Source organism: Pelecanus crispus, chromosome Z (genome assembly GCF_030463565.1).
Source record: "Pelecanus crispus isolate bPelCri1 chromosome Z, bPelCri1.pri, whole genome shotgun sequence".
NCBI classification, from domain to species: Eukaryota; Metazoa; Chordata; class Aves; order Pelecaniformes; family Pelecanidae; genus Pelecanus; species Pelecanus crispus.
The window spans coordinates 40,342,846-40,414,934 of NC_134676.1; the positions used below are offsets into that span (position 1 = coordinate 40,342,846).

The 72,089-nt window shown below is 40.0% G+C and overlaps 2 protein-coding genes across 3 annotated transcripts; one reads left to right on the forward strand and one right to left on the reverse strand.

Moving 5' to 3' along the window:
* Positions 1 to 11,753: 11,753 nt before the first annotated feature.
* Positions 11,754 to 25,999, reverse strand: CZH9orf85 (chromosome Z C9orf85 homolog). The gene is made up of 4 exons (XM_075726400.1): positions 25,880 to 25,999; positions 16,870 to 16,976; positions 14,076 to 14,189; positions 11,754 to 13,305 (listed from the first exon to the last, which is right to left on the reverse strand). The coding sequence occupies exons 1-4, from the start codon at positions 25,979 to 25,981 to the stop codon at positions 13,128 to 13,130; spliced, it is 501 nt and encodes a 166-aa protein (XP_075582515.1). The 5' UTR covers positions 25,982 to 25,999; the 3' UTR covers positions 11,754 to 13,127.
* A 536-nt stretch (positions 26,000 to 26,535) lies between these two features.
* Positions 26,536 to 45,362, forward strand: ABHD17B (abhydrolase domain containing 17B, depalmitoylase). Of its 2 annotated transcripts, XM_075727070.1 has the most exons (5): positions 26,536 to 26,552; positions 32,867 to 33,100; positions 33,188 to 33,341; positions 42,753 to 42,932; positions 43,838 to 45,362. In XM_075727070.1, the coding sequence occupies exons 2-5, from the start codon at positions 32,875 to 32,877 to the stop codon at positions 44,055 to 44,057; spliced, it is 780 nt and encodes a 259-aa protein (XP_075583185.1). In that variant the 5' UTR covers positions 26,536 to 26,552; positions 32,867 to 32,874; the 3' UTR covers positions 44,058 to 45,362. The 2 variants fall into 2 exon arrangements, with proteins under 2 accessions (XP_075583185.1, XP_075583184.1); XM_075727069.1 differs by having other exon boundaries at positions 32,867 to 33,341.
* Positions 45,363 to 72,089: the final 26,727 nt, after the last annotated feature.

Genomic DNA, 72,089 nt, shown 5'->3' on the forward strand with positions numbered 1-72,089 from the left:
ATGATACAATGACTGCAGTTTGAAGTGAGGATGAATTATAAGAAACTTTGCTTTTAGCATCATGTTATGGATCAGTGGAGTTATTTTGGCAAGGTAATTCTTTTTGGGTGGTTAAGGAGGGAATAAAGCTGTAAGAGATGACAATCTCAAAGTCTGTGCAGAAGTTAAGCTTTTGCAGTCACCATGGTTACTTCTAAGCCAGAAATAGGGAGGGAACGTATAATTTATTTCTTGAAACTGACCTGCCCCACTGAAACGATATTGTGTTCTGAGTTGGCCCCACTTCAGTAAAACTGTTCAAAGGAATGGGCCTGTGTTAGATATGAAACACCACAGGCATTAATCAGAGTGTTCGTGCACTCTGCAAACAACAATCATAAAAGAGAGGAACTGATACCAGGAGCAAAAGAAAATGAACCGACCAAGTCAAGGCTTTTTTTTTTAAGGTGGCACAAAAATAGATTTAATTTTTTTCAGAAGGTGAAATTAGACTGCAGCTGATTGTCTGCACAAGGCCAAGAGGATGATTAAGTCTTTTAAAGCAAGTTGGTTGTGGTGCATGGAATGTTTTCGAGGCCTTCTGCATTGATGTGTTTGTCCTTGCAGCTGCCTTCCATATCAGGAAAAAAAATTGCTAGTAAGGAAGTTAGTGTCTGAAAACTATGATTAAGACAATATTAATGAAAACAGTATTTCTGTTTATTAAGTTCTACATACCAGACAAAGGAAGGACTTTCTTTCTCTTGTCCACTTGCTCAAATTCTCATCAACTCACTCCTAATCAGGAAGGAAAAGAGCTGGTAGTTCTGGGAGAGGATTTTTCTTCCACCTTTATTCTGCTTGAACATAGGAAATTCAATTCCAATTCTTCAATAGCTGTTTACTTAACTGAGAAATACCTATCTAAAAATTAAATCTTCATTGCAAGTTTCAACCAAATTATGCAAGCAGTGATAACTGCATATTGTAGTTGCATCACCAGCCTATTAACATGCCGTTTGGGTATCTTGCCATTATAAATGTGGCAGTTATTACTAAACACCATTGTCACCTTGCTATACATTTTCTTAATGAAGAAACAATCTACAGAGGAGAACACAGTTTTCTTTTACTATTTCCTACCTGATCAACTATATTAAACAAGTGATAGATATGCTAGACTACATCGGCAATAGGCAGGGTCTGGCTGCTCAAAATTATGCAAGGCTAAAAATGTAAGTCCAGGTCTGTAGAGAGATACATTATCTTTTATTAGATAAAAATTCAGCAAATGACCAATACAAATGTCTGCCATTTGGCAAGCAGAAGTCCTCCTGTTACATGTTATTTTATGTAAACCAGCAAGAATTTGCAGAGAGAAATTATTTTCCTACGTTACATCCAATTCCAAAACATGACTTGCTCCATCTTCATGCACTTAAGGTAACAATATTTTGTTCCATACACAGTTTACTTATGTGATGGCCTGCACCCTTTACTGCAGTGCCATTTGCAACACAAGAAGCACTGTGAATCAAATTCAAATGTTCCTTGAAAAAGATCTGCTTTCAACATTTAATAGAGACCTAGCCACTGTCTTAACCATTTAAAAAAGCACTAGGAATATGCCTACTTAGAATATCTGGTAAGACACCATTAGATTTATTCTGTGATAATAAACAGTAATTTTACATCATTTTAACATTAATAATTTTATTTGTATATTCAATATTAATACTAGCACTAAATCGGAACCACATTGTGAAAGCTATAGCTTTCATGTGCATTTTCGTTTCACGCTTTTGATTTGCTCTTTAGTTATAAATGCTTGCATCATAATTCATGGTACAAACATGGTGACATCATCAGTTATGACTGTGACCAGACATTTAATTTTGCCACTTTTATGATTTCCATTATGTAAGGAAGAGTTCTTGACAGCTGAACATTGCTGGTATAGCTAATCCAGTCACCACATTTACTGCAGTCAAGGCAACTGATTCATGAGCCACACTGTGAACAAAAAAGAACTTTTTGTGTTCCGTATCTCCCCTAAAAAGTCAAACAATAAAAAATGTATCATTTGTTTTAAGCACATCTTAGACTTTACCTGTAATGGTTCAATTGCAATTACCTCTCAACAGAGAAGAGCACTGATGCCCACCCCCAGTGTGATGTTTTAAATATAGAAATACTGTTCTGCTGTTACCATAGAAATTGCTTAAGATCACAACAAAAAATTATTGGAGAATTTAGGGAATATTTAACTGATGCTGTTAAATTTCATCTATTTCACTTTCAGTGCACAAAATACCCTCAGAGGCAAAAAATAGTCAAGCCTCTGTTCATTGAGAGTGTCCTAACAGGGGACCTAAGTGATTGTCATGACAATGTAAAGTTGTGTAGATTGTGGTCATTGGATAGCACACGGTGGTGTGGGGAGGTCTGGTCAGCAACAGGAGAGATGTCCTCTCTGTTGGAAATCTGTGGTGCCACCACGCCCCAAGAAAGGGCTAGAAAAACAGAAGCATGGCTGGTAGCTGTCTTATCCAACTCCCCTCTGCCCACAAGTCTTACATCATTGGAAGATGGACCCTTCAGCTCAACTTTCCCGAGATTTTGGTCAGAGAATTCGCTTCAGGGATGAACAGGAGTTACATCAATTTGTTAGGTTGGAAAGAGTTTTACACCCAAATCTACCTCATTTCAGAGTTGAGATCTCCTCTGGAACAATAGCCTTTCCACCAAGAAAACTTTGCTTCAGAAATAGGTACTGATATAACAGCTTTTCAAAGTAGTTTCAGTGTGACCAGTTTGGATAAACAAGGTTGTTACCATTTGTGAGCAAATACCCTTGTGAATCATCACATTTTAGTGCCCATGAGGTCTTCTCAGTAGAAGCAAGTTTTGTTCTAAGTGTCTACAACTGTGTAAGGCTTCATAATCAAAATCACCATTAGCACAGTACAAATTTAAAAATTCCAGCTCCAGAGACCATTAGATTTAGTAGCAAAACTCCCATTGATTTTTATACAGTCTGGATTTGACCCAAGACAAATGAACAATTCCATAATTCTCAGAAAACCCTTCCATACTTCCAGAACAAAAAACTTATTCAGTGCTGCTCTATGAAGTACTATACAGACCCTTAATACTAATTCAAACAACATGCTGGTGTGGATCTGAATGCTCTTATGTACATGGCTAACTGCCAGGTATCACCAATCAGTATGAAATGAATGGTGAAAGGAATAAAATAGGAGCTCTGTTTTAAGCAGTGGCCAGTAAGTAGTTTCCAGATTTCTATTCCCAAGCATTTATGATTGTAACTTGTCCTGCTCATGACCACCCTCATATTCAAACTTCTCCAGAACACGAACATCCGTGAAGTGAAATGATCCAGGAACCTCCAAAAGAGGAAAAGATAAACTACCTGCTCTCCACCATGTCACTCTTTGATTCCACATATCCAAATCCTAAACATCCAGCACCTGATAGGTATTTTTTTCCAGAGTCTTCAAATACCTAACTGATGAAGAAGGCATTGATTTTGTTAAAAGTATAGGTTCAGATCTTTCTTTCAAGAAAAGAGTTGCTTATCATGCATTTTACCCCTTAGTGAATATAGCAACTAACTTTTAGTGAGAGGCAAACCTTTCATCAGATTGATGCATATGGATCCCCATATGTATGTTCATAAATCTTCTTACAAATCTGTTTAGTCTGTGCCTAGAAAGGTCGGTATTGACAATTTTACAATAATTTCTATTTTTGGCACTCAGACCTGAGATTGCTGTAACACTGAGACAATTCAGAAAGCAAACTCAGTACGTAAACATACTGGGCCTGGCTGGGATGGGGTTGACTTTCTCCACAGCAGCCCATATGGTGCTGAGCTTTGCATCTGTGACCGAAACAGTTCTGACAGTCCACCCGTGTTTTGGCTGTTGCTGGAGAGTGCTCGCACAGAGTCAAGTCTCTCTCTCTTTCACACTCTGCCCCCAACAAGAAGTAGGCCAGGGGTGGGCAGGAGGCTGAGAGGGGACACAGCTGGCACTTCCGACCCAAATTGGCCGAAGGGTACTCCATACCGTGTGACATTGTGCTCAGCAATAAAGTTGAGGGAAAAGAGAAGAAGGAGGGGACATTTGGTGGTGTTCGTCTTCTCAAGTAACTGTTACACATGACAAAGTCCAGCTCTCCAGGGAGCAGCTAAACATCTGCCTGCCCATGGGAAGTGGTGAGTGAATTCCTCTTTTTGCTTTGCTTGCATGCGCAGCTTTTGCTGTCTCTACGAAGCTGTCATTGTCTCTATCCACAAGTCTCCTTGCCTTCCTTCTACATTCTCCCATGCCACAGCAGAGGGGAGCAAGTGAGCGGCTGTGTAGGTGTTCAGCTGTTAGCCAAGGCTGTCCCACCACGGTAGATGAGTGGGTGCTTATTGAGGTGGAATTCAAAACAGGAAGCCAAACTAACTCTTTTTTATCTGCTCTTGTTCTCAGCTAACTGAAGAGAAGAGTAAAAATTTTGTTGGCCCTGACACATGCCTACTTTGGGGCCCTGTCAACTAGCAGCTCAGAGGTGCTCCTGGAAAAAGTGTTCTGGGTAAAATGTTATTTGGTGGTAACATTTTTCATCTTTAGGCTTCTTTCTCTCTCAAACACTCTACAGCAGTTTTCCAAGACTTCTGAGGAAATTCATGATCTGAGCTTAATATATCAATGTGTAATGCTTTCTTTGGTGTGACTGATACATGGTTTGTGTTGGGTCTTTTTTAATTCGCATAAGAGAGGGGCAGAGTACTGAATGAGCATGTTAGCACTGACTTTTGAAAATTCAGTATTTGCCTACTTGTGGTATTGCACCTGCACATGTGAAGGCCAGGCTGGGAAGCACGGCCTTTTAAGATTTCCCTAAAAGCAGAGTCCAAATTTAAAGCAGAATTCCCAGCAGCGGGGTCTGCCCTTGATCCCAGCTCCTCTCCTGAGCAGCTTGCTGGAAGTGCAGATCATGCCGGTCGCAGCTCGCTGCACAGATCAGGGAGCGTTGCATCCCTGTGAGAAAAAAAGCTGGCCAGCCAGCTCCGGGACATGAAAGCAAAGCACTTTTGAGATACCCAGCCTGGAGCCATGGGATCTCTGGTGGTTTCTAAAGGCATTACCACCACGCAGTGTGAAGCCAGCTTCCAAGCCAGCTTTTTCACTTTGTTGTAGTGACACCTGGTGTTGTAAGGGAGCTTCTTCGAGAGAGAAACGTGAGGACGTCAGTAAAAGCAGCACCAGAAAGGCTTGCATCTTTGCTCAGCCATTCTCCATACGTCCCTAGCAAGCAAATGTGCCGATTTGCACACAAGGGTTTTTTCAGCACTGTTTTCTTTGTTCCACATTTATTAAGTGAAAAAAAAAAAAAAAAGAGCTAACTTCCTTTTTTTTAAGATTCTTAGTCTACAGAAGGTCATACCTCTCATTTGTCCATTGTGTGTAGAAGTCACATGACGGGCAGCAAAATCAAATGGGTAAGGCATCGGACTAGGATGTAAGAGTTTTGGGTTCTGATGCTAGTCTCCTGCTGACCTTGTGGCTCCTGTGACCTCATGCATCTACCCTAACTGATTTACACAGTATACTCTGGAACGGCAACTGCCACACAGATTTGGGGCCCTTATCTATAATGGAGTAGCAAAGCACTACTGTAAATAAAAACACACACATAAAAAAAACCAAAACAAACCACCACCCTCAGTCAAAATAAGTCAAACATGAAGCCCAGTGAACTATCTTGATTATTTAACCACCAATATAGTTTACTCAAGATCAGTAAATCAAGCTCCCTTGTAACACTACTTACCTTTAGGAAGGAGCAAAGCAGTCCCAGCTGCAGAACAACACAACTCAGTGGTGGTGGTGTAAAAGAAGCAGCTTTGTGCAGAACAGAGCTACCCCCAATAGTGTAACTAACAGTAAACATAGCTTTAATATGAAAAAAAAGTAATGAAAAAGCCCATCAAATTACAGAGGTAAAGTGGTGATAACTCTGTATTTTGCCACTGTGAAGGTCTAGCTTCAGTTTCAGGAACAGGATTCTTAATCTGAATTACTCTTTTTAGGTATTTCTGTTTAAGGCCCAAGAGAACAAGTACATTACAGAATAGTTACTGTCCATTGCAAGGTTTCGGTCAAGTTGCTTTCACTTTCACCTAAAATTAAGAGAACTCAGACAGCAACAAGGCATTTCATTCCTTGGAGCCTGCTTGCAAATCTCATTTAACATGCTAGGGGGCAATAAACACTAACTTGTTGTCAGGCTAATTATGGTAAAGCTGTAGGTTTATTATTTGGATTAATTTCCATGCACATTACAGTGACAGCTGGAGACTGTGCAGATGAAGAGAAGCAGTTGCAGGCTGTGTGAACCTCTGTATTTCCACAAGTATACTCACAAGCTCGGTGCTGTGTTTATTTCGATTAAAATCTCCGCCCCCCCCCCCCCCCCCCCCCCCGGTCTAAATGGCATTTTGGACAGACCTGGCTTGGGCACCCTGCCTGACACTCAGCTATTTGGCAGAGACCTTTCTCTCCATTTAAAGACTAGAGGTATATACATTACCCTTCCTTTTGAGCCACACACTGGGTTCTCATTAAGGGCAAGCAAAACAGCCCTGCTCAGTGGAGGAACAATGCACACTTTTAATTCTAGCCTCTATAGTAGAGAGAGGTCTGGACTGCCACATGCTCGGAGTGGCAAGGGACAAGAAAGCCCAATGGCACGCATTTCTGAAGTGCGCTGGGTGAGCGCTACAGTCCTTTTTTTGTCACAGCCAGTCAGCTGCTAATATGATTTTTTGCAGTAATGTAGACAGCCATCACCTTTTTTTGGTCTCCACAGACCTTAGAAGTTTAGCCATGAGGATGTGAAAGGAGCAACTAGTTGAATGTGGTGATCCAAAACGTAATTCTTTCTTGATGCGGAGAGATCATAATGTCACTACTACTTATACCCAAATGCAAACCAAGCTAATACAAAAACTGGAAAGAGTAGAAAACTTTCTGCTGAAACAGTAAAAACAATAGCTCTGAAGTTTCAGTCACTGCATAGTTTTGAGATGGCTTAATCCTTCATGTGGCACTTTCCTAAAATAGGAAGATTTTGGTGTAACAGCATCCGTCTTGCTAGACATTTATGCGATATTCCTTACGGTCTTTTCAGACCATAACATTACAGTTTTATAACATAAAGAATATATTATGTTTTTTCTCTAAATAATGCAGGTACAAGCTTGTTCCATTGCGGCAGGTTCCATCGCTAACTTATTGTAAGAAAGACTGAGCCACTACTGAAAAGTTGTTATCCTTTGAGCATGAGATATCAGCTATTCCCAGAGAAAGACTTTTTAAATCTTTGTCATGTAAGCAATAATAAATCTGCTGTTGCTGAAAGAATAGATGTAGTCTGATTGTATGGGGTTTATTTTTCCTTGGAAATGGAAGGTTTGGTGTTATTCTGCATTTCTGTACTATAACAAAAAATGTTGTAGGGCCCATTTATCCTTTTCCCCAAGACCTGCGGCTTCATTTCATTTCACATACATCTCACAAACATCACTACTTTGAAGCAAGCAGTTTGTTTTAAGGTTCTGGCATCAACTCTATTGCTGCTACTGGGAATAACCCAGAGTAATCTATTGTTGTTGTCAGTCAGAGGCTGTACCAGCTCTCATTCAAGCTAGCAACTTCTACAGTTCTACAGTGCAGAACCACACTGTTGGACAAAGATAGAAAATAACCCTAAAAGGAACAAAATAGTCAGGAGACAGAGTAAGGTCTATGAGGAAAAAAAAATTAAATTGTTACACGTAGCTTGCAATTACTGATTTAATAAATGCTACAAGTTTCACTGCTGCTACATATACCAATATGTAAACTATGGATACTCTTTACAGATCCTTTTTACACATTATATCACACTTGCTCACATAGGATTTAGGAAACAGCAAACCAAGTGCAAGGAGCATAGCTGTGACAAACCTGAGACTCAGAAATGCAAGCTGTCCTAAAAAGAGAGATTTCAAGTGAGTGCTGCCATTCAGGAACATGCATAATCCATGTATTTTTGTACAAAATCATGGTCTTCTGTGTTGCAAATATTCAAATATTTGGTACTGCTTTCAAAGCACTTTTAGTTATGAGACTACACCAGATGCTTTTAACTTGGGTTTCTAAAGCTATATCAAAGGCAAATAGAAGTACAGATGCTGCACATAGCTGAAATTCAGGTCAAATCCTAATGTGTTTGATGTGGTCTTCAGCTCCTGTTTTCAGACCCTCAAATTCAAGCTTCTTATTGATGACTGAATTGTAAGTCCTATCCCTATTATTACAAGAAGTAGTTGTTTTCTCACTGACTTCAGTAGGAAAAAAGAGAACTCCCTTGTAATTTCATCTTAACTATTTTAGAAGCTCCAACAGGAAAATCTGCTACCTGAAATATGCCAAGTATTTCATTTCTAGTCTCTTATGGGTGATTTGTCTGAGAATATGTTATCAATCCCTAGACATATCTACCTCACTTCAAATACTACTGTATTTTCAACTACTTTGAGGCTTAGGAACCCTACTTTACACACTCACTGTATGTGATGAGAGCATGTATGCAGAGCACATCCTTTCTTTTTCATATATAGTTTTGTCTTTTAACAGCTTTCAGATAAAAGGTAGGCAGAAGAATGAAGTGAAACAAATGCTGACAGCGTGCATCACCAGCTCCCTAAGCATCTGATTATTAAGAACGTCTCTCCATGCTACTTACAAACCTTTCCTCATTAACTCTGTAAGTCAGCCTGATGCTTCCTATAAGCAGAGGTAGTTTTGCATTTTCTACCAGCATCCGTTTACTTGTGAGAACTCCTGAGCAAAGAAAACACATATAATTGTAGGGCTAGAAGGTTACAAGGTGGCTCACATTTGATTACCTGCTATATTTTCCTCTATTTTCCTTGCTAATGCTATGATTTGCATCTCAGCATCCAAGTACACGCCCATTATAGGAAGAAAACAAGCCATCCTTTTCCTATTCAACCAGTAGTCCTATGAACCTTCAGACGCTGTTATTATCTTAATACTTTGAAGGAATACAGACTAATCAGTAGCCAAGACAGGAATAGAGAGCCCAGCCCATGCAAAACTAGAAGTAAATCATTGGGCAATGCTTTTTGTATTGCCTGATACTTCACAACATTCGATGATAGGATATGTCACAGATGCCTGCAAACTTTGACAGAGAAGATTGTTAAGGAATTACGCTAGGAGGCAGCACTGTATCCATACTGGATTCTCCCCATACTGAATCCAGATTGCGCTAAGAAATCCTCATATATGGGAATTTGGTTTTCCGGAAGCCTGTACAAATCAACAATGACAAGTTCTGACAGCTCAAACCTATGACAAGCATTTCCCCTTCTGAAGTGAGAATCATCTTGCATGCCTGCCGACAGTCCATTATCTAATTAATTACTGTCAGCGTTGAGTCACACTAAATGAGAATTGGTAACACTCCTAAGGACAATCAGTTAACAGGAATCCAACCGTGTCAGCAGCATCACTGCATCTCGGATGCCTAATTATTAACATCTATCATTCTCTTCTTCAGTAATGCATTCAGCAAGGACCCACAAGGTTCATTTAAACTCCTGAAACCCCCAATCAGTTATCCTAGGTGGATTGTTTAAACCGCATCTCAATATCCTTCAGGTATGGTGGTATTATTATTTCCCCTCTTTTGAAGTTTATGAACACCAATTCATTCTTCTTTGTGAAAGAAGAGGTAGAAACCTTTCAAAATCGCATTAAAAACTCTAAATATGCAACTACCCTAAAGATTGTCTCAGAAATCTCTTTGATGACTTTTGATCTCCTTCCTTTTATATGATTTATCCCATATATGATTTTACTGAAGAGCAGGATTTAAAGGGGTTCTGCCCCTGCATAATACTCTGTTCGACAGGTTCTTCACAAAAAACCTCCCTTGAAATTCAGAACTATTACTTAAAAGTCTTAGAAAGGCAGTATCTTACTGTAATTCCCAATATGTTCTAACTTCAGTCAAAATTAAACAAGAAAATTAAAATGGTTCCTTTTATTCCTGTTAGAGGTGTCTTCGGTAAAATACAAACTGCTTTTTCCTACAACAGCAAATGTGCCCAAACTCCAAGTTAGCAATTTTGCAAGCTGACTCACAACCACCATCATTCACAGTTTTAGTTGCAGCAAGCATTTCCAGCAGCGTACCTTTTAACTGCAGTTATGACCAAACACAGAACGCCTGCCAGAATCAAAAGCTGTCATCAGAGAGGTTGGACTAACACCAGCCAGCCGCCACTGCAGCTGTGCTCACTCGCAGCAAAGTTTCATCAGCTGTAGTATCAGCTGCCCACCTGGACTCCAAGCAGAGCGTTAGCTGTGTGACATGAAGATGCTAACTTCAGAGGACCTTCCCTAACGTTTGTGTTTTGGTGCTACAAGGTTGCTCACCTGCGTAGCGCTGCTCTTCCCCAGTACCGACAGGTTGTGTCACCACTTTTGAGAAAAGAGCCCTTCCCCTTATTTTCTCATTATACAGCTCCTGCCAGTTCCATGACATGCTTTCCTATTGTTTCAGGATTTCCTCTCACCTTTGGGCAAAGGTCTAGGCCATTATGTAATTTTTCCAAATGGAAGAACATTTCTCATACATATGTCGCTTTCAAAAGCCAAGTTCACTTTTGATGACCCTCATGGTTTCCCCTTGAGAGAGACCCTTTCTGAAGCTAACTCCAGATCAATTATTAACTCCCCCCTTTCCCCACACCCGGTCATCTGCGGGGCAGGGGGCGGGGGGGGGGGAATATTCTTTGTTCTTTCTGTCTTTATTGACATCAACTGGCAGAACAACAGGCGATGTCACACTAAGTCAGACGTCATTGCTGTCCTATTGGGAGGACTTATCTGTCAATGCAACATGACCTTCAGACCAATTTCCAGTCATTTCTAAACACACCAGACAACCCCCTTTTCTGCCACTAAGCACCTCTTGGTGCTTTGTGGCTTCACTGACTCTTCCAAGACAAACCATTGCCCTTCTACAGATTTTAAACTTCTGAATTTCTTGGGTTTTATTAATTACAGTTAAGTGAAAGATACGTCTTTCAATACGTCTAATCACAAAACTTGTGGTTTAGCTTATAAACAACATGTTTATAGACTGGGTGGAGAAAGGAGATGGGTTGTGTGGGCCACCAGCCCTAGTCCTTTATGACTGCAAGCAACTACATAATAAGCAACCCCAGAAGGAAACAGAGTATCACCTGAACACTTAGTGAACTTCAGACTTTGTCTCAGTGAAAAGCCACAAAAGTCACAATGCATCAGGGGAGCAGAGAAGACCAGTAGAATGTTTTTCAATATATTGTTTACTGCTAGTGGTTATCACAAAACACTTAGCAAAAACCCATCTGTGCAAAAGATCTACATGGGACAGAAAAATTAAAATAATCTTAGGGAATCAAATTCTTCACCAGCAGAAGGGCAGCATAGAAAAGGAACAACAAACAACAACAAAAAAAAGAAACCAAGCAGATTACTAGTCCTTAGAGATCATTAAAAAAACCCCATGTTGTAGATATTAAGATACAAACTTACAAATAGTTTAGAACAGGTAAAAAGTTGTTTTAATGTACAATATAAAAGTGAAAGACAATCTAAATAAATAAAACATAAAAAAAGAAAAAGCTTATTCTTAAGGCCTTATGTGCCTTAAGACAAGCACTTACACAGCTAAGAAAAAAAACAGTAAGAGCTTACTGTTCCATGACTGATTACAAGAATTTTGCTGTTGCCTGTTATTGTCAATAGGAAATAATAAAGTTGTCCTTTAAATGAGAAGAGTTTCTAGGCTATTGACTGCTGAATGTCTTAGTACTCCACATCTTGGTAACTAGATTTTCTTTAAAGTTAAGGTCAACATGGCAGCCACAGGGTGGCTATCTCTACCCAAAGGATAAAGTTTCAGTATTTCCACCACTGAGGGGGGTGAGGAATAATCCCAGAGCTGAAGTCCCTCACAATTCATTTGAAGAAGGTAGTTTGGGAATCGCATTTTTCTGTGCCCACTACTGCAAATCAGGCAGAACACCAAAGCAGATGTGTAGATGTTACGTAGTTAGTGAAAACAGCATAGTATATTGTCACACGTTAAACCATTTAATTACTAGGAAGTACTTCTTCAGCTTTATTTATAGAGGTAACAGACAATACAGAAGAAATCAAGCCATCCTGAATGTCGTAAAAGACAGTTACTGCAAATTCAGTTAAGTTCTTCCTAGAGCTTAATCTACATTGATATAACCCCAGAAAGACCTGAAAATCAGGAAGAGAAATAACTACATAAGCATCACTACACTACACAATGTTTTCATATCAGAGCAAACTACATTAGATCTGCAGTCAAAGGAAAAGAAAGTGTGAGATCTGTTAGGAGAAATTCTAAAAAGTCTTCTTTCTTTTCAAAACATTGGTAGTAACAAGGTCACAAATTTGTAATGCATACTTATATATGGTGCGTAAGCATTAACTGCTCATAACTGTACTGGTGATGGCATTTAAGCCCTCTTTTTTTTTTCCACAGAAAAGAAACAACAGGCATAAGTGTAACGACAGCTTGGTATTTTGACCGTGCCTGAAAACTCATTGACAGAAGTTGCAAGTTCTTCCTTCAACAAACTATTATAGCTGGTTTAGCTCTTCCTTTTTATGACAGGACTCTGTATTTATTCTAGACTTTCATGTAGCTTTCCAGGCAATGCAACAGTTGCGTAATATTGAATTCAGAACAATTACACAAAGACACTTTATTCCAGAGAAACAGGAAATTGTTACATGTATACAAGAAATAACTATGCTTACAGATTCAATTTCTGAATCTTTTCACATGAGATTCTGCTCTTAATAAAAAAAAAATATTTATTTATACAAAACCCCCAACAAGCATCATAACACACAGTGCCAACATTTATATGCAAGGACCTTAGATGTCAACTCAGGTTTTCAGAGCAGTTTAAGGCACATATTGGTTTCCCACTTTTGATTGCATATAGTCTTGCATATAAACTCAACCTTTTAGATCTCTGTCCTTTCAAAATTCATATTTTTAAATCGTTCTTCAAGCATATCAGAATCTTCATCACTGTGTGAACTACTGAAGTTTGGATCAAAATCCAGCTCTTCCGCCAATCCACTGCTCTCTTGGCCATTTTTAGTAGTCATACTCTCAGTTCTGTCTTGTCCTTTACCAATCCTGAAGAGAGCAAGAGGATGTTATCACCGCCCACTTTTGGAATTTATTTTTCTTTTAAACAAGAACGGGATGGAGGGCCGAATATTCTACCGGGGATGGAAGGGGTGGGAGGTGGGGAGGAGGAGAGGGACAATAACCTGAAGTTACTTTCACATTGCAGAGGAAAGATATAAAAGACAGTAAAGGAAAAAGAGTCTGTGAAGAAAAAAAAGTATACATGTGAACAGTTTGACCAACTAAGCAACTGCTGGCCAGTTGTGACAAACTAGTAAATTAATACAGGATGCTCAATAAAGAGAGAACTCTAGTAAAAGAATAAAAAAAACCAAAAACCTGCTAAATATATTGCGGTAACTGTGCTCAATATCAGGCCTTGTTTAGTTTTTCTGTTCACTAGTGACTGAATCATCAAATGACAGACAAAATGCAAACAGTAAATTGGCTTATGCATATTTCATGGTGCTTTATACTGAAATCCATTTTGCAGTGCTTTGTTCCTAAGGAAAATATGCAACTTACCCTTTGGTACTAAAATAAAGTGTCTTATTCAAGCAAGACTTTTTTTGGCCCAGCCCCACTAACATCAATAGTTATTTCACTCCTAGTTTCAGTAGAAGGAAGTGACTCCTAATGACTCCTACTGATTCCTGTCAGGATTATTCAGAATATGGCATAAAATACAACAGCTTCTTGGCAGTTTCCAAACAAGCTTTATTAAAAGGAGAAGAAACAGTGCAGTGCTGAAACTATGTAACCTATGAGCTACTTACGGAATTACTATTTCTTCTTCTTTTCCGCATTTAGCACAAACTTCTAGTTTACCAGCACATGGTCGACAAATAATATGGTAAGGATCTTTTACAGTCTTCTGGAGACACTTCACACTGTGAAGAGAAAGAAAACATGATTAAAAAAATATTTGTGGACACTTATTAAATATTCTGTGTTCAAAGACAATATAGCTATACCTTCAAAAGCAGAACAACATGTTATAGGCCAGTTTCATATGAAACAATTGGTGTTTTAACAACTATCAAAATTAAGCACTATCAAAATCATTGCCTGTCTTCCCTCTCCTTTAACTTTTTCAGGAAGAATTATTAAAACAAGAACTGACAAAGAAACACAAAATCAAGACTTTTTATATTTAAAGTGACAAAAGAAACCTTTCCATTCATTTCAGTAGGTAGCTTTACTTTAAAAGCTACATAACTACTTCTTCTGGTTTAACAATAAAAGAAAATAAGAATATGGTATAAAAAGATGCATGCATTAAAAGCTTTCAATTCAAACACTACAATGTCTTCCTCTTGAACTTCTCAGAGTATAAACAAAGCCTGTGCCAGACTTTGCTTTCTACAAACACAAGCCTGCACAGGACTGTATTCTGAACAAACCCAACCTAATTATGTAGAGGTTTTTTGCTATTCTTTTTCAAGATATGATAAAACTGTAGATCAAGTAGTTTCTAAAATGCTATGGCTTAACATTCAGCTGACATTTCTAAAGCCTAGTATTTTTGGAGACAGAACCCAGAACTATACATCCCATGTAATGCAGCTGTCCTAAAAGTCACTCTTTCTTGGTTCCTCAGGCACTCAAAAGTCTGTCAGGAAAAATTCAGCATACAGTTCTGAACAGTGGATTTGCTGACAGGCTGAAGAAAAATATCAAGTGGTTTTGCATGCCTTATAAGGAGAGGTGCACTAGCTACCATCCAGTGAAACAATTTTTATTTGCTTTCTCAAATCCCATTCTTAACCACTATCACCTTCTCCCTACTATCTTCACCTAGGGTCTGCTGAGCTTTCATTATTAAGATGTGCATATCCAGTTCCTTAAGAAGCTGTAAAATCATAAGAATTGCTGTAGGACACATCTGACAAAAGCAAAGTCTGAACCGCTTAGTGTTTCTGGTTTTCCCTCTCCCCTAGGAAAAACCTACAGTTAGATGTCACTGGAAATACCTACTTAGTCTGAGTTGTTTTTTTTTTTTCTTTCTTCTATTTACAGTTGCATTAGTATTAAAGAAATGTCTACAGCTCTTCCCAGCCACAACACACTAAACAGGGGCACTATCAATGCAACGCAAATAGACTTCTTTTTTAAAATAGTTTAATTTGTAATAATTAAATACTTGAAATAAAAGTAAAGTAGGGATATCTTGTGGTTGTACTAACAATCATAATTTTGAAGATATAAAAAACTAAAAATAAGTTGAGGTGCAGAGAAGTCCTCCATTCCCATCATCTGTGACGTGAAGAATTAATTTTTTCCATACAATCACATTTTTAATGTCTACAATGTGTTCACTTCACCTAGAAGCTTCACCCATTGAAAAGCTTCATAGTCTTGTCCTTTCAGAACAGCAACCCACTCAGCCACTGTATTGCTGTAGGCTGGGCTAGAAACCACCTGTAGAGCTAGAATGGTCTGCAGCCCAATTTACTTGTTCAAAAATATGGCGGAAAACATCACATATTCTGTCATAAGCAGCTATCCCACCCTGCCACTTTTTCTATTTCCAATGCTTCTCTGATTTGCATGCTTTTTTGCCTGCTTTTTTTTCCTTTGGGGGTAGGCAGAGAAGAGGCAAAAGAACCAGATCCACCACCACATGATTTGTTACAGCTCATTACTTTTAAACAGGATGCACATAGTCATTTAAGAAAGAGTTAAAAAGACAAGTCCCAACTTTATCCATGATGAATAGAACACAGAATAGTTACTTTGAGAACCAGTGAGACTTCTACCTCATCATTTCTTTTTTTTTTTAACATGGAAGGGTAAAATTGTTTACTAAAACAAAAGTATTTGTTGCATATGGTTTTGTATTAAAAAGTAAAACTTCTCACAGGTGGAAGATAGAACATGAACAAACATGCCTTCCCTTTTAAGTTACTGAAAATCAACATACAATACACTGTCATTCACGGAACTGAACACATACATTCACAGAACCTCTTCAAGCAGTTCGTAAGTATTTCAGAAGTATGTAACTGAGAACAACAGACAAATGCAGAGCAAGTTACTGTGACAAAGCTGGCTATATCATACACCACAGCCCAGCTGTAGTTTCTTTGCATTCTTTGCATTCAGCGTTTCATTGTTGTAACAGTAACTGGCTGTGTCTGCAGCCACAGAAGTAAGGACCTCTGCAGCTGAGCAAGTAAGAAGGAAGCAAAGAGTATCCACTTCAGATAATTAACCTATCACAAACCCATACATTATTTTAAGATATTTATCACCTTTATTATGCAAAAACACCTAATACAGAACTGTATGCAAACAATGCTAAACATTTACTATTTAGGATTATAGTTTCATATACAAAAAGAGAGAACATGTTAAGAGGTAATGAAATGTATGTACTGCAAACATTCTGTAGGAATTGAGGCCTCAGTAATGCTGAGAACAATGTTGCTGATGAGTTTTGATATGACTCCCAATTTGAAGAATGTCATATAGCAGCAGCTACTACTTGTGAGTTTCCAGAACTAGAATATTTTCCAAAAAGTTCATAAACTACACTATCAGTGATTAACACAAAGTATCTTAACTCACCATTTTTTAGGTTTTGATAGTAGCTTGTACTTGCTGAATTTTACCCGCCACTCCAAGATACCTTTGCAATGCTGACACACTCCATCATGAAGCTTAGCATTTATTTTCTGAATAAATAAATAAAAATTACAATAAGAATACATTGAAGATTTCCTATTTTTACAAGTATAACCTTGCTTAGAAAGCACTTCCACCCATCATGTGATTAATACAGTAGTGAGAAAGATGTTTGTTTGATAATAACATAGGCATTTCATATACATTTACTGCTAGTAATTTTTTTCAGTGGAAAGAGTGCTGAGGTAGTCTTTTACTTCAAGGTAGTCTTCATTACTATTATCACAATTTTAATACTGTTAATAGTAGTACTTATTTATGTTATCATTTTGTTGATAATAGATTATTATACATATTTTATTATTATTTTTTCATCTCTAGAGATTTTACAAAACAGATTTAACTAGACATGAGCCCTGAAATAGTTTTTATCCAAAGATGACAACTCGCAAGACTTAACATTTAACTTATTGTTGCTCAAACTACCATATACTACATATTTTAAGTAAGTAGTCTCAGTATTTTTTCTCAGATCACAATAAAGTAGAATCCACACAGTATTTGCAGTCAAATCATTCAGTGTCTCTTTTATAGTAAAATTCCTTTATGAAAAAGTAGTACATTTTTCCTCTCAAGCATCTACGATAAAATCTTCAAAATGGTCATTTAAACTACCATATATTTTCAAGACAATGTGAAGTTTACCTTAAGATCTTCTACAATATTTTGTGTTTAGTTTGCTTAGGAATACAAAAGGTCAACTGGACAGTACTATTTGCACAAGAGAAGTTATTCTGAGAAGGGAAGTAGTACCAAACCACACTGTTACCTTAAATAATAAGCAACATATACTTGTACATTCAACTTACTTTTCTTTCTTCTCTATCTAAAAATGTCAGCAGTAACTTTATTTATCATATGGTTGTGTGTATTCATTCAGAACTTCAAAAACTGAAATTTCACAATTAAAAAAATGCGTATAGCCAAAAAAAAAATTTGTGACTTTTTTAAGACAGCTTAAAAATGGCTACTGTACCAAAATTACATAACTAACATGGTCTAAACCACATTTATTTGTTAGAATACCTAAAAGTTCATTGGAACAGATTCTACATTAATTGGGATTACAGTTTATGTTATTCTTTTACAAATAAATGGGAAAGTATTCTACGCATACAGTAGCTTCTGAAGTAATTTCCTGTTTTTATGACACACAAGAGATTCTTACTACTCCACAAAGTTCTACTTCAATATGCTAGACAAAAGAACAAGCCTAGCTTTAAAAATACCGTATCTTATTCTATTCCAAAAAACATGTATGTGGCAGAGGAAATGCTACTTATGAGTAAGACTATACTATGGGACTTGTTTTCCATGGTTTCCTTTTTCGCTAAACTTCAACCATTCAGTATGAGTTTTCGCATGATGTGGTTAACTGAAGGTGTGGTACTTTTTGGGTGGTTCAGTTAAAAGACAGTGAGCTTTGTTTTCAAATGATCAAATATAGACTTGTCATGTTAAAAAAAAAAACCCAACAAAAAAGAAACGTTTTGCAGCATGCTGGAATATTCAATACAGAAAGCTGTGGCTCTGATGTCAGCCATGCATTATGAATTAAAATTTCCAAGAAATACAAACATTTGGCTAATGTGGAAACTTTCTGAGTGAAGAAAATAATTGGTAAGTTCCCAGCAGATATCTGTTAAAGGGCTGGCAATTAAAACTGCTGTCAGCACTGACTGTGTTCATTCTTTCAAAATTCATGCAATTTGAAGATGTCTTCTTTTCAGTGCTTGACTAGTTCAAAGTAAGGCTCCAAGTAGTATAGACTGAATAAGCTTCTAATAACCTGAAAATTAGCCTGAACTTCCCAGTGCTCCCCCTCAATCTCCTGATTTGCCTTAGTTAGTAATGCAGGAGGGGAGAAAGACACAAACGTTGCAGTTTGTATTCCCAGGTGTTCTTTACCGTGATCAACTATTTTTATTATTGCTAAGGCAGAACCCAATAAACATCAAAAGATTGCAATAGTTTAAGCTGAAGACAGGCGGTTGTCTTTCCAAAGGGATTTAGCTTCCATGCTGAAAACTACCTTGTTTCCAATAATACATCCTGACATCATGGCTGGGGGCTGGGGACGGGAGCCCTGTTACTAAGTGATGCAGGGACAGGCTCAGCAATGCGTAAGGCACTTGGAATGCAAGAGGCCACACTCAGGACTGCATGTGGCATAAACACTGCAGAAGAACAAAATAGGAAGTACTTTCACCTCTCACCTGAAGGAAGTGCAAAGTCTGTCAAACAGGCAGCCTATTACAAATTCTGCTAAACATTTGCTACGGAGCAAGGAAATACGCATAATTATTATTAATGGAGCTTTATAAAGCCCTTCCCCCTCTCAATATGCTCATCACCTGACTCCAGAATACACAACAATCATATGGTGATTAATTTATTTTTTATTTTTGTTTTTTATCAGACAAACTAAAAGGCAGGCCATCCCAAATTCCAAAGATGCCTTTTCACATTACTCACAGTATAGATCTCTGCATGAAAATACCACCTTATAGCAAGGCCAAGAGACTAGCCATGTGGCATAAAGACTGCATTATTGGAACTTCCTCACCTTTGCTTCAAACAACAAAGCCCTGCATCTTATCTGATGCCATCATCCCAAAATTAGTACTCCCTCTATATTAACACATTGTTTCACTACTGAAAAAGGTCTTTAGAAGATAAGTAACACACAAGAAGCTCTTAAGTAAAGTAAAATAAAGTTAATGTAAATCAATTGCACAGCAACAATCACATTTTCCACGTAAAGGCTATGAATCTCTATCAGAGCTAGTCTGTGTATTTAGATTACTTCTACACAGTCACATTTGAAATGTTCGTTTTCTTGGTATGATCAGCAACACTTCAAATCTCCAGTGCAAAGGTAAAGATTAAGAACATCAACCAAAATGCTGCCTATGAGTCTTTTGAAAACAAATTAGATTGTAGCTATGAAGATTATATTTATCTGTAACTTAAGGTCCTGATCCAGGCATAAAGATGCCTGGACTTTTCAACGTAGTCACCTGTAGGACCACAAATCTTGCACAGCAACTCAAAGAAACCACATGGTATCTGCTCAGAAGATAATAACTGGAAGAAAGACGACAGTTTTTAAATTGTAATTTCCTCCTTCTAACAGGCACGCATACAGCACAGCCTCTTCCTCCCCTTCAGCAATTTCCTGTATTTTTCACTCAACGTTGGCACTTGAAATATGGGGTGGTGTAGTTAATCATTGGCTCAGCACATCTGAGTATGAGAGAGACTATGACTCTACAATCCTCCTACTAGACTGTTGATTTAGAAAGTCAATAGACAATGATGGATTGATGTAAAGCAGGCAAGCAGGGAGGTTTACAGAGTTTAACCTCGATTTATGTTTGCCTTCTAAGTTTATCTCGCTCAGAAAAAGTGCCTGATACTTAAATGTTACTACTACTAAAACGAGTTGATAACTTGCTGTGTTTTTCTACACTAAATTCAACGTTTCCTTTGACCAAAATAAAGTATCATATCACTTTCAAAGCAACACAGACTTGAAAAAACGCAAGCTGTCCCTAACTAAAGATTTGGATAATCTGTTTTTTCAGATTTTTGAAATCACCAAAGAACATGTGAGAGTAAGTTCTTCTAACACACTGGAAGAGAAACTTTCCTGGTATCTCAGTTCCCAGTCAGAATGGGGAAGTTATTAGTTAAATCAAAGAAATCCCTCTGCTGCTTACTTTTCCTATTAATAGTCACTGTTTAATATATTTTGTACATTGTTTAAACTTTCATATATTCGTATTTTCTTCCTTTTGACCATTTAACAGCTTGCTTTCCCTTAAGGGTACAAAAAACAACCACCCACATGAAGACCTAAACTAGGTTTGTCAACTTCATTGCTCCCTTCCAACTTTTCTACCCAGCTTTTACGCAGGTAGTTAGCCCTCAAACACAAAGAGGTGGTAGTGCTTATGGTCTGAAATGAATTTCTTGGCGTGAGACCTACTCTGACAGGTTAGATTCTGTTTCTGTCACAAGCAGTTTCTCTATTCTTATTTTTTTTTTAACACTCATTTCCCTGTTTTAGTCAATAGCTCTTTCCTCTTTTCTTTTGCCACACTTCCCTCCAAGGACAAGTGCAACTCATACAGTGCTTACAGTATGTCTATATATTCTTCAAAGAAATTACAGTTATGCAATACAGACCTACATAAACAGTGTTAAAGTATACAGTCACAAAATCTTCCATGTGCATATTATATACACAGTCAGGTCAACTGCATTAATGAAGCAGGATCCTCTGTATGCTCATGTAACCCAGTATTAAACCATCTAACAACCTGCCAAAAGCAGTTCAGAATGTATTGAAGTAAACACATGCACCTACACCTACTAACTTGGCATACAAAATAATCCCTAGCTTAAGCTAGCATTAAAGCACTCACAAGCAAGATGTAATGATGGGGTTTCAAAGAAGCCTCACCGTCTGTTTTTAAGTTTCTAATTATGTGTGAACCTATGGGTATTTTGATTTACTCTATTGAAAGCAGACTCCTACTACTGAGCACACATCAGTGGTCTATTCTGCTGTAAATGAATGCAATGTCAATGCCATCCATAGACTTCCTTGTCAGAAGCACAGGTGACACTGCTTCAATCAACAAGGCTGAATGCAGCATTTCTGAATAACCACACTTCTCAGAAAAGCAAAACTCCACAGCGCATGAATACAAAGAAGTTAGAGTAGATCACTGCAGACTAACAAATGTGAAACTGTGATAGGAGACACCAGCTTTTCAGGGTTCTAATACACATTTCACAGGCTGAAATTAAGTCTTCCAAAGAGCTTCACTTGCTCATATATTGTATCAGTATTACTTCAAATTCCATTTTCTACGCAGATATTTTCTCATCTCTTTCTAAAGAAAAGTATATTTAACATTTTAACCAAAGCCCTCGAGTCTTCTTTACATCCATACTGGCTATGTATGGATGACTACAAAGCTAGCATTTAAGGCCCTTTCGGTTTTTATTGCTATGGACTTTAAAGCACATGAAATCAAAAGCTTTCTCTAAGCCCAATTCCAAACAGCCATGTTGGAGATCAAGACGTTGAGCTTTTTTTCAGATCCATGGTCATGGATCTGAAAACATGCAAGTAACAGCAAGAGAATCTACACACTTGGGAGGACTGACAGTCAAGCCCCATCCTCTCCCTAACAAAGAACTGCACACACACACATGCTCTCTCTCCCCACCCCCCGGTTAGAGTCCAGAACAGATGTTATGCTTGCTCCTCTTCTCCCTATATGAAAGGCTATAACCCAGGCCTGAATGCATTTCGAAGCCAGAATAACAGAGGTGGCTAGAGAGTAGACTTGAGCCTATCAAGCTACTCTACACTGCAGCAAGAACAGAAACTAACCAAAATCCAATACTGTTATCTGCCAATTCCAGCTGGTTACTGGTTTATCTATATCTCTCCTCTGAGCTTCAAGTCACGACCACTGACTCAGCATTTAAGCTCTGTATTCACCTGTTCCATTTGCACTGCCTTCCCACAGTCTTGACCAGTGTCTCCACTGAAACAAGTTATTTATCCATACAGCCAGCTGAAGAAGTTAAGTAGCTGACATCAACACTACGGTAAAGCTGAGGGTCAGAGTTAATACCTTCTGAAATTTAGGGAAATGCGGATTATCATTGGGGGCATACTTAATGCAAGGAAAGAAATGGAGAAACAGATCAGTCATTTGGGCGTAAATATGAATCACTTTGTGGTTTACCATCTTATTACAATGGAGTTCTAAATGTTCCCATTGAATGCTATTTGCTTTCATCTCCAGAACTACTCCAGCTTCCATGTTGAGTTATGTAATATACTTTACATAAAATGTATATTCATATAACATAACGTATATTCCTCAGCTCAGTGCCACAAACAGCTGTTCTGGTATATACTATGTAAAGCAAGCACCCATAAACAAATGTCAAGATACAATAACTAACAACACAGTGTGCCTTACCCAGTCTTCAGTTCATCCTAGGGTGCAAGCTTTCCCAGCACTGTTGTAGGCGGTTACCCAAATACAGTAGAAAGGCAGTGTACTTTGCTGCAAGAGTGTTTCACCTGAACTGGCCTATCCTAGAGTAATGCTATAGTAAACACTGATCATTAGAGGAAAGACAGATGGATATTTCGGCACGTTCTGCAAGTAATCAGATCTATGGTCTTTACGATTAGAAAATGGATGCCAAGGTCCATGTCAGACAGGAAGCACAAAACCTTTCAAAAAACCACAAAACAACTGGATAACGACTGGCAGCAGGGAAAAGTCAAAAGACTATTAGATCAATTTCTTCTGCAGATACTGCTTCACTGAGAGAAGCAGCAAATAACACTGCAAATAACTACCTCAATGCCACCCACAGTACAAACTGAAGCTACTGTAGTTAATATTCAACATTGCTAATGCAGTGCACAAATGCAGCAGGATAAAAATTTTAAGCTAAAAAGCATTCTGCAGCCATTCAAGATAGTACTGCATTGGCCAGGGTATAACAGCAGTCAAAGACAGGCGAAATACCCACAAAAAAAAAAAAAAAAGCACTGATTTACAGGAGATCCACCCTCTTTCAGCAGCTCTGAGCATTCTTCTCATCTACGGAGCTAGTGAGAGGTGGAAAGGAAGAATGCCCCACTCCTGTATCAGTCCCTGTGATCAAATTGCTATTTCTTCCTTTCCCTCATCACACTTTGAACATCTGTGGCATATCTGCTCATTCAGGACTACACAAGACAGAGATGCAAAACTGTCATCATTCAGCATAGTCTGTATGTAAACAATGACATTAATAACCACTTAATCTTTGTTAGATTTTTGTCTTTGAAACTTCTTTTCAAATTTCCCAAATAGCAGAATCAGGCCTAGTCATCATTATAAAGACCCCTTTGTATCCCTTAGCACTAGAATTTGTACATGATAGTACGCCAAAAGAAAAATGCATCCTTTCCCTTTACCCCACACTATCTAACCCCATAACAGGAGGCACTACCTTCAAGAAGCTTCTTCCCTGGGTTCAGCCATCTCCATAAACTGGCAGGCACACAGAGAAAAGAAATAATTCGCTTGAAACAGAAAGGAAAGAGACACAGTCCCATATCACAGTTAATGACCACAGTGAATCTTGGCTACATTCAAAAGCTTTTAAAAACAATTTTATTTATCTGAGGGCATGGTACTGTGTAGCCAGTTCTATACAATATAAAATATGTAAAAAGGAAAGAAAAAACAGCCATGTGGGTATTAAAGTATTTACTTCAGTTACAAAACTGATGCCAAAACTTAGTTTCTCTTTGAAGACTTTTCTGATAAACCAGCTCTCTAGGATATTTTTGTGTGTGTATCTGTGTGCAGGCCAGACAGGAAAATGGTCTCCTATCAGGGATATTTACTGTGTGACTCACACAATAAATAACACTGGCGCTGCTTAGAGCCCCACAAAAGCAGCCTGTTCAACTTGCAGAACCAGTCCGACAACATCTGGGGGGAAAACAAAAAAAAACCCCAAACCCAACACAAACACCCCCAAACCTCCCTCTTTTGTGCCATTGCTTTAACTTCCTACTTTCTTCCCCTCCTCTCATTCTTTTTGACAACCAGCCAGGGTCACTTAAAGGGATATTGACATAACAGCAATAGCACCAGATAAGCCTCTTCTAGAATGCTCATCTTGTGTTTCGTTTTACTCTTCTCTTCCAGTTTAGCTTATAAGACAAAACATCCCGCTTCCATGTTGTTACTTCTCAAGCACACTGCTTGGTCTTCATCCTCTCCCACACTGCTATTATGTTACAACTACACGCACAGAGCATGTTTCAAGAACATACGGTAAACCATTACCTTTTCCTTGCTTAGAAACAAACAAAAAAAAGACAACAATGGTCTATTGTAACAATAGTATGAACATATCAAACCATAATAACGTGTGCAGCAAAAGCACTAATAAAACAGCTAAAGACGCCTTTCTGTGTAACTACTCAGAAAAGACCCTTAAGATTTTTTTAAGGCCTTAAAGCAAACGTGACTCTTTTTAAGTTGTCTCAAAAGTATACAAAGTGAAACTTAGTATTTATATGGATGACGGGGGGAGTTGTTCAAAACAAATTCTCAAAGGGTTAAGATGTCTGAAGTAAGACCACGTAGTCACAAGCTCCGAGAAGACCAAACGCGTTTCAAGAAGCGGCATGGATGACATCATGGGGAACATTTACTTACTGCACTGGCTGCACAATAGTAAGTGCTTTATTTCAGTCTTTCTCCTGGTAATTCTTTGGCTTAATGAGGGCCTTTCACGTCATAAATGTGATTCAAGTATCACGCAATGTATTTGCTCACACAACAGCCTAGGACGCGGGGGCAGGTGGCAGCTGCCTGAAATGGCTCGTTATGGATTACTCCCTTAACACTGCAGTCAACCGCTTGGACACCGCCGGGCCAAAGGCTCCTCCACCGCTAAAATGAAGAGGTTTCTCGCCTTCATACTGCCGTATGACTTCGTCTGCGATCCCCGAAGCTCTTCAAGACCTTCCGGCAGAAGATCGCCCAGGGACAGGCCCCCGCTCCAAAGGCGCCCAGCGGGCCGCAGAGCCTCCCATTTACACTTTCGACACCAAACCCCTTCCGCCGCTCCACCCCCGCGACCGCTCCCCCGCCTCAAGAGGGGTCACCCCTGCCGCCGCCGCCGCCGCCTCGCCCCGCACCCGCCCCCGCCCCCGCGCCCACCGGGCAGCGAGCCGCGCTACGCGGCCCAGCGCTCTGCCGGGAGGGCGGGGGATGGGATGGGATGGGAGGGAGAGGAGAGGAGGGGCCGGGCCGGGCCGGGCCGGGCCCGCCCCGCCGCCTACCTTGCGCCGGTCGCTGGTGTCGTACTTGTCGTTCCTGAAGGCGTGCGTGTTCTGGTAGCGCTGGGGCCGCGTGCGCGACACGTTCCCCTTCTCCGAGCTCATCCCCCGGGCAACGGCCGCCGCCGGCGACACCTGCCCCGGAAGCGCTCCGCGCCCCCTTCCCCCGGCCCCGCCGCCTCGCCATTGGCCCGCAGCCGCTGTCTGTAAAGACCTTCCGCCCACGGCAGTTCGCCGCCTCTTCGCTGCTTCCCGCCCACCCGCGTTCAGGCGGAGCCTCAGTGGCCGGAGCGGTGCTGCGGGCTGCGCCCCCATTGGTGCGCTGCGGCCGGCGGCCGGTCCCGCCCCGCCGCCCCCTTGGCCGCTCCGGCAGCCGCTCGATCCGATGCAGTCGCTCGGCGGGGCGAGGCCGGCGCCGCTCCACTAGGCCGCGGAGAAGAGCAGCTCCCCAGGGGCCGCGCGTTCTCCGCCGCGGAGCGCGGCTGCGGAGCTGCGGGCCGCCGGCCGGGGCCGGGGCCGGGGCGCTGACAGCCGCCCGCCGCCGCCGCGCCGTTACTCAGCACAACCGGCACCCCTCCCCCCGCCGGCCCGGCGCTCGAGCGGCGGCGGTTGGGAAAGCGCGGGGCCGCGCGCGCGCCGCTGCCGCCGCCGCCGGCGAGCGGAGCGCCAGGCGCAGGTAAGGGCTCTCCTCCCCCCCGGCGGCGGCGGGGCCGGGAGGCGGGGGGCCGGGCGAGTTGCGGTGAGGGGATGGCGGGGGGCAGGCAGTGGCGGCCCCGGCTCGGCGCTGCCGGCGGGGTTGCGGTTCGAGGACCCGCTCCCGAGTTGGCCGCTCGGCAGGTCCGGCCGCTTCTCCCCGCCCCTCACCTGTGCGCGGCCCTTCTCCTCCGCCTGCGGCAGGCGTGCGGAGGGAGGGCCGCGGCGGGCACCGGCTTTTCCTCAGTGAGGGAGGCGGCGGTTCGGCTCTCCGACCCGAACCGGGCAAGGGGGTGGCGGCCCCCGCTCCCCCTTCCCGCCCGCGTCCCGGCTGTGGGCTCGGTGCCCCCCGCGCCGCGGGAGGGGGGTCGCCTGCCGCAGGGGCCCGGGTGCTGCGGCCGGTCTGTCCCGGGGCTCCCGTCTCCGCGGTCTGGCCGCGGACGCCTTTGTTCGGGAAACGGGCGCGCTGGCTTTTTAAACGCTTGTTAGATCCTGGCTTTTAGCGGGTCCGAATAGTGCCTCTGCGCCAGTGTTGTTGATTTCTGCGAAAGCCTTTCTAGATACAGACAGCTGAAGAGTTCATTTAATTCTCGCGAGCCGGGTTAAATGTGTTTCTTCAGCTTCTGCTGTGACGGTGGGAGTGACGCTGGCCTTAAAATTGCTCTCGGGTATTACTAATTTAAAAGTTTAAAGTATTTGGCCAGAAGGTAGCTAGGAAAGCACATGACCGCAGAAACCAAAACACAGTACCATCTGAACGTAGACCGGCTTTAAAAGCGTAGCTTCTTACTTAGGGTTTGACCGACTGGTGCAGTGAAGCACCAGACAGATGTGGCTGAAATACAAGAGGGGGCTTCCGTGCCTGTCAGCGCGCGGATGCTTTGGGCAGAGCAGTTCCCTGGTGCAGGGTCTTGCTTGGAGCGTGCAGAACATTATGTAATCCGACCTAATCCCACAGCTGTCTGGCTGGGACCTTTGGAGGGTGGGTTGGTTCTTTAGGTGAGAAGGGATGGCTAGATTTTTCACTTAGTGTTTCCTGTATTCACTTCCTCTTTTCAGCTGTGCCATTAGGTTTTGAGGTACACACAGTAACCAGCAGAAGAAGAAGAATGTCTCTGTACACAAGTTAACCTTTATAATGTTGCTAGGATTTGTGAGTATAGTAAAGCAGTTTACTTGTTTGAAAACAAACTAAGCAAAATGAAGTTTTGGGCCTACCGGGATTCTCTGGTTTTGAGTAGGTCCTTTTGCTCTTTGAAAACTACTTTAAAGAGTTACTTCACAGTATTTCTTGGTATGGGTTTTTCATTATTGAATAGACTTCCTCTGTGTTGTTTTCCAGACGTACTGTGTATTCTTTCATAATAATTCTATTATTTTAATCGTTTTATATAATATTTAATCAGACACTGACTTTTTTTTTTTTCCCCACTAAATATTTTGTTGCTTTAACTGTGAAGTAGTTGGAGGATGTTCATGCCCTTCTGTTCCATTTTTAATGTAATGCGGGTATTGAAATAAATATGAGTGCTTCAGTAGTGGCTTGAACTCAAGTTTTCATTGCATTGTGTTCAACGAAAGGGTGAGGGAAACAGCTGTAGAGTTTCTTATTTCAGCAGTACATAATGAAAAATGGTTATATAAAAAAACCAAAAGCACCCAAACAACAAACAGACAAAAAACCCCAACATTTTGAATATCTTGCCTGTTACAGTCCAAGCACCATTAAAATTTGCAAACCAGCAGCTGTATTTATGAGTTTGACTTTGTTCTTGTGAATAGTTCCTATGAAATAGGTAATTTAATTTAAATATACAATTAGAATCATTTATATTTAATGTAAATATAAGATTTCTAGATAAGCATTTGCAAGGGTTGGGCTTTTGAGGGTAATATGTAGTGAAGTACTGAAAGATGTGAATAATAGGAGCCACTCTCTTCTTAGGATTTGCAGAGGAAGGAGGACAGGAATAATTGCTTATGTGGAAGAACTACATTTGTGTTATCCTAGAAATCACAAGATAAATATTTGAGGTGTTCTTTCAGATTAGATAGACTTGTTCTCCCCTCTTCTGTCAGCCTTAATGAAAAGGTGAATTGCTGAAGAATGGATTGAAATTACTGCCTGTGGGCAGTTGTACATTTGTCATTTTCTACGTTCCTTTCTTATTCATAAGAGAGTTAGAGAGATCAATTTGATAAAATGATCTCACCTTCCTTTTAAAAGCTATCCCAGAAGGCGTGGGTGATGCCACTTGGGTCTGTTTTATTTCTTAGCCTTTCTTGGTGTAATAGTAGAAGTTTATCAGTTTTCCACAATTTCTTCCACAGAATCTTCCTACTTAATTTATATGAAAAATGCAGTATAATTTGAAAGGATATATGTATTTCTCTTATTATTTTCTTTTTGTTATTAATAATTTTACCAGCATCAGGAACTGTGTTTGCAGAACAGCACTGGCTTCTTTATTAGTACTGAAATGACAAATAGAAGTTGTTGGGATGTGTTGATCTCTGTGTCTGATGATGCTGCTGTAATGAGCACAGGGATTTACATCCTACGTGCTCAGGTGTTAGACTGTAACTTAGGTATTCATAACATATCTTAGGCAAACAAGTCCCATTAAAGTTATTCATCCGTACTTGAGGAACTGTGTGCTTAAGGTAATTTGTGGTCAGTGTTGTTTTTGCCATGGTTTCAGTAAGAGTCCAGATAAAGCATACATCAAACCCATTTGTTATTAGAGTGATTTTTAATACAACTTCACTTGTGATACCTTGTTCATGTTCCATAAATTATATTTTAGACGTAATAAAATAGAGTCTCTCAAGACTGTTGGTCTCCAAAGTTTTTACTAAAGGTGGGTGATGCTAAATGAAGGGGCGGGGATTGACTTCGTTTTTACCACAATAATTTCTGGCTGGATGAATCATTAGGAAATCACATTACATGTTTTCTAACATCAAGAACATTAAAAAAAACACTGCTGGGGGGGGTAACATTAAATTTAATCCCTCATTGAAGTATCTGTACAGTATATACCTTTTGAGGAAAGATAATGCCTATTTAGTTGAAGTTAAATTGTGATATCTGATGGATAACTTCCAGGCTGAAATGCTGATTCAGTTGAACTTTTAAACAGTGATATCAGAATTACTCTATACACCCTGGGGACTCTCTCACATCCTGGTTCCATTCCAGATCCGGAGGTTAAGAACACACTCATGTGAATACAATGAATGACAAACCAGTTCCAGTATAATGGAAACATTGTTTGCATTTAGTTGAAGGTATCCTCCTGAGGAAGTTCAGTAGATGTTTCACGTCAGACTTGTTCAGTTAGTGATGCTAGGTATCTGCTGTTTTTCTTGGGTCTTCTGAGTGAAGAAAGTAGCAAGTATTTGTTTTAAATTTGTTGCTAGCCATGATTTAGATGGAGAACAACTCCGGAATCAGAATCTTTAGTTTTGGTAGACAGAGTTTCCATTGGATTAAATGGATATTATATAAAGGCTACATTAGTCTAGTATAGGAAAGAAATAATACTTTAGCCACAGTCTTCAACATAAGTTGTTTGCCATATGTGGCAACAGCCCATTTTTAGCACATTTAACCTGTCTGCAGGCACAGTACCACCTCAGCTGATTAACTGTGGTTACTGCAGTACTGCCCTGTGTGTAAATTCCACAGGCCAGCTTCCGGTCTTCTGAAATGACTTTGACAAATAGCAAATATTTTCTGAGTGAGAGCATATTTGTAGTGTTGCTGGGCTGTTCATACTTAGAAATAATGTAAACTCCTGTTTTAATTCTTTCTGACAAGCGGATGGGGAAGCAAGTAAGAAATTCTGTAGTTATCATTATATGCTGGAATAGAGCGTGATCTGCTGTTTCTGGCTGTTCATACCTCACTCTTGGTGGTATGTATTCTTCTGAATTTTTCACATAAAATAATTTTTCTTTTTCCCCCAACACAGAATAAATGGCAGTATCTAGCTTTGGCCTTCAGGTTTTCTGAAAAGGTGGGAAAACTTACTTGGAACAGATAGGTTTAGTAGTTTCTGGCAGAAATGGAGATGTGGTTGAATGGGTCATAAGCACTCCTGCAAAAAAAAAAAGCCTGTGGTTTCTCTGGGCTGTGAACATGAACTTTCTAAGTAGAGGTGAAAGAAGTGGCTCCTTTGGTGCTCACAGCTGTAAGAGAAGTAAAGAAGGGAAAAAAGTATTGAGTTTTTCCTGTGCGTAAGACAGCCCAAGCCTTTTGTCAATCCCTAGACCTCTTCCACTTCTTGTCCCGAGTTGCAGGTTAAAATTAAACTTAATGTCCAGATAATCCCACCTGACAGGGAATAGATGAGCTATTCCAAACTTGAGTGATTACTTGTCCTGGTTACATAAATACATGAGGTGCTTGTTTCTATAGCTGGCAGAAATATGGTCATTTATTCAGGATCTTCATTTAAGAGACAATCTACCTTTTTATGGGAGGTGATTAGTACACCCTTCCTGCCATCTCCTCTGAATTGGTAGTGTTGGTCACCCATATCTAAGAATCTGTGATTTCTCTCTATTTTAAAGAAAACTAGAGACTCGGGGTGAGAGCACTTGGCTGTAGCAGCCTTGGCAAAAAAAAAAAAAAATAGGGTTTTGTGCCTTACAAAGAGGAGTAGCATTCCAAGAATACTCCTGTTGTTTGTCAGACTGTCTTGCTGTGCCTGTGTTTACTACTCTACAAGTATACTCTATGTGACTTTGTATGTAGTATGCATTCATACTCTGCCACAGGGAAGAGACCATTCACACATCCAAAATATGGATAGTTGTTTTGTGATCGATATTCAGCAGTTCTTACAGCAGTGTCCTTGAAGCTTTTCTAAAGCGAAATTTATACTGGCATGAAAACTATGCTGATGATAAACTTTGAAATGTGATCTGAATATCGCCAACTGTTATAGTTAGCAGTAAGATTTTATTGTTGGATTACCCAAGTATTTCTGAAATGACATGGGACTATGGACATCAGAAATCAGCTTGTTTTGTTCCCATTTGTAAATGTGGTTCTGGCAGTCAAAGCTGGTACATGAAACTGTAAGAGTGTTTCTGTTCGCAGTGGCCTGGCAGGAATGAGCTTGAGACCTGTAGATAGATTCGGGATGGTAAAGTTGTTTAAGTTGAGATGAAACATCAGATGCCTTAACGCAAAGAAAGTAGTGTAAATGCTTATCTTCGGTGTGCTGGTTTCCAGCATGGCTTTTGGCAGATTTCATCGCTCTTCCTGTCTCTGAGAAAAAGTATTGTCACAGCAAAGGCTTTCCCCTCCCCCCCATCTTCTCCCTGCTGTAAATTAAGAGGACACAATGCCTGATTTTCAGGGCAACTGTATCTTTACCTAGTTTGCTTTAGGGGTGTGTGTGTGTTTACTATTCTTCCTCCCCCCACTGTGTTAACCAATGCTTTGAATTGGTAGTATAGATTATGTTGGTTTGTCAAATATCGGTGACAGAGCATTGGTCTGGGATGTTTTTGTTAAAGCACAGAATAAAAATAGTCGTATCGTTAATATGATCCCAGTTCCTATGTGCAATACAGGAAGCCTTAGCTAATAATTTCTTTGAAGGGTTTGGAATCATTTATGTCAGAGAGTGTGTGGAGCAAGGAAGAGTTTATGGCTGGATCTTAGTCTACTGAAGGTCTACAGTGTTTGCTAAGCCAGCAGAAGCATCTTGCTTTGCCTTCTAAGTTTTGACCTTCATGCACCTTTCGTACTGCTTGCAGGAGCCCATAACTCATGGTTGCAATACATATTATCTGTATTTAGGAAATGCTGTAGTGATTTTTGGCCGCAGAGATCTGCATAGCTTTAGTATCCTGCAAACACTGCAACCTATTTTAATTGTTTTTTGTAACATATGTGTTTGTCATCATGGGCTGAACGGGCTGAACACTTATCTTAATAGCTGAAGATGAGGGACTCCATTTCCTCCAAAGAAAATCCAAAACTCATGCTTGTTCTTTCCCTGGGTAATCATATTTTAGTTTTAATATCTGGCAGGGCTTTAGGGCCATCACTCTTCTTTAATAATATGCTTATTCTAAAGTAGCTGATGATATAAAATAACCTATTATATAGAAATTTGCATATATACTTAAATTTATGTTTTGTTAAATGTTTCCACTAAAATTATGTGTTATTTTCTAGAAAGGTTAAGTTTATATTTCCCATAAGTTTTTCTCTTTTCTTTTTGTTTATTTAGGATTGTAACTAGAAACTGATACCATTCTCTCTTCCTGTTTCAGACTAGAAGATGAATAATCTTTCCTTTAGTGAACTGTGTTGCCTGTTCTGTTGTCCACCATGCCCAGGGAAAATTGCCTCCAAACTGGCATTCTTACCTCCTGATCCTACGTACACACTGATGTGTGATGAGAGTGGTAGTCGCTGGACTTTACATCTCTCAGAGCGAGCAGACTGGCAATATTCTTCTAGAGAAAAAGATGCCATTGAGTGCTTCATGACTAGAACAAGTAAAGGTAACAGGATTGCCTGTATGTTTGTGCGTTGCTCACCTAACGCCAAGTATACTTTGCTCTTCTCACATGGAAATGCTGTTGACCTAGGTCAGATGAGCAGCTTTTACATAGGACTGGGTTCACGGATTAATTGCAACATATTCTCATATGATTATTCTGGATATGGTGCAAGTTCTGGGAAGCCAACAGAGAAGAATCTGTATGCTGACATTGATGCTGCTTGGGTGGCTCTTAGGACAAGGTAAGACATTAGTTGCCATTTTTCTTTTACAGCGTGCTTTTCAAATGGTTGTACTTAATCTGCATTGGTGGTTTAAACAGAAATGCTGTATTTTAGGATTAATGGATTCATATCCAAGCTGACTGGTGGTGCCTTATGCTGAAGGCATTGTCAGTATTGAGCAGGATCTGTATAGTACTGATGTATACTGATGTATAGTACTGATACACTAGAGAAATTGAAATGGGATGAAATTTAATAAGGCATGTTTTGGTCTTGAATGATTAGAAGATAATTTTCATTGTCACAGTTTAGGATCTTCTCAGTTGGAAGTCTCAGAAGATAGGAAAAACCTATAACAATTGATTCCCCAGTAACTGAGCCACTGGTGTGATGTAGGTGAGAGAAGATGCAGGTTGGTTTTTTAGATAATTCCATCGCCTACTGTTTTTTGTAGAAAGAAGCAGTGGAAAAGCTGTTATAAGAGAACCTGGTGAGACTCTTTGGATTTCTGTGTGGTATTCAGACCACCTTTGTTTCAGAGTTCAGACTAACAGCTACAGCATTTCCAAAGATAGTTTTCTTTATAAAACAAAAAGATGTTTTTATCTTGGCAAAATGTGATGTGTGGGAGAGGTTGTAACTGATCTGTGTAACTACATTATGGTGGGAACAAAAAACAGGAATTTGAATCAGTGGTGTTAGCTTAAATAGATTAAAACTGGACAGGGAAAAAAAATGCAAATTGGAAGGATGTTGTTTCAGCAATTTTTGTGTTCTAAGCCTCTGGAAAAATAGTAAGATAAAATAGGCAGATAAATGGTAAGATGAAAGACTGTGGAGGCATCCTCTAATACAGGTAAGAATTCCAGGCACCAATGCAGCACTGAATACCCACTTCTTAAATTTGAGAGCATTTTTCACCATGGTTTGTTCCATTTAAAGCACTATTCTTCTTCTGTTACAAGTACGCAAACTACAGAAAGACTATTTTTTAAAATACTATGCAATCATAAGAATAGAAGTTCACCAAAAAACCTTCCATCATACTGTGTATTTTGCAGCAAAAAGCTGTGAAAACCTGAATTTAATGCAGAGTAGCATGTTATGGTTTGATCATTGCAACTTGAGCATACTGTTTAATAATGTATCAGGGATGTGACTTAGTGTAAAGGCATGCGTAAAGACTCTTTAAATCTTGGAGCCCGGTAATTGTAACAGTGAATTTAGAACTTGATCAATGTAATATTAACTATTTTCCTATTACTTTGGAGTGGATTATGCCTTTTCAGTGTTTTAAATACACATATTGTCTTGCATTTCTTTTACATTATAACAAAGGTGTGGTACTTCTTTTTAAAGAAGCATATTTTATTCATAAAGTGGGGGGAATGCTTATTACCACAAACCTCATACAACCACAGGGGACAGGTATTCAGCTTCATATATTCAAAAAGATGCCTACTGTGTTGTTAGATTAGGTTTTGGCATTTCTTTTGGTTACAGTGGAAAGTTGAGGTATAACTAGACATCCGTTCTGTAAGCCAAGAGCTGCAATAGGTGCAGTGGTGACTGTGGCTTGTAGTTGAATAAGATTGTTCATTATAATATCCCATCTGAACATGTCCTTTGCTGAACAGACATTGTGGGGGGAAACTCTAAATACACACTCCATCTGTCTGCTTTTCCCTCTTCCATTCAGGAATGACCTCACCTCAATTCCGTTTGCTGTCCGTGTTTTTTTTTTTTTTTGTGTCAAAACCTCGTTTAGACATACATAATTCTGTAGAGTGTATAGAGTTTCAATTGGTCTGCCCAATTCATGGATTTCACAAATGTGACCTGAATGTTTTCCATTGCTTAAAAAGTTGTTGGTATCACTAGTTTCCACTGTGGTACTTTCAACAACTTTCCAATTTGCAGACCTGGTCTTGTCCTTGTATTTGAATGCTGAATGTAGCAGGGAGAAGTTCAGCACATGACTCTGGATATACTGTACTAGCTCACAGTTTGATTACCAGTCCATGGTATTCTCTTGAGCCCTGAGACAGTGCTCACCTGTGTTTAAATACTTCATGAATATCTGGACCAGAATGGAGCCTTTGAGCATTTGCTGCAGCATTGATTCAGTTTTCTAGCGTAGCCTGTTCTGTCAGTGTTACACTGGCACCATCTTTAACGTTTTATAATGTAAGTGTTCTGCAAAAACAAATTAATTCAGTGGATTGTTTGCAGGATAGATATAAGTATAGCTGTAACTCCTTTGAAATTCATGTTGATGGGATGAGAGAAGAAAGGGATCCTAGAGTTTTAAACTGTGCCTCACAGATTGTGCTGGGACGAAGAAAGGAATGGAGAAATTACCTTTGTTGGAGGTTGATCACAGCCACCCACAGTTCCTTGCATTCCCTGTTCTGTGAAATGTGATCATAGAACACAGCTTTAAAAGGTATTTCTGGGGTAATTGAAATGCTGATGTGGATTTCCTTCTATAGTCAACACAGCTGCTTGTGGTGGAGACGGGTTAAGTTAGTGTGTTAAATTTTATATCTTGGAAGGATAATCCAGTTGGTCCTCTGTAAACTGGCACAACTGTCCAGTGGGGACTGGATACCTAGGGTGAAATAGTCTGGAACTAGTATTGAGGGTGATGGTGAGGTTGATCCAACACCACGTTCTTAAAAGTGATTGCTGTAAGGGTATGTGAATATTGTCATTCATGTAAATGAATACAGAAAGCTGATTTAGCAGCAGATCAGAAGAGGTAAACAGCAGATGCTGATTCTGAATTGTGTCCCTATTCTTTACCTGCTTTGAGTATTTTAAGAGGGAACAGTAGCTAACCATGTGGATGCTGACTGTGGAAGAAGGCAAGGTGATTCACTACATCATGTTTGGGAAAGTTGCACACTCTGGCATATTCATGTGCATGGCACTATATAAAAGCTGCAAGTGAGGACATTCTTTTTCAGACTGTCATAGCTACAAAGTGTTGAAATGCCAGGAGTCATTTTAGGATACGCCTATTTTCTGCTGTCCTGGTCTCTGAAAGCCTTTGATGACACTCTAGCAAGGGTGGAAAGGTTTAACCAGCCCCAGGCAAATGCAGGGCAAGTGGTGCTCATTCAGAAAGCTGATGACTTGCCAGAGTTGCCTCATGACAAGATTTACCTTTAAGAAGCCAGTCTTTTCATTGTTGCTTATCATGGACTGTATAATAATTGAAAAATTGAAAGGTAAATCTCACCATCAGACTGATGTGTCAAAATGGACAGAATGTCCATAATTTGAACAGTCAAATACAGGTATAATATCAAACCTATTTGGATGTTCACTGAAAGTGTTCTTTTGAGAATTCACAAATTATGTATTTCTTTTTCATTCAAAAGTAGGGCATTTTTTTTGCTAGAAAAATGAGGTGCCTTAAATTTGAACTTTGAAGAGAAATTGAGCTTCTATTTAAATTGATAGGGAAATGTAGCTCAATTTATCGTGAAGAGAAATCTTGCCAATAAAACAAATGTACCAGTAGCATTGTAAGGTTTAGAAAAGGCCAAACCATCATGAGAGAGGCAGAGGAGGTGCAGTTTGTTGATTACTACATGTGTGGTCAATGGGCTTGCCTCTCATAAAACATAGTTCCCTTTTTCTTCTAGCAATGTTACCTGTTGTATGCACAAGAAGGGGAATGTACACCTGAGTTGAGGAAGAGCTGTACACTCACAAATTTTATTCATGGCCTGGAATGTTGATAGCTAAAGGTGTGGAAGGATGTTCATGCCCTTCGTGTTCTGCAATTTGCAGCTGTAATTTCGTGTGTTATGTGCATGATGACAAAAGCTTCTGAAATGTGCATTGAAATTCCCTCAGGATGTTCCCCTTTGTTCCTTGTGCCCCAAGCACTGCTGTCGGTTAGTTAAATGCATGTGTTGCAATAGCTTCACAAACAGTAGCCTCTCTAGAGCATCCATTGCAACTCTTCATTAGTGTGAACCTGAGAGGTACTACTGAAAATATACCCTTCTAAGGTTGATTTTGCTGATATTTTATTTTATTATTGTAAAGTGAGCAAGTCTTCTAAATTAACAGCAGTGGTTCAGAAGTAAAAAGATAAATTTTCTGTCTTCCTTAGGTATATTGAGGACAAAATGGCAGGTACTCAAGTATACTGTGGTAATTTCAGCTGGTTTTTTATTGTTAAAGGTAACTGAAGTGAAAAAAAAAAAAAAACAACCCAAAACAAAAAATCACAAATGACTTGTTACAGCCAGACATGCATTTTGTAGTTTGCATATTGCACATCATAGTAATGTGATGTATATCTAATGAAAGTATGTGGTATGATGAATATCCAATGTAAGTGATGTAAGATATATATCCAATTAAAGTGTTCAAGGTAAGGTTGGATGGGGCTTTGAGCAACCAAGATTTAGTGAAAGATGGCCCTGCCTATGGTGGGGGCCTGGACTAGGTCATCTTCCAACCCAAACTTTTCTGATTCTGTGAAAAGCAAAAAAGGAGTGAGGGAGCGGCAGAAAAAGAGGTGGACCATCATTAAGATAAGTGTTGTTTAGTAAAGTGCAGAAAAAAGGTCTTGTTACAGAGACAGAAATATAAAGGAAATGGTGAAAGAGTTTCTGCTACAGCATATTGTAAAATTTGTCACAAAGGGGGAAAAAAATAATATTTCATTGCTGTTTAGCAGTTCTTTTCCTGCCAGAAGCTGAAAAGATGAGGCAGGAGTGTTCAGGGTTGCCTCTTTTACAAGAGACCATCTGTATCTGATCAGCATGTGTAGGTTTGCAGGAGGGGATACTGGCTTCATTAGTTGCCCTGTGTTAGCTTGGGCCATGATTCTAGGAGTGGTCAGATGGTACAGTTACAATGATTTACTGGCTTGCTTCTTCCTTTAACCCACCAGTGGCATGTTGTTTCTTGCTGGCCCTGAAGACAGCCAGCACAAAGGAGCAGAAAAGTACCCTACTCCCTGAAGAGATTAATTTAGTTACCTAAACTAGTTGGTGAAGCGCAGTGAGGGGCAACATGTGGCTGAGGATGCAAATAGGCAAGTGGTTCTCTTCTGCTTGGTGGTAGCTTACCTTTGTAATGGCACTGTGATGACAGAGCAGAAGTTTGTGAGTGCTCAGACACTCTGTGTAGATGCCAGCAAGCTTATGTCAACAGAGGTGCATTTACTTCTATGTAAAAACTGCTCTGTAAAAACCGTTCCATGTGCTTTCCAGGCAGATAGCCCTTAGGTGCATGAACATAAAGGATGAACCAGGTGTTGAGAGGAACTGAAATTGCAGTTGCTGTGGGAAGGAGAAAAATGTTGTAGGCAGCCTTTAAACTGTGGAAAATATCTGTCTAAATTTTATGTTAGATTCAGTCCAGTATAACTTGCTTCTGAGGAAGAATGCTTTCTCTGAGAAGGTAGACCCTGTGCACAGCCACTTTAAAGATTTTGTTCCAAGGTCCTTTCTGGTGATCATTGCTTAAAAAAAAAAAAACAAAAACAAAAACAAACCCAAACAAACCATAAAAAACCCCCACCATTATCAACAACAACAAATGGAAGGCCTGTTTATGCTGACACAAGTTATCTAAGATTACTTGAGTAGACAATAGTGTTTACATTACTCCTATGATCAACATAATGAGCTTTCAAAGGTATCAACCGTTTTTACAGCATGTCTTTGACCTCATGTCACCAGAACAGCTACTTACAGTATATGGCTCTGTAACTGTCATGTTCCCCTTCCTTGGGATGGCCTGTAATTCTAAGGCACTGTTTAAGAGAACAGTATTACTGCCACTTTTTCTCTTGATCTGACACGTCCCTATTTGGGAGACCAGATGTGTAGTGAACTAATAATTTTCTATCAAACTTCTTGGAGCTTACCTGGAGTTTACAGGACTGTCAGAAGGAGGAGTAGATGAATTTTATGTCTAGAGAACTTACCAACAGTTATCTTTAAGACTTTTTCCATTTTAGATCAGAAAGTGATACTTTTGGGAGAGAGGAACTGAGGGGCAGTTGGACTCTTCCTTTGTCCCTGAACTTTTCAGAAGCATGTTCAAGAGAAGAAGGAAGACTGGAGACAGACACAGCAGGTGTTGTTCTCTGTTTTCCAAGCTTCTTGGTTTGGGTTGGCTTTTTTTTTCCCCCCCAAGCCAGAATATTAAAAAATCTAACTACTTTGAATCACCACTTCTGGTGACTGGTGTCACTATTTTAGTTTTCCAGACTGCAAAACAAATAGTTTCTGGTGGGTGCTGTGAAGGCCATCTGTTTGGCTGTGATGGAGAAAGGGTTACTTTAATCCGAATATAGTACATGCTTTACTTGGAATACTTTTTTGTAGCTAATATTTAGCTATCTGTAGGCTGAATGATTTGGATCCAAAAATAGGGGGAAAAGTAATAAGAGAGAGGAGAATATATGCTCCAAAATATACTCTTAAGTTTTGCTTTAAGTTTCTGTGCAATGGCCTGCATGTTGTAAAACTCAATACGTGAGGAAATGTGAGTGTGATCATTTGCAAGGTTTTTTATTTGAGAACTATGTTATGTCATAACACACTGTGCAAGCTCCTTGCCATACTAATGATGCAAAGTGTCAAGTATTAATGTCAATTTTGTTCTGATTATATTAAAGGAATAGAAGGGCATACTGTACTTTCAGAATGGACAAATGTGATTTGAATTATTTTGAATTAGGAGATTAATTGTAAAAGGATGGGTGTTAGGCTGTTCTCAGGTCTTTCAGAAGAGATACAGAAATAGTGAAGACCTCGCGTTTGTTTCAAAGCTTTAATTTATTGTATTTTTGTGTGTTGGAATTTTGAGAAAATCTTTGTTAATCAGAATGTTTGAAATGTTTTATTCTCTGAGAACTATTTTGAGGCAGAGGGCTTGCCTGTAGTTCCAGGCTGATGGTTGAGTCTTAGTGTTTTAGAACTCTTAATTTTATTATGATCCTAGAAACTCTTTCTAGGAAATGATGATAGTAATTAAGTAGTCATGATACAGATAGAGTCTGTGAATGTATCTGTGCTAGTACTTTTACAGCTTTTATGTTTCATTCTATCAGAACACAATTAAATAAATAGATGAATAGTTAAATAAACAATGTTAGCTGTGAACAGTGGATTTTAGCCCCAATTTAGAAAGCTTATTGGGGTGCCTAATGAGTTCTGCTAGTGTCATGGTTTAGCCCCAGCCAGCAACTAAGCACCATGCAGACACTCGCTCACTCCCCCTACCCCAATGGGATGGGGGAGAGAATTGGAGGAGTAAGAGTGAGAAACACTCTTGGGTTGAGATAAGACTGGTTTAATAACTGAAATAAAGTAAAATAGTAATGATGATAATAGCAATACAATAATGATGATAATAATAATAATATACAAAGCAAGTGATGCACAATGCAATTGCTCACCACCCGCCGACCAATACCCAGACAGTTCCCGAGCAGCAATCGCGGCTCCCCGGCCAACCCCCCCCCAGTTTATATACTGAGCATGATGCCATATGGTATGGAATAGCCCTTTGGTCAGTTTGGATCAACTCTTCTGGCTGTGCCCCCTCCCAGTTTCTTGTGCACCTGGCAGAGCATGGGAAGCTGAAAAGTCCTTGACTGGCATAAGCAGTACTTAGCAACAACTGAAATATCAGTGTGTTTTCAGCATTCTTCTCATACTAAATCCAAAACACAGCACTGTAACAGCTACTAGGAAGAAAATTAACTCTATCCCAGCCGAAACCAGGACAGCTAGTAATACTTGTATTTTAGTAATACTTTAATTGTGATTTTGTTTTTCTTGAAATCTTCCTAGATTTTTTTTTTTAATTAACTGTTTATTACATACTGATGTAATACAGAGGACACATTTTCTGGCTTACGGAAAAGTACTTGTGGAATTTTGGTTTTTGTTGGTTGGTAATTTGAATGTCTTGGTACATGTGAAACATCTTTTTTCCTAACGTTCCTGATTTTGGGGCTTTTAGACTTTACTAATTCTAGTGTTTGGTGGCCTATACAGTTATTTAGCTATATTTATAAGATACTGGACAATTTCTCATTTACCTCTGTTTCTGTGGCTTTACTGGAGGTATGCAAATTGTACTAATTTGAGAACTCCTTTGTGGGTATGGGTGTTGTTATCTAGCTTTGACAGAAAAGATGTGTGCATTTATTGTAGAAGAGGTAATGGTTGCACTGCCCTTCACTTCAACTGAAAACAGTTGATTGTCAGTCCTTTTAGGATTATAGTCAGTTGCCAAACATTAAACTTACCTCATGCTGTTCCACAGTGGTGTTAGGCTAGTCTGCTGTAACTCAGAAAGCTGAACAAGCTTCTGATAATACATGAGAACAATGTTTGATTTTGGTTTGTTGGGTGGTTTTTGGTTTTTGGTTGGTTTTTTTTGGGGGGGGGTGATGGTGGTAGTGCAGTATCTCTTCCTATTTAAGGTACTTCCTTTCCCAACTAAGTTAAACAAAGGTACCCAGATAGATACCCTTTTGCAGTCTGAAACTGTGGTAAGAGTACTTTGTTAGTATAGATCAATGTATCAGCAGCTCACATCTGCTGTGGGCACAGTTCTTGCCATTGTAACATGCTGCTTAGAGGCTTTTTCCAGTGTTACTTGGGTACCAGCTGCTCTTTGTATCTATGCCAATGCAGAAAAATATATTAGATCTGACTTGTATAAGTGTTAACTAGATGTTTCATGACTCTTACCTCAGCTAATTACAGAAAAAAATGAGTGTTTTCATCTTACTAGGAGGGAGACTTTCACTTTAATTTTGTAGCTTATTGGGCTGTCTTAATTGTGGGTTAGGTTGGGTATTCCTCTTGCTAGCTTGCATGTCAAATCAACTTTGATAAGAAAGAAGCATCTCAGCTATTACAGAGAATGCACAATATTCTGGCTACTGTCTGTATGAGCATACTTTAGGTCCCACTGAATTACTGAGCAGTTTTTAGCAGGTATCGTTAAGAGTAAAGCTGACTAAATTTTTGCAGGTTTGACTATGCTCCACTTGATGATGATCATAGAGCTAGTAAGGCTCTAATCAATTTTCTTTTGTAGGTCCACTAGAGTTAGTGCTAAAGGCTTTCAACTAGTATACAAGTCACAACTGCATTTACAAATCCGTATTTAAAAAAATAACCCCATATTTCAGTTTCATTCAGGCATAAGGGGAAAAAAAAATTAACTGCAAATGGAGAGTAAATAATTGCCCCTTTAAGTTAGGAATGTTATAGAATATACTTGCTTATTCTTCTACCAGCTCCTGTTTCATCGTTTATCCTCTTCAGGAAATTATCATCTTCAGAAATTCTTTTTTTGCCTTGCTGTGTAGTTGCGGTTTTGTCTGTTTCACTTTATATGCCACTGCCATTAACATTTTTAATTTTCTAGGTACGGAATCCGCCCTGAAAATGTGATTATATATGGCCAGAGTATAGGAACAGTACCATCTGTGGATCTTGCTGCTAGGTATGAAAGTGCTGCTGTAATTCTTCATTCTCCGCTGACCTCAGGAATGCGAGTAGCTTTTCCTGATACAAAGAAGACCTATTGTTTTGATGCATTCCCAAAGTAAGTTGTAGGATTTTTTTTACTCTGCATGCATTTTTCTCTATTACAGAAGTTTTAGACTAGGGAAACAAGTAATATGGCAAATTCTCTGAAACCTTTTTCAAAGGTTTAGCAAAAACAGTTGGAGAAAAATCAGAGTGAATAATGACAATGAGGAACATTTGAGTTGAAGTTTACAGAACTTTGTAAATCTTCTCAGTTTTTCACATCTCTAATCATTTCAGTGGGTATCTGTTAAAGAAGCGATCAGGTTTCCTATATGTAACCCCTAATAACACTAATTCTAACAAGCAGTTCTAGTCTAGAGAATTGTTAATCTGGGTAACTGTGGACAAAGTCTTTAGCTTATGTTTCCATAAGTAGCAAAGACTGGGAGACTAAGTAGACATTAACTGAAGAAAATTCCTGTCGTGTTTCAGAAATACGCTGCTAGTTGGCCATTACAAATTGGTACACTTGTCTCAAAGAATTAATTGTATTTTGAGTATCAAATTTCAAAGACTTTTTTCCCCCCAAGATGGTCAAACTTTAAGTGCTAAAATTCTTTCAGTTCTGACAAGGACATTTTACTGAAAAAGTCTGAAGTAATGTTTTCATCAGTCCAGCGACTTTTTTTTTTTTTTTTGAAGCGAACATGGCAATGCATGCTACTTTTAGATGGATTGCTTTGTTATTTGATCCTAATATTTTTCCAGTCATGTTTTTCCTTTCTGTGTGGCTTTACATGTGCTACTCTAATGGCTTCCAGGATGTTGATAAGATCTAATTTTCTAATGATTTAAACAACTTCAGAATTAAATGGTTAAAACTACAATGTGTAATTAAAAACTGAAAATAACAGTCTGGTTCTTCGAAAAGATTTAATAAAGCTCACCATGTTCATAGTTGTAATGTTTTTCTTACAGCATTGACAAAATTTCTAAAATAACATCTCCTGTGTTAATAATCCATGGGACTGAAGATGAAGTAATTGACTTTTCACATGGCCTAGCATTATTTGAGCGTTGCCAGAGACCTGTAGAACCACTGTGGGTAGAAGGAGCGGGCCATAATGATGTGGAACTCTATGGACAGTATCTTGAAAGATTAAAACAGTTTGTGTCACAGGAACTGGTGAACTTGTAATTTTCTTTGTATATTTACATGCTTTTTCATATCACTGCAGAACTGCACACCTTGATAAATACATAACATAAAACCTGACGGTTGTGTTTTCAAATCATCTTGGTTGCCTTCATTAAATGTACAGGTAGTGATTTGTCAACATAATTAATGAAGGTTTTAATGCCAGTATTATAAACTGGAATTACATGATCATGCAGTCAGGCTTGGCAGTTCATATTACTTTATGTGAGGTTTTTTCTTCTTAGATGTAAAAAAAAAAAAAAATTCACAAGAAGTACTGTATGAAATTTTAATTAAATAAAATCAAATGCTGTAAAAGTGTTGCCAAATGCTTTAGCATATCAAAACCAAGTTTATAAATATTTTTTAAACATCTCAAAAATGTACTGTGACTTACTCTGTTGCACAGGTGTAAATTAAAAGCTAGACTTTTAAGCAGTTGTTCTGTAAAAATGTAATAGCCATGAAATTTGAACAAATACTAATGTATGTAGTAAGAATAGACAGTCACTGGAAATGACCCATGCCCTGTTATAGGGGGAGGGGGTCAAAATAGATCTCTTTTTCCATATTTTTCATATCTTTTGTGCTTAGTTTTACTTTAGTTGTTTTGTTCTTGTGTTGTCCCTTACCTCTCAGGTTAAACAAATTTATCCACTCATCTTCTCAGCTGTCCTAATCTTGCCAAAATAATGCTGCAAGTTATCGTTGTTGTAATGTAAATACGATTCACGAGTGCTACTGAGGCCACTAAGTACTTAACTGAAACCAGTAAGACTTTTAGAACCTGGAAGGCTTTGTGGACAACGTAGTTTTAAACACTGATTGCGTAGAGATGCAATATTTCATTAGAAAGAACCTGGAAGTTTGTCCAACTTTGTAATAAACAATTTGCAAGTTTGCAGTTGTCTGATCAGGCTTACTTTTGGATGTTTAGTGTAAAAGCTTATTGTTTTTTGAGTATTGTATGGAAATTTTACTAATCACATCTGGATGGGACGGGGGGAGGGGCAAGAAGAGAATGTTGACATTTTTCTATTAACTCATAGTAAAATAAACTTTGTAAGTTGCCTTTCCCTTGAATGCATTTTGCTTGAAAAAAACCTATGAAAAATAAACTGAATTATATGTAGCCTATTTGTAAACAAAGTAATATTCCAACAATACACACTGTGCTTCTAATTTTAAGGCCTTATGTAGTTTAATTGTTCTGCTTGTTTTTTTGTGATTGAGACTATTGTATACTTAAATGTAGCTTAAAGTATTGTGAAAACTTTGGTTAAGATGTGTTAACAGTAAACAATATTCCACACACTTGCTGTTCTTCCTTTCTTTTTTTTTTAGAAGAAATAGCAACAGTTGCTTGTGATATCAAAATAATAAGCAACTCCCCATTTAGTCTAGGAAATCTGAGAACTAAAGCAGTAACCCATTGTTACGATTTGTCAGCACATTTCTTTCTCAGCAGCACCCTCCCACCCCCATGCCTCATCTTGCTTCTTTCTGCCATTAACATACAGGTTTTCTGCTGCAGAGCTACTTACAAACACTCTTCTGTAATTAATTAAAATTTAGCTTTCTTTGAAATCATCAGTGACGTCTTGTGCTTTTTGGTTTGTTAATTGAATAGAAAGAAATTTGAATTTGTTCTCAAGCAACTGGGTTCTTGTTTGTCATCTTCATCAAGTATGCTTCAATGTGTTCTGAACTTCAGATTAGTATTCAGGCACAATAATATTAGACTTAAAGATTTTCATCCTAATCCAAGATTTAGCGATTGGAAGTGTGCTTAAATAGATATGTAACTTGGCTTTATTACATCATACTGTACACACAGTTTGATTTCATTTCCTTACTACCTTCCAGCCACTATCTCAGATTTAGATGGAAGTCGTTACCATTAAGTGTTTAAGTGCTTTCTTTGTGATGAATGAAGTCTGTTTTGAGAGTCCTCTTCAGAAATTCACAAATAAAGGATGTAGAACAGCAATGATAAGTGATACAGATTGGCTGATAGTACTGCAAATTGCAGGCAAATGATCAAGTGTCATCACAAGAACTATCTGATTGTGCTAGGGAATATTATGGCACCCTGTAATTGAAAAGACAGAAAAGGTGGCGTAGCAGTTTTGCTGCCTTTGTTTTTTGTGTTTTGTTGAAGCAGAACAAAAGGCCTGACTAAGAGTGTTTTGTCTTCAGTAGATGCAGCTGTGCCGATTACACTGGTGAGTAAAGGTTCTGGTCTCTGCAGCCACTTATTCATGGTAAATTATTGCCAGTTTGTTCTGATTTGTATTTTACACCTCGATTTTTCAGTTGTTTACTGAAGGAATTAAAATTGGTTTTAGGCACAGCCTAACTTGTATTGAGAATCGTATTACGGCAACAAACTTGTTACCAACATAAAGCAACTCTGTGCTATTGCAGCTTGGAGGAAAACATTTGACATGGTGGTTGTCTTGTCCTTAAAACCATCATTTTGGTGAAATTGACAATGGGCTGTTGTTTTATGTTATAAATGCAATTGTCTCACAATAAATAAGAGTTGATTCAGCATTCATTAATGAGACAATGTCTGTATTTTAGGGAAAAAGAAAAGAGCATTTTGTGAACCACGTGGTCTCATTCTTTTTTTTCTTCGAGACAAACATTTGACAGTAAACTGTCTTTTTCAGCTCTGAAAACCTTGGCACATCAGCTTTAAAAACATCTTCATTTATGTAAAATATGAGATTACCTTCTAAAGGTGGAGTTTTTGGAGACATATTTTGCTGTCTCATATTCCTAGCTATACATTAAAAAAAAAAAAACAAAACTCCACCCTCTTTACTGTCTACTTATGGCAGCAAAGAATTCTAGTGTATGTTCAGTTAGCTGCTCTTATTGACTGATTTCAAACTTGCTTTCCTTTTCAAGCTTTTTTTTTTTTTGGTGGGAAAAAAAATTTGCATGTTTACTTTTGGGCTCTTTTAATTGGATGACATTGTGCAGCAGGGCTAGCTACTTGGTACCTCACACTGTGGAATATTCCAGGTCCTACAGATACAAATTCTTCTCACTCTGCAGTCAGCATTGTTAATATCTTCAAGACAAAAATGAGGAAAATAGTGTTTGAGAACCAGAGGAAAAAGCATCCCGTGTAAGTAGGGGACTGATCGCTGGGAAGCAGCTTTGCAGAAAAGGAGTTGGGGGGACCCTGGTGGACAACAACCTGACCATGAGCCAGCAGCGTGCCCTCACAGCAAAGACGACCAGCAGCATCCTGGGCTGCATTAGGCAGAGAGCTGCCAACAGGTCAAGGGCAGTGATCCTTCCCCTCCGCTGAGCACTGTGAGCAGACGCACATCTGGTGTGCTGGGTCCATTCTGGGCTCTCCCGCGTAAGGAAGGTACGGACATACTGGAGCAAGTCCAGTGCAGGGCCACAGCTATGACTGTAAAGGACTGGAGCATCTGTCATAGGAAGAGAGGCCGAGAGAGCTGGGGCTGTTCAGCCTGGAGAAGAAAAGGTTTGGGAGGATCTTAACCGTGTGTGTGAATATCCGAGCGAGGGAGGGAGTGGAGAGAGCTAGACTTTTCCCCAGTACTGGCCACTGAGAGGACAAGAGGCAATGAGCGCACACTGAAAAAACAGGAAATCCGATCTGAATACCAGAAAACAACTTTTTTTTTCTGTGGGGGTGGTCAAACACTGGAACTGACTGCGGAGGTCCCATCTTTACAGATGCTCAGAACCCAGCTGAGCACAGCCCTGGGGAACCTGCTCTGAGCGCAAGAGCTGGGCTAGATGATCTCAAGGGTTCCCTTTCAACCTCAGCCATTCTGCAGTTTTGTGAAGTAAGGCATGCAAATCCATAGATGGTTGGCTTTACACGCATTTGTGTGCCATCACTGTACACCAGCTCAGAAGTGGAGACTGTGGAGTTACAAGAATTACCTTCATTTAGTGCTCCCTACTTTTGATGGTTTATTTTTCAGCAAAAGAAAGCAACAAAAAGACTGCTATGGAAAAAGCCATTTATCTCTTAATTCTGAGACCATCACTGTTTTGGTGTGCTGTTGCTGAGACTGACTCTTAATATCAAAGTTTATATGACAGACGGTGTCATCAGAGTTCACATTGCTACCCTACTACAAAAGGAAAAGTGAAAAGCTAGATGTAAACATAGGCATGCTATCCTGAAAAGAGAAAAAATGCTTGAATGATGTCTTAAATATTCAAAGGGGGGAACATTGCATTCACAACCACTGTTACCCATGTGCTTGGCAAGCAGCAGAGGAGACTGAATGGAGACAGGTTTATTTTGGGTTGTTTTAGTAAAATTAGTTCATACTTCACTTGAATAATATTTGTAAAACAAAACCAAAAAGTTGTTTGTATTCTCATGGGGGGGAGGGGGGAACTTTTTCGTGAGCTACTAACTGTGCATCAGGCTTGCTCCCCTTCACTTAAACAGTCAGATAACATTTGACTCCTTCGGATCGTTAAAAGTTAGTGTGAAAACCCATTGAGCTTAAGTAGCACCAGATTGAAATTTGAGCATGAAATAGCCTTAGAACTCTTAACATATGGAACTTATTAACCAATTTGCATTGAGAAAAGATTAATTGTAAAACAGCCATAGAAAGAAACATTTCCCTGTGAAGAAATTCCATTGTATGATGATGATAATAAATTCTACATTATACTTTCTTCTTCCCTCTATTTTTTAAAATTTTTTTATTACTAGGGTAAGACCTCTTTTTCTTTCTGTGAAAGGAAGTAAAATTCTGTCATATTTCTGGTAAAAGGGCAAGGAAAAATGCTGTAAGAAAGAGGACAGTGTAAAAGAAATGTTCTTGAAAAACTGCTACTCTGCCAGTGCGGAAGGGGCCAACCTTAAAAAAAGCATCTCAGCATCAACTAGAGGTATTAGTAAAGTATTTTAGTCTAATAATCTATTTCAAAATAATCAGAAAACCTCAAAAGGGTTTTATTGCCTAAAAGAGGTTTTGTGGTTGGTAAATGAGGCATCATACAAATGGTTGTAATTTTAATGTTTCATTTTCAAAATTTTTTTTTGCTGACAGAGGGCAAATAGTTTTCTTACCTTCAGCACTGAAGAGAAGACATGGAAGAGAGATTACTGAAGATGAGATAGTCAATTTACCTTCCTATTACACTAGAAGCTATGCACATCTCAGGTAGCTGTACCCTGTCTCCTCCTAGACCATAGGGTATATCCATATGAATGGAATCAGCTCTCATATTGGGATATTTTTCTTCCAAAACCACAAAGTCACAAATATTTTCGCCCAAAGTTTTCTTCTAGAGTCAGGTAAATAGTGGATTTGCTATATTGTTCTAAACCAGAATTATACCAAAGATCCAAATGAGCCTTAAGCTAGAACAGCATTTTAAGTCATATGATCGGTAACTCAGCTAGTACCTCAGAGACATGTAACAGCAGTGCAAGTCTTTCTCAAGCACCTGAAGCATTGTGAAGGTCCTTCATTGGGCAAGTCATCTGCTTTTGAAGGTCATACAGTGTACGTGTACTTTAAATATAAAAGGGTTGTAAACTATCCTAAGGAGAACAAGGAGAGTGTGGACTCGAAATCACCAGCAGCTTTGTCAGAGAATTACTGATTTGGAGGCACATATGATTCATTGTGATTTTGCCCCAAATCTTGGTTAAAATAAGTTTGCTAGGTCTATTTGGTAGATGCTGCACACTATTCAGAAATGGCCTCCCAGGATGATGCTATTTTGTTATGTTAATGGCGATGTTTTAATTCATTAGAAGCATATTCACAAAAGATTTGGGTTTTAAAACCTAAGTGCTGACAAGAGGCATTGTGGTTTTCAGACCTTTCTGCTACCCAAGATGGCATGTGATTGTTACCTGAAATAAGACTCTCGCAACTAATATAGTTTAGAGAGGAGAGATTGCTTTATTCGATGCCAGGTGCAAGGTGGAATATTTCCACAAATCAAGCACACCAACAAATAACTTCTGCAGCATTTATATACACGGTTACATGGGATATACCTATCTAATATACATATTCATGACTGAGTTACTATTTTTATCACCAGATCTTTATTGCTAAATCAGCATTTCCTTCTGCACATGTCCAGGGGTCTCTGGTGGTCTTCGGTGGTCATGGGCAGTAGGAGACCCTTCCTCTAATTGTCCTTTTTAAGGTATCAGGTCTTTTCAGGACACCAATTTTGCTGACTTGATATCTGCCAAGTTTTTAATGAGGCTTTATTATTCATTTAAATACTTATTTGACATTTAGGAAGGCCTTGAAGTGATTAGTTACCTAACTTAAAGATTGTCTTGTCTCTTTGACAAGTATCATCCTACTTCCTGCTTCCCTTATAAGCTTCTATATATGTATACATGTCATATATATCGTAAGAGTTCACATAACAGTCAGGTAACATGAGTTTCATCATAAGATTTGTCTCTTTTAGGCTACATGATGGTGCTAAATATATAGTTTGCTTCTTTATTTAGTATTTGGGCAACTCTTTTGTAGCAAGCTGTACAGAGAAGGGCAAAGCATTGCATGGTTTACTTACCAGAATTCCGTTTGTGTTGCAGTATCATTTATAGTTAGCAACAAGCTTGAATAAAAGCCACTGCCTGTCAGAGGTTTTGTGGCTGCTCAAGTGGTGTAACACAGACTATACGCTTGGAGCCAGAACAGGAGGATAGACAAAGAATACAGTCTTGGAAAAATGTATGAGTTCCTGTTCTGCTGTAGCTGTAGAACCCAGGGCGCTCTCAGTTTGCCCATCATAGCAGGTGTGTAATAGATAAGCTGGCATTTATGATTCCTAAACAAAAAGAATTGGAGTAATCCTAAAAGTTAGGATGATATGTAGGCTGTTATTTTATGTATTACACTGTAGTCACAAGGGCTAGAGCGTTCTGTTTTAAGGAAAAGTTAACATTCACTTGTCAGTAGCTAGAGCTCCTTGGAGACATGAGATATCATGAGGCATGCTAAAACCATGAGGACTGGCAAATTTGAATATGCAGTCCTGGACGCACCTCCAGAATAAGGCAGATAAAGTAAATGTTAAATCTAAGCCATGATCATTTCAGACCATGCTGTTACAATGTGTTATTGTCATGCTAGTTTTTTATTTAGTAAGGAGATGCATTTTACATAAGGCATTGCTCATGAATAACAAAATCACATTGTGTTTGCCCATAACCCTCTGATCTGTGACATTTATGCTTGCCTTCCACAGAAATTTGCATAAACAGGTTTGTTTACATGGATGTTTGGAGAATAGCTACTTTAAAAAACAATCGTATATGAACAAGCATGTCCATGCGCGAAGAAAGTATTACGACTCATTTCTGATTATTGCTTCAACAGCCCTGCTGGGCCGAGTTGCCTCTCTTTCTGTGTGTGCTATGTGAGGATTTGGCCACCCATGAGAATGTATGTGTTTAATAGTAATTTTGTTTAAACAAAAGTTTAAAAGTTCTTTTATTTGAATTTTATCACTTGTTCTGAATTGTAGTGAGTACTATATGACTTCAGTGAAAAATTGCATTTTATAAGTAACCAGAAATCACTAAGGTATAGGTGTGTGTTTAAGTATTTGATTAATATTTTTAAATATACACATTTCCATATATTATTGTTAGTGCACAGAAGATTCTGTTGGATATGTGGCTGTTTTATAATTGTATAGTTTCATTGGAGTCAACTGTGTGATCATTTATGATAGCCAAGGATTTGATCTTTATTCATAGTGAATGATTTAACTGGCTGCAGTGCTTTTCTGTGCATCCCTTTTATGGTCCATAGCGGGTTTTTTCCTGTTACATAGGTCTAATTAAAGAAGCAATTTGGTTATGGTGATGGGAACTGATCCATTCTGCTAGGCTTCCATGAAACATAGAGACATCTATTCCACATCTAAATTTTGTATTATTGCAGCTTTCTGGGCTATGTAGGCTGCATGTAGGGCAACAGAATATGGGTGCGCAATAAAGTTTTTACTTAAGCAAATGTATGAATTTCTTATATGTCAGTTTTCCTGCAATAACCCTGTGACCTTACCCACAATAAATATACTTCCTTCCTTTAATTGTATCACACTTACACACAGGTCAAAACATGCAAACAGATTAGCAACTAATGCACAGTAAATGCATTAAACAAACAGAACGCTCTAGCCCTTGTGACTACAGTGTAATACATAAAATAACAGCCTACATATCATCCTAACTTTTAGGATTACTCCAATTCTTTTTGTTTAGGAATCATAAATGCCAGCTTATCTATTACACACCTGCTATGATGGACTTTCCTTGCAGTAAATTGTCTTGAAACGTGTGCTAGTGTGTCAGTTAAGTTGTCCATCTGTCCCACTGTTCTGTCTGCAACAGTGATAGTCAGAGATGCTATTTAGGAAGAGCTTGCAGACCTGGGTGCTCTCTGTTGTCAGATCTTCTCATACTCCACTGTATTACAGAACTAGAAATGTTAAAGGGTGCATCCAAACCTATGCCCTTTAATGTCTCTTTATCTTTTGTATGCAAATTTGTTTATCCCCTTTTTGAACTTCTTAATACTGTTGTTCCATGGTTACAAATCCAAGAATTTTATTACTCACTCTAAAATTCTCTGTTTTAAATCTATCTCCTAAAACTTTCACTCCTAAATGAGTGTCCTCTATTTCACGTTTGCAAGATTTGGTGAACAGTTCTGTCATCACCTCACCCCTAGCATTTTTCACTCCATTTTTCTTTGTAAAGCAAGTGTTCCCTCTCTTCAATCATTTTAGTTGTCCTCTGCTATATCCTGTTTGAGAAGCAGTAATTAGAGTGCATAAAGAAACTGCATTACTGAAAGTATGTGCACATGCTTTCAAATAATCATAAAGAGAGAAGACCCAAAGTGTGTAAATACAGAATTTAGCACTTGTTATACATTATGGATCAATACTTCTAGAGACATGTTTTTATTGACTTTTGAGACCATTAGTGTAGAAAAGGAGATGACATTTATGGAATGTGGGTGCTGATACTGTTTCTGCAGTAGAATCATTCAGAAAAAACACTGTTAGAAGGAAGTATGTCAAAAAAGGAAAACATTCTCTCCAAAGCACTTAGATTTTTTTAACACCATTGATGCAGTATAACCATATATCAGCATATATTTTGAGGACTAATTTAAATACCTATCTTTAACTTGCTAGTAAAGTTACCTGATATGTAGTATAATACTTTGGTATGATATTTTTGACCAAGGTGTGCACATACATTGATAATTCCTGTAGTGACCCTGTCTTTTAACTCTAGGAATTTTTCTAAGAAAAAAAAAAATGAAGCGGCTTACTGTCTACATTAATATTTTTTGGCTTATACTTCACTGTAACTGATAATTTCTTATGCCATTGTGTATGTTGAAACACCTAGGGTAATGACTTTTTGAAAATTGCACCAGTGGGGAAACAACTAAATAAATACTCTCAGACTTCACAGGCTTTTGACCACTAAGTCGCATGTTGCCAGACTCCTTATTGTATTGATTGCTGCTGTAACAATACTCGAATTAAAAGAATGTGCTCTGGCATGTAATCACCACCTGTGAATGTAGGAAGTCTTCCCTTGAGTTTAGATTGTCTTGTTCTTTAGCTACAGCTCTCAGATGCCCACACGCCTGCTTCTTGCTGCAGATCCTTACCTGCTCCCTTTTTTCACCCTTGCACTCTCTCTAGCTGTGCCTGTGCTCGCCTCAGTGCTTCACAAGCCAGTACATCCTCCCAGAAATCTTCCAACCTGCTGCCAGAAGTGGATGAGGCGCCACCGGCTGCATGCCATATTCTGCGTTTCGGTGGCGTAGAGGACCTCAGACAGGAAGGGACTTGATGCAGCAAAGGGTCAGCTATTCCTGCTTTCATAAGGGGAGATCTGTTGCCAAGGGAAAGGGTAGCCGGAAGGCTAGAGGAAACAGAACACTGCAAAGGCATGTCCCTACTCCCAAGTATTGCTCTTCCATCTTGTTATGGGAAAAGAAAATAACAGGAAAGAGAGGATGTGGAAAATATAAAGTCCCACTGGGGAAAAGAAGAAAGGTTAAGTTTGGGGGGAAGGGGTGGGGAAAGGGAAAAACGCAATGGGAAGGCCCGAAGATGGGTCTGCAAATCAGATAAAAGGGGCTTGTGGTTAGGTAGAGAAGGGCAAAAAAGTAGAATGTGACAGAAGAAGGAGAGATGCTGGGAGTATGGAGAGATTATGACACATCTAGTCATAATGAGAAAAAGGAAAAATGAGAAGAAGAAGACAAAAGGAGCTAAAAATGAGAAGACAAAAGGAGCTAAGAGCTTTTGGCTTTATAAAATAAAACATTTTTGAAAGAAAAATGTAACTAATCCAAATGGGAGTGGAGAAATTAATAGATGGACAAGTGCCAAATATAATGAAAAACAGAGGGGAAGAAGGAAAATGGAAAAATAAAAGGAAGCGGAAAGGAGAGGAGGTGGGGAAACACCCTACAAATTTACTTCTTTTTTCCAATTCCTGTGTTTTTTTATATGTCCTTGGGGAATCAGTTTATTCTGATAAAAGAATTTAAGTGTAATGATGGCACATTCTCCCCTTCTATTCATTGATACTGCTACTGTACTAGGGCTAGACCAGTGGTGTCCAAACATTTTTGAGCACGCACCTCTGTAAGTGAAACATTTTTGAACATGCACCCCTAACAGATGTATATTTATTTTTAAATTATATACATCTACAATTGTACTAATACATTACGTACATTATAAAACATACAGAACAATAGAAATTTTAAAAAAGGATGAGATAAAGATGAAACAAACACTATTTTTAAAATATTTTATTTTATTTATTAGTGGTAAAAAACATATATTCCTGTACCCCAGTGGATTGTCTAGCACCCCACCCCACCACACACACCCACTTTGGAGACCACTGCGGTAGACCCTAATGCAATGTCTAAAGCTTCATGATGAGCTCTCTCCAAAGCTATTGCTGATATTTCTGATCGCCTTGGTGGTATCACAAGGTGCAGAGCTGTCTTGGTTCTTCGTGGCAGTGGAATCTAAGCATTTCCAGTACTGTGCAGGAGCAGATCCTGATATAGCTAGTTAGAACAGTCAAAATCAAATATATGATCATTCAGTCTGACCACACTTGAATGTTCTATGTTTTTGTCATTTTTATGAGCTACAAGGACAAAACTTAGAGTTTTCAAAAAATACGGATGTCTTACTGAAGGCAGTGGCCATGACTTTAGAAGTTTCTAGTCCTGCCACAACAAAATTAGACCTAAAAGTGTTTGCTAAAGACATTAAGAATTATATTCTATTTCAGATCTTTTATATTTTTCTAAGATTCTTTGCAAAGTAGGATCAGTAAATTAAAGTGAGTTGTGTAAGTCCTTTGAATTAGACCTACAATCGTGCTTCCAGTTGCACAAATAAGAACAGACTAACTGCTTCAGGGATAACTTTATTTACATGTGTTGACTCTTAATTTTCAAATGTATTTAATGTAACACATTAATGTGACATTCAAAACTTCAGTAATAACTCATACTGGGCTTTCTTGAGAATGGTAAGTCTGCAGACACCTGTCTTCATTTTGTCATCTTCCCACGTGCTTTCCTGTGGAAATTCGTATAACAAAGGTTATGGGAAGGTAACAGCTGTAAGAAGATAAGCATAGAGTTCTATTTAAAGAATATTTTTTTAATTTCTGTTTAACAAGATTTACATTTACTGTTTATAAAATTCAGTTTCTTATGCCTAGAAGCAGCAATTTCAAGCACTAACAAAAGACAAATGTTGATAGCAAAACAAAAGTATGCTAAAACAATGGATTATTTAAAGGTATTTTTAGATTAGATTACAACTGAAAGCTTTCTAACTTTCTTTATGCCCTCTGCTGACATATACCTGAATTACCAGACATTAATACATTTAACATGCTAGGTTGAAGAATCTTTGCTACCGGCAGATTAGCTTATACAGTCTTCAGTTCAACAGAAAGGCTCTGGGTTTGAGTGCTGTAGGAATGTTGGAATTTATGCCAGCATGAAAATTGGCAAATGATATTACCCTCTTCAGATGAATTTATACTTATGTTTCAAATATGTACTTGCAGTCTAGTGGTTTTTTTTCTGACTTCCTTGTCATTTGACATGTTTTCTTGAAAAAGTCCATCAATGGTATTGACTGTCCTTGTTAATGACTTAAGGACCAGAATGGGTAGATCCCAAACAGATGTGTTTAACCTTCCTGGGCTTGACCTTTCTGCTGAGAATATCAAATAAGACAGCAATTGTTACAAAACAGACATCGGTTTGCATAGAACTGGACTGACAAGATTGCTTGTCTACAGTATGCTTCCCCACAGTGGCATCAGGCAATTCCTCTGCGCTTTGTTTTTAACTCACTTCATAAACACAAATCCATCTTTCTTTTCATCTGCTGGAGTACTGGTTGAAGTTGACTCAAAGATAAAAGGGTCTGTATCCTGTCAGCTGTCTGCTACCCTTTAAGTAGTTTTTAATGACTGTACTGTTTGTGAGACAATACTGGCAGAATGATAGGAAGACAATACTGCATTGTGAAATAGAAATGATATTATCAATGAGATAATTTAAAAAAAAAAGTTTCCTATAGAGCTGTGTGTAGATAGTGTGTCTGGAATTTAGTTCCAAATAGAATGCATTCTGTAAAGTTTTATAAGAGATCTGTTTCCCTGAGGATGTTTATGAGTCTTTTCAGCAAGGAAGAACTAGTGAACTCAAGCCCAGCCCAATCCGGTATATTAAAAACATATGTTGGACCACAAAAAGTCCTGAGTTTATCCCTCTCCCTCAAGACAAACTAACCCAAGCCTGGTCGTTTTGATTTACCTCCTGTGTTTTGAACCTGCAAAGGACACAGAAGTTATATTGCCAAGCTGCAACTTCAAAACAGAAGCTAAAAATACTTCATTTTTAAAAGAAAGCTTAGATTCTGATGTAACCACGGCATTCTAGAGAGAATAGAGAGTCTAGAGACTGCAAGGCAAACATTTCATTAAACTTCAAGCTAATGAAAGAGGCATGGGAGCTGATAACACCAAATGTGCTTGAGTTTGCACTTTTCCTTATGTGCTACTACTTGCAGGACCAATTCTGAGATTCTGCATGCTGGGGCTTGAGGGGTCAAGAGCAGGTACCTGAGGTCATAACTGATGGGTACTTTGGGGTATGTGACAGGGCAGATCTCAGCTTTGGCCTCTGTAATTCCACAACTTCTCTGAGTTTAGGCCATTTGTAATCCAGAGGAGCTTTCAGTGCTGCAACTGGAAGATTAAATAAATTGCTAAGTGTCAGCCAGACATCAAATGTAGTGGCCTCATGCTTAAGATTTGCCCAGGCCGTATTTGCCCAGCTTTTCTGTTGCTAGCATTATCTGAATGTTTAGAAGAGTCTTAAGCCATGAGGAACTTGGTCCTAAGCTTCTGTTCCTTCCAGTTCCTGTGCAAAGTCTAGGAATCATCATTATCTTTTCCAGGGCTCTTATTCCTTGGCCATGTTCAAGTCCAAGGGAAATAATAATAGCCTTCACCTGCCAGTTCTGTTCAGATCTTAAATACTACTGTAACTTAAGTTCTAGCTCAAGAGTAGTCCAAAGAGAGGAACAGGCCTCCTGTGAAGTTTCAGGTGTTGTCAACTGTATATGAAAAAGTAAGCATTTTATTGACAAAGTAAGAAAGAGAAAGACTGTAGCTGTGTGCCTTCCTCATTGAGGAAACATTTGAAAATTTGGCTAGTGAAAGGGACATTGTGTCTACCAGGGTGGAAATGGAATTCTTTTAAAGGGAGGAAGAGACCTCATTGTCCAGGCAAGCAATATGAGATAGCAAGTATGTGTTCTACTCCAGGTTTGTACTGGAATATGGCACTAACCAACAGCGATGGGGAGTTATTAGCCATACTAACTTTTTTTTTCCAATCTGGAGTATAGTAATTACTAATAATTCCCTTTAAAATGTGATTACTGAGCTTCAGGATTAGTACCCATGAGACATACGGGACCTGTTCACATCTCATGCCTCTTGTTGCACCAGTCATCAATCTCTGTCATTAAATTGATATGCAGTCCATATTTTGAAACTTAATTGTAAAGCTGCAGGCTTTCCAAGGAAGATATTAAGACTGCCTGAATATATTTGTGTAGTATCTCACAAGAAACTTAAAGACACTGAATTGTAAATACACAAATAAAATATGATCCCTTTTTTGAGGGATGGGAGAGGAGTGATAAACCAAAGCTTAAACTCCCGAGACCAAATAATGCCATACATTTAAAAAAGAAGAGGTCATTACCAGCGAACGGGCTTTTAGACTTGTATCTAGCAACATGTCATGGAGTATTTGCTAGACAGGATAGATGGATCAGGTAGTACTGCTTCAAATTTAATGATATTCTATGACAAGAGATCTGAAATAACAGTATGCAAAGACATTTGTGTCCATTATCTCATTTTAATTCATTATCTCTACATCAAGTCAACGTTCTGCATTGAGGAGGACGTTTTAAAAGTCAAAGTGATTACTGTCTGGCTTTCAGACAATTTATGATTTATTGTCACATTTCTCTGATTCTGAAAAAGTGTTTTCTTTCCCTGGTTACTTGTGACAGACAATACAAATTGTGAAGCTGACTAGAGGTAAGCTGTTATGAAAAACACAAAATAAACAGGGGAATGCCTTTTTAAAATTCCGTCAATTAAAATGACATGCCACAAAGGTGAAGCTAGTGTGTAATTGTGGTGGGTTGACCTTGGCTGGATGCCAGCTGCCCACCCAACCACTCTATCACTCCCCCTCCTTAACAGGACAGGGGGAGAAAATATAACAAAAGGGTCGAGATGAGGACAGGGACATCACTCAGCAATTACCATCACAGGCAAACCAGACTTGACGCCAGGAAATTAATATGATTTATTACCAATCAAATCAGAGTAGGATATTGAGAAATAAAACCAAATCTTAAACAACCTTTCCCTCACCCTTCCCTTCTTCCCAGGCTCAACTTCACTCCTGGCTTCTCTACCTCCTTCCCCCAAGCAGTGCAAGGGGACAGGGAATGGGGGTTGTGGGTCAGTTCATCACACGTTGTCTCTGCTGCTCCTTCCTCCACACACTCTTCCCCTGCTCCAGCGTGGGGTCCCTCCCATGGCAGGCAGCCCGCCATGAACTCCTCCAGTGGGGGTTTTCCCACAGGCTGCAGTTCTTCACAAACTGCTCCAGCGTGGGTCCCTTCCATGGGGTGCAGTCCTTCAGGAGCAGACTGCTCCAGCGTGGGTCCCCCACGGGGTCACAAGCCCTGCCAGCAAACCTGCTCCAGCGTGGGCTCCTCTCTCTCCACGGGTCCACAGGTCCTCCCAGGAGCCTGCTCCAGCGCAGGCTTCCCACAGGGTCACAGCCTCCTTTGGGCACATCCACCTGCTCCGGTGTGGGGTCCTCCCCGGGCTGCAGGTGGATATCTGCTCCACCATGGACCTCCATGGGCTGCAGGGGTACAGCCTGCCTCAGCATGGTCTTCACCACGGGCTGCAGGGCAATCTCTGCTTCGGCGCCTGGAGCACCTCCTCCCTCTCCTTCTTCACTTGCTGTCTGCAGAGTCGTTTCTCGCACATATTCTCACTCCTCTCTCTGCAAGCTGTTGAGCAGCAGTTTCTTCCCATTCTTAAATATGTTATCACAGAGGCGCTATGACCATCGCTGGTGGGCTTAGCCTTGGCCACCAGCATGTCTGTCTTGGAGCCAGCTGGCACTGGTTCTACCAGACATGGGGGAAGCTTCTGGCACCTTCTCACAGAAGCCACTTGTTAGCCCTCCCACTACCAAAACCTTGCCACACAAACCCAATACAATAATTTACATGTAGGATTTGTTCTTTATCTCCTGAAAGGTGTATGAGTTGAAACACTAATGTCAAAAGTGTTAGACATTAGATAACTGAAATGAAGTAAAATAACAAATGTCCTGATAATCTCTGTAACTGTGTAATAAGCAATCCTTTGTGCACAGCAAAAGATTTGACCTAAAAGCATCTGTATGTTTGGGAAACAACAGTATCCCACTCTTTGCCTTTTTGGTTAGCAGGACTGTGAATGTCTAAGGATTTATGTTCCAACTGCTGAGTACTTCAAGGAGAGGACACAAATTTTCCCAGTCTCAGACAGCTTCTTGTTCTGACCAGTCCTGCTCAAGAACACTTCTTTTTCTGAAAATATAAGTAGCTCTCGTCATATGCATTTAAGTATTTGTTTACCAAGTTCAACTCTTGACTCCTCTGTTCTTAATTCATTAGGATTAGACTGTGAATCTAGTTTATGTACAGGTGGCAGTTTAGTCCAAAGCCTGCATGAAGCTCGTCTGTGCAGCAGAGGCCAATGAGAAGCTGTGGCATTGCTTAGGCCTTGCCTGAGTTTTAGTCTGAACCCACGGAAAGGTCTAATTATTGTATTAGCTCAGCACTATTGGTGATTCCTTATGCTTGTAAACAATGTAGATGCATGGTATGAGACGCCATGCTTAGCGGAAAACACTGGCCAAACGAGTCTTGTAGACAGGCTGTGTGATACATAAAGCTAGCCAGACCTTTTCTGTTCAATGTCTGTTCCTGTGCAGTCATTACCTCTGATTCTCTAAAGGCTTGGTTGTGTGGATTTTTTTGTAGATCCTCAACTGTAGCATTGTTTTTCCCAGGGCTTGGCTTAAATTACAGCTAAGTTTTTCTTCTCAATGAAGTCTGTGCTCTGTCTAATTCAGACTTGGAGAAAATTGCTTTGACAGGTATTATGCTATCTGTATACTCAGCTTGAAGTTTCAGCTGAGAAATCATTGTCTAAAAAATCTTTGCTCTCAGAGTTTTGGATGCATTATGTACAAACATGAAGTATGTTCTCAGCTGTAGGGGGTTTTTTTCTTCTTTTTTTTTTTTTTTTTTTTGTCCTGTTGCTCCACACAGCTTCATGGAATTTTCTGGAGGTAGGACTTTTAACTATAAAATGTTGGTGTCAGTCCAACATGTACATCTGGCTTGCTTAGTAAATGTGTTTCTACTGCAATAAAATAGGCAATAGGAGAAGGCAGTGGAACCAAAAAGCAAGAAAGAAACAATAGGTTGGTAGCAAGAGAACTTGAAGGAAAATTAAGGGGTCAGCAGAAAAGAACTTTCTGGATCTAGTGGTATCCAGCCTTAAGTGTATAAGGAATGGTAAGCTTGCACTGAAAACTGTCTTGCCTTGAGCAAGGCCTGTTGTGACAGGACAAGGAGTAATCGATTTAAACTAAAGAAGAATAGATATAGACTAGACATAAGAAAGAAATTTTTTACAATGATGGTGGTGAAGCACTGGAACAGGTTGCCCAGAGAGGCAGTGGAGGCCCCATCCCCGGCAACATTCAAGGTCAGGTTGGATGGGGCTCTGAGCAACCTGATGTAGTTAAAGCTGTCCCTGCTCACTGCAGGGAGGGTTGGGCTAGATGATCTCTAAAGGTCCCTTCCAACCCAAAGCATTCTACGATTCTATGATTCTATACTTTATTAGGTATTTTTCCTGGTGTTTTTTTTTTTTCCCCTCATTGTTTATCTGAAATTAAATGGCAGTGTTTGAGGAGACAAGAAAGAAGTAATGTTCTATTTTCTTAAAAAAGCTGGTGTGTTGCAAAGGTTATAATTTTTGCATTGTTCCTATTTTGTAACTGACACAGAATAGAAACCTGTAATTAATCTGAAGGGCAGTTTCTTCTTAAACACTTACCGATCTGATTGTGGTCACATATGGTACTTACAAGTTGGGAAATCTTAAGTAAAGTTTACGAACACAATTATGGGCTCTAAACAGTTACTGTTCAGAAATAAGGTCTTGGCATTACCATGAATACTGCTAAGCAAATACCAGCTCAATATTCAGCAGTCGCCAACAAAGCAAGAAAACTTTAGAGATGACTGGGGAGCAAAAAGAATGAAAAGAATAAAAAGAAAGCAGATTTTTTTAATCCAAGGTACCCATATTCTGGAACCTACTGCAATTCTGGTTCTGTCATCTTTAAAAAAAGGTGTAGCAAAATTGGCGAAAGAACAATATGCATGGCAAGATATGAAACAGCTTCCACGTAAGAGACAAAGAAATGCATTTCATTAATATATTTAGATTGGAAAAGAGATGCATATGGCAGAATGTGATGGAGTGGCATAGAGAAGGTGAATAAGGAATGACTGTTTCTTTCAACATAAGAACTATGGGGTATCATATGAAATGAGTAAGTGGAAGCTCCAAACCCAACAGAAAGAGGTATTTCTTCTTACAAGAAGCAGTTATACTGCAGGACTCCTTGTCACAGGACATCATGGATGCTAGGAACTTAATATAAGTTCAGAAAGCAACAGATAATTTTAAGAGAAGCTGGTAAAAAGAAGTGTATCAATGGTGACACAGAGCTGCAAGTCATTGGAAGATGGGGAAGTAATCGACCAAGTATTGATGTGTGTTTACGTAATGTTTTTTTATACTCTTATCATCAGCTACTGTTGGAAACAGGCTACTTGGCTAGATGAACTTCTGCCTTGGTATAGGGAGTCCTATTTTAATATCACTTCATGTTTTTTTAAAGAACCGGATCTGCAAAGCCACTAATAGTCATTGTGCTTTCACCTCAAGCTCTTGTTTCAGCAGCTGACTTTGAAAAAATGGAGTGACTTTTAGGATTACTGAGTATCTCAACCTGAACTTCCAGTTGTTTAAGGTGATACATGTTCTGCAGCACTGCAAATGCACCTCTGAGAATCAAATGATTCATTTCTGATGGGCAAACAAACATTTCTTGTTTTTACATTTGGCTGTCATTCATATGAGACACTTGAATTCCTGTTTTTTGTAAAAAACAAAAGGTCAGGATGATATCCTATGCAGGGAACCCAACAGATAACTTTTCCTGTAACAGTGATTAGCCTTTGTATTTGTTCTTTCCCAAAAGGAAAATGGTTCAGTCAGCCATTTGGTGACACATTGTGTTGACAGAAAACTGAAAATTTACTGGAAACAAACCCCGTCAGTTTTACGTATGCATACGATTGCTTTGCTACAAAACAAGGTAAGCAACATAACTGCCTTATTCCATAATACTACTTGAAAGTGTGTCAAATGTGTTTTCACTGAATCTTAGGAAGTTTTTATAAAAGAGTATAATTTTGAGGACTATGGTCTGAATGCGTATCAGAGTAGAGAGCCTAAAGCTTTGTACAAAGACTTGCATTAGCAAATTGTCTTGTGCAAGAAATGTGTCTTGCAGTGTTTGATGGAAACTTCTGTTTCAAACTTGGATTTAATGCCACAGAAATGAACATTACCTTGGAGCCCTAAGGTAGCAGTTTACCTGTTACATTTTCAAAGGCACAGAAAGTATTCCTACCTGCCTATGTTTCTTCTCAGAGGAAGTGAGTTACCAGCAAATACAGGTTTCCAGCACTTTTCATATCTGTTTTTGGCAACAATCTAAAAGCATTATAGCTCTGTTCTCTTCCAGAGATATTTATTAATGCTTTTTAATCATGTAATATTCCGGAGCGTTTCTACTTGTGAAAATATTGTCTCTTCAATCAGATAAGTAATAACTAACTATAAAAGCAAAGCACTTAAAATGCATTTCTCTACAGTGGAAGTCAGACTTTCCACCTTTCTCCAAGGTTAAAACAACACAATTCTGCCATGTATCTGGCTTACTTATATATCTGCTAATGTGAATGCAGATCAGAAATCTATGGTTTCAGGTCTGTTCTTCTTGTAAATTTCAGAGAGTCTTAACCAAAATAATTCTCTGTTAAGATAAAAATAAAGAGCAAGAAATTCAGGACATAAATTTATTGCATAGAAATACTATGTGCATAATTTTAAAGCAAGTACACCAAGCACATGAGATGAAACACAAATGATCACAGATATTCCAAATAGTCTCAACTAAAGTCTGGCAAGCATTTGTAGGAAATTGTGTATTTAACAATTTTTAGTCTGCCTTATGGATTGTGGAATGTCTCATAATCTGTTGTATATCAAAAATTTCTGACAGATGTGTAAAAGTCTGTAGACTGTGGCTTTTGACTTAGGAGCACAGCACTCCAAACTCAGCTCTCATGGGACTGACTAGCCTAATAGTTTATGTGCTTCCACATTGTTTATGTTTCTTGACCAAACAAGAAAATAGGACCAATAGTCCTTATGGTTATGTTTCTGGTAACTCATTTAGCAATCAGTTTCCATCAATATTTCCATTAAATGCAAGCCAAATTTACTATTACAGTTTGCTAGTAAAATTGGCATAAATGTCAATCCAATTCACACTAAAATAAATATTGAAGTGACCTGGAAGGTGGACACCTTTCAAGAGAAGCCTTCCCAAGGAAAAAGTGTTTAAATACAGAAGACAATCACATGTTTTTAGTAACATTGAACTAAAATGTAAACACAATGAGAAAACATTATCTGTGTTTTTTAATGTGAGTGGACGGATTGGTTTGGTAGGGAATTGTGAGTTTAATTCAGACAATATTAAAAATGAATGCAATATGAATTTGTTGCATTTTGTCTTTCACCAAACTGCACTTTAGGAGAATTATAAAAGGCAAAATACAGCTTCCTTGTACCCATATTTGCATTGTGGGTTTTTTTCTTTTTTCTTTTGTCTCAATTATCTGCTCCCCTTCACGTTTTCCATCTAGGTATATCTGGTTCCTCACAGTTACCCCATTCTCATTTTCTCTTTATATTTATTTTCAGCTATTCTTTTAAAAACCCAATTTATGAATCCTCCTTTCAACCTTCAGTGCAGCCTATACTCCATTAACATTGAAATTATTTTGCTGATTCGCTGTCAGTGTCTGATTACAAAGGAGAAAAATCTAAAAGACACTAAATATTTGTTAGTTTTTGTTGTTGGATTTCAACAGTTTCTCATCTTTATATGACCCAGAATCTTGGAATTCTGACATGAGTCTCCAGTGTAAAATTTTTGGTAATAACCAAAGTGAGGGGGGAGAATGAAAGGTGGGATTTAGGCAGAACTCAGTAGTGGGTCATTAGGGTAAGCTTCAGGGAAGTTGGTGAAATCCTTGAAGCACCCAGAGCAGATACAGCAGTCTTCAGGCCACATGTCTCCTGTCAGCATCACTGCTGTGGGGGAGAGTTGCTGTCACTGATTTAAAAGACTTTTTGTATAAGGTGGGCAAGGACTGAACCTAGACTTCCACACTCCTGATTGAACGCATTTGCCACATAACACAGGTTTTTGTTGTTTGCTTTTAATGTTATTAATTTCAGTAATAACAAATGAATTCTCTAATAACTCTCTCCATACTTTTTCATAGACCTGCAAAAGGCAAATGAGTTGTATATGGGTTTGTTTTGGCACAAATAAAGAAAAAGGCATGATCCTTCAATGGGCAGGGGAAGATAGGTACACTGAAACTGTTCCCTACTAAAACCTCATTACAAATTATCTCTACACTCCCCCAGTATGCATTTTAAACTCTTGTCTTCTCCCTTAAACTGTTGTTGTATTTTGTTAACTGCTGTTAACTTTGGTTGAAACACAGTATGTCAAAGGAGGAACAGGCTTTTACCAAGAACAAACCTCCCCTCAGCCTAGGCAGCCTTTGTATTATTTCAGGAATTTAAGGTTTTTTTGCCACCCAATGTGTTAGACTCCCAGAGAGGCCATTAAAAATCCATGTGTTTAGTATGATAATTTAAAACACAGCTACTATATGGAAAAGGTATGACCACAGACTACCTGGGACATATGCCAGAAAGGCTTAAATAAGGAAAGAAATATGTATGTTTGCTCTCTTATCTCAATAGACCAACAGTAAGATTTTCTAAATCACAAGGATCTGGATGGGAGTTCAGAGAATAGGACATAATTTTAACTAGTAACTGGATATACTTACCACTGTCCCCCCATCTCCTAGTACCTCTCTTTGCTCAGGACAAAAGTTGGTTTCCTTCTCACTTACTTTGAAATCATCAGACCATAGTGACTGCATCAATGACCTCTTTCAAGTCAATCTTTTGCTATTTTTAAGCTTTGGGTTATACACTTGGCAAAGGTTTTGTCTGCTTAAACCCAAAGCAGTATGAAAAAAGAAGTTATACCAGATGGAGAGGTAATGCTTTTAGAGTGCCATTTGGGTTTGATACAGAGATTTCAAATACTCAGCTAATCTTAAAAGTCCAATCATTCACATACTTACAGCGTTTAGGGATTGCTTTATTCAAATGTATCCATCACTAAAAAATTATAGCTGTTGGGTGATAATTCCATTCTATAAGAGATCTAGTGTTTTTACAGCTGACAGGTATTTGTGATTTGCCTAAGACTGACAAGTATGCATTGTGGTGTGTGTTGTCTAAAATACACACGCACACATGCATACATCTATAATGCAATATATTTACCTTCAGACTACTTAAAGTATGTAGACATGTTTCTACTTTATCCCCCCTATGTAGTAGTACTAGCAACCATCTGCCCAGGTGTCACTGAAATGAGCTCTTTGCAGGATTACAACTGGGAATGTTGATCAGCAGTCCATGTTTCTTCATTCTGTGTACAAGCATATAAAATGTAAATACTTTCTGTTCCTGGACTCCCATCTTTCCAGTGGATAAGCAGTGGTTTGTGTTAATGAAAAACAAAAGCATCTGAAGAACAACACAGTTGAAGGGTTTAGTTCTATTATGCAATGAGAACAGAAAACACATCTGTCTGACAAAATCACCTTTAAAGATATTTTTTGTGGAAGTGCTGCATCAAGTGAAAATAATTTCTCAAAGGAGCAATCATTTAACACTAAATCATTTATGGGATACAGGGATTTCCACCAATTAAACTGCATGAACATTTTGTTACAATTGGCATTCCTGAGGAATAATTCAGCATCATTTTTGATACAGGATTGTATGACAAAGGATAATTGAAAGAGTGTTTTCATATTAAAAAAAGAACTTTCAGAAGGTCAGACACATACTAAAAACAGCGCATGCAGTAAAACCAGTACACTTACTACTTATTTGCTAGTTTCACTGTACATGAACAAAATTTGCCCACCCAAATAGACAACTGAATAATTGGACATGTGTATTACATGGACAAACATAATATTACATGTGTAAAATGGATGTCCAGTGCCATGCTGATTTTTTTTTTTAAACTGGGCAATTTTCTGAGCTGAAATATTTGAATTTCACATTAAACAAAGGAAAACTACCTCCAATTCGATTTCAGCCAAAGTCACTGGCAAACGTAAATGTTCAGTCTGCATTTGTTGAAATGAGGCAAAGATTTACAACCACACATGTTAGAAGGATTGTGGTCCTGGGCATTCAAAAAAAAATGAAGCTAGAGGAAGGAATAGAAACAGGGAAACATGATCAAAGTGAAGATGAAACCACCTTATTCATACACCTAAGGGCTTCCTGCACTGTGGTTTAGTGAGAAAGGCAAGTTAGGAACTGTCCTAATGCCTTTTGTGTATCTACAGACAAATCTCTTGTCTTGAGTAAAGTATTGCTCTGAATCTCAGTCCTGAGAGCTATGGCCTGAAGCTCAAGCTGTGCAGTGGAGCTGCAGTCGGTCGCCGCTTGAGTTGGTGCAGCTGCTCGTTCCACCACGGTCCCTGTGTACGGCAACTGCTATTTTGCGGTGCGGTGGTTTGCAGTTTTATCACCCTGAACACTGCAGTCCCAGTGGAATATAGCAAGCGAAGGATCCTAGTATAATCTCTTAAGATTTCATACTAATTGAAGTGGATTTGCAGTTTATTATTTAGTCACTAGATGTCTCCATATACTGTAAGCAAACACAGGCTATGCTTACTGGTAAACAAAGAAGAAATCGGTAGAACTAAAGTTACGTTAGGCAGCGTTTATGGGAATAAACGAGTTACCACTTCGTTTCCAGCTGCCTGGCATTTTCCCAATTAAATAATTATGTTGGAAAACGCTGGTTGTATTTCCCAAAGGGTTTCATTGAAAGCATCTCGAATCTGATCAGGGTGCGTTTTGGGGGTGGGTTGGTTTTTTTTTTTTTGGATTTGTAATGAGTTTGGCCCAACCTCAGTGCACTGGAAACGGTGGGAGGTCCGAAACTTAAGAGAAGCCCGTTGTCAGATCTACATCAAAGCTGACAGCCTGGGAGGCTGAGGTACCCTGGAGCTCTGAGTCCCCAGCAAAGGTAAGTTCTGGAGCTTCACAGTCCCTCTGAGTTTCTAAACCAGACTGATGTTCTTTGCCGTGGAACAGCTGCAGGCACTGGTTCCTTGAAATTCAGAACATTTTCGGGTTTAGTTGGATTTTACTGCAAATCAGACTTTAAAAAAAAAAAAAAATTCCCAGAAAGCGGAATCAGATTTTCCAGCCAGCTCTTCTGCCAGGTCAGAGACTGCCCAAGCTACGATTCTGGTAAGTAACTTTGTTCTCTATTCCCTTTCAGCCCAGTAAGCCCACACGTAACGATAACCGCCTGGTACCTTCCCGCTTTACGCTGCCGCCCTGCTCCTTTACCTGCTCTCGTACCACCGGCACCTTTTACACCTCCCCTGGCAGCACCTGTGCGCTTATACTGTGGAATTTTTTTTTTTTTTTTTTTTTTTTAATCGGACATGCGCACCTAACGCTGTGTTTGGTGTTCTAGCTGTAATTTACCTTTTCTCCACGCCGCCCGGAGGAGAGCCGTGGCTCAGGGCAGGGGTGCGAAATGCCCCCAAATGCCCCCGCGCCTGCTCCCGCCCCCCCCCCCACCCCGACCCCGCGCCGGGTGCCGCAGGCGGCGGCTCCCGGCCCCTTCCCCGGGGGTGGGACGGCCGGGGCTGCCGCAGTCCCGCCGGGCCGGGCAGCTCCGGGGTCGGGCGGAGCGGAGCGGAGCGGAGCGGAGCGGGCCGGGGCGGTGCGGGCGGTGCCGGCGCGGTGCGAGGGGCGGGCGGGGGCGGCCCCGCTCCTCCCCCGGCGCGGGGGCGGGGGGCGGCGGGAGGCGGGGCCGCGGCGGCGGGGCGCAGCCGCCTCCTTTCGGGGCCGGGGATCGTCGCCCCGGGGGGGCTGCGGCCGCTGCCAATTGCGTAAGGGCGGCAGCCGGGGCGGGGAGCGGCGGGAGGTGGCGAGCAGCCGGGCGGCCTCCCGCCGTGTCCGGGGCGGGGAGCGCCATGCCGCCGCCCTGAGCGCGCCGCCGCGCCGGGCCCAGGTGAGTGCGGGCCGGGGCCGGGGCCGGGGGGCGGCGGGGCCGGGGGGCGGCGGGGCGGGACGGGACGGGGCTGCGGGCCGGCGGGCCGCGGGCCGGCCTGCGGGGGCTGCCCGGGCGGGCGCCGCCGCCGCACCGGCCTCTTTTGTTCCCGGGGCCGGCGGGAGGGGAGAGGAGGAGGGAGGGGAGGGGAGCGGAGAGGAGGGAGCGGGGGCGGCGGCAGCAGCAGCCGGCGGCGGGGCGGGGAGGGCAGGGCAGGGCCGGCGGCGGGCGCAGCCGCGGCTGCCCGGCGGAGCCGCCTGCTCGGGCCGGGGCCGTGCGAGCGCGTCCCGGGCGCCGTGCGCGGCCCCGCCGTGCGCCCCCGCCGTGCCGGCAGGTGCGGGCTCCGCGCCCCTCCGCGGGGTGCGGCGGCAGGTGCCGCGGCGGGGGGCTTGGGGGGGCTCCGCCGCCTTTGCGAGCGCTGCGGGGGGTGCTGCCGGCAGCGGGCGGGGCTGGGAGCCTTGGCAGGGCAGTAGCTCCGCTGGGACCTGTCCCGAGAGGCGTCCCCGGGCGCTGGGTTACTGCGGGCTGCTTTTCCCGTGGCTGGTAACCAGCAGCCGGCCTCACTTGCCCGGAGGCAAGGAAAAAACTGAGTGGGAGTTGTCTATCTCAAGCCTGCTAATAAAAGAGGGTGTGGGGTGATGAACGCGCTCCGTTTGTGCTACGGCACAGCTTAGATGAGGGGGGTGTGTTGGCGATACTACCCTTGTTTGTATTTTAAATGTGAATAAGTGGCACGGATTCTTTCAAAGGGGAGAGATTTTATATTCCTGAATAGTTACAAAAACGAAATAGTGCCTGGGGCTTGACAAAGACAATGCAATAAAGAAGATAAAGCAGTACTTCGAATTTTTGGGTGGCATCCGTCAAGTTTTGATGAATTGCAGAAAAAGATTTGTAACAGCTTCTCCACATTACTGATGTGAAATGGCCCATGGGTCGCAGCAGGGAGGAGGGGAGGCTCATCTTTGTTGTTAGGAGTCTGTAGCTCTCGGAGGTGCTTTGTCTACATGGATCCTGCGCACTGCCTGCACGATTGTGAAATCTTCTGCCAGATCAAGTTTGTGGGGCCTGCTCTTCTTGCTTTCTCCCTATTAATACAGCATCCAGCAGGGGTGTGCCAGGGGCTCGAGCTAGGCAACGTGTCCAGAAGAGTAACAGTTTTATGTAAAGGACAGGTAATGCCCCTTGCTACGGAGGGATTTGGGGGGAAAAAAAAAAAAAGAAGAAAAGGGGCGGGGGAAGGGGCGAAGATGAGAGGACTGCTGTGAGGTCCTTGCTAAAGTGAGTGCAGAAGTGTCTTCTGAAATTCAGCATCTGATCTGAACAGTAGCTGTGGCGTGTAGTGTTTTGAGGTCTGGATAGATATTTTTTTCAGTGGTGGACTGTAGGGTTTTTTAATTATGAACATTAACGCTTTAGCCCCACAGTGTTTTGTGGGGAAGGTGGTGGTGAGAGCTGGCTGGAAGCTTTTAACCTGTTCATCAGACTTGCTGCTAATTGGTGGCGACACTGAACAGTAGAGGATGGTGACCCCTATGTGGAAAAAACAATGTTTTCAGCAGGCCCTGTAAAATCCAGTAAAGGTTTCCCAGCTGTAACTGGTCCCATGACTGAAGAGTTACCATTTGGTAGCATAGTCACACTTCTTCCAAGTTGACAAACCAGGGGATGGGGCAGGGGAACAAGAAGGTTGTTTTTCCTCTAAGGCGTGAATATAAAAATAGGTATGGTACAAGGAGATCTACTAATCCTAGAAGTTTGGAGAACAAACTGTGGGACTTCCTCAGTTATTTCACAGCAAGATTTTTTTTTTTTTAATTTTTAAAAAAAATCTCAGTTGATATGTATTTAAATAGCTTGTACTTGAAAGGAGGGTAGGAGGTTTTATTTCCTTGAGTAATGATAGGGTGCAGTGGGACGGGTGTTTTTCAGTCTGATTTAAATGGTTGAAAACAACATTCTTATCACCAAAGATGCAAATAGATGGCTACATACCTTGAACAATCTGAACTATAAATGTTCTTTAATAACAGATAACTTATTCATTTTCTCTTAGTACCAAGCACAGTCATTAACTTCCTTTATCATGAGCCCAGCACACTGCAGAACAATCTTTATAATAAACAGTTAGCATACTATTTTTGTGCATTTTGAAGTAAATCGGTGCAGCTTCTTGGGGTGAAAGTCTTTTTTGCTGAAAATGAGCAGTGTTCTGCAGGTCGTTATTTTTCCTTCACATGAGGAAAGAAAGATGGGTATTAGAAATGTCAGGGATGTCATTCAGTGATTCAGGTATGTTTATCTTACCTGTTGAGTATGGGGTAGCCCTTTGCTGCTTCACCCCTGGGAAGGCAGTGACCACCCTTTTTGCTGGGATCAGAGCTCCACCTCCTCTTTGTTCTGCCTTGCACAGGAGATGGGGGGGGGGGGAAGCTGGGGAGGAGGGGGAACCTGTTCCCCCAGTGTTTGCTGGGGGCTGACCCTACAGCCTCCACAGCTGTGGAGGTGCACCCCTGCTACCCCCGCCCCACAGCTGAGGGGCTATGTCACGCATCTCTGCAAGGAGGCTTGTCCCGCAGTGCTTGCGGCAACTCTGTGCTTCACCTTCTGCGTGCTTGCACCAATGATTTAAAAACTCCTGACAGAAATTACTGGGAAAACGATCGTCTAATAAATCTCACTGTCTGTATATTAAAAATTATATGATAGG

Coding starts and splice junctions, on each gene's coding strand:
- CZH9orf85 (XM_075726400.1), bottom strand. CDS start 25,981: ATGAGCTCGGAGAAGGGGAACGTGTCGCGCACGCGGCCCCAGCGCTAC. Junction 16,977..25,879: donor ACACCAGCGACCGGCGCAAG/GTAGGCGGCGGG, acceptor TTATTTATTCAG/AAAATAAATGCTAAGCTTCA. Junction 14,190..16,869: donor CTATCAAAACCTAAAAAATG/GTGAGTTAAGAT, acceptor TTCTCTTCACAG/TGTGAAGTGTCTCCAGAAGA.
- ABHD17B (XM_075727069.1), top strand. CDS start 32,875: ATGAATAATCTTTCCTTTAGTGAACTGTGTTGCCTGTTCTGTTGTCCA. Junction 33,342..42,752: donor TGGGTGGCTCTTAGGACAAG/GTAAGACATTAG, acceptor TTAATTTTCTAG/GTACGGAATCCGCCCTGAAA. Junction 42,933..43,837: donor TGTTTTGATGCATTCCCAAA/GTAAGTTGTAGG, acceptor TTTTTCTTACAG/CATTGACAAAATTTCTAAAA.